We start from the raw sequence: 72,089 nt of genomic DNA on the forward strand, positions 1-72,089 counted from the left end.
GGGGGAGGTGTGTTCTGAAGAGAACATCAATGATGTGGCCCGGCAAACACTTCATAGAGATGACCCATGGGTTTAATTGGTCATACAGCATTGCCAGGCACAAAAATACAATTATACCAGCAGGGAAGAGACACTTCCAGGTTGGACTAAAGGGGACAGAATTGAAACAAAATAAAAGAAAGCTTTCTTTTACTTCTGAGATTCTACAAGACAGGGTGTTAGAGCTGTCTAGCTGCAAATTTGTCACATCCTTCAAGAAAAGAAAGAATGATTCTGGGGGGCCTGCTGCCCATGGAGCAAGACCGTCACCTCCTCAGTTTCAAAGGGTGAGGCCATCTCCTCTCAGGTTTTGGTGCCTCAAATGCAAGTCTGCCACCCAGACCCAAGGAACAGAGCCACTTTCTAGGACTATGGGGACATTGCTGCTGCCCCAACAGGCCGAAAGAACAGAGCATGAGTCAAAGATTATTCTCAAACTTTAAAATCTAAGAATTTGCTGTGCTAGGCTTTTAGACCTACTTGGAACCTTTGACTTCTTTCTTCTTCCCAATTCTCCATTTTGCAATGAAAATGCCTGTCCTATGCTTGTCCCACCACTGTATTTTGGAAACACATAAACTTATTGGTTTCACAAGTTCACAGCTGGGAAGGAATTCTGCCTTAGGTATAATATTACCTCAAGGATCACTGATACCTGATTTAGATATTCAAATGAGACCTTGGACTGAGGGTTGATGCTGAAATGAGTTAAGACTTGGGGATGTTTGGAATAAGATAAACTTATTTTACATGTGAAAAAATATAAATTTTGAATGTCCGGAGTGTGTGATGTCATGGAATGAATTTTGCCTGCCCCAAATTCATATGCTGAAGCCCTAACCCCAATGTGACTGTATTTAGAGGTAGGATGTTTAAGGATGTCATCAAGGTTACCTGAGATCATAAGGGTAGTATGTTGTTGGCTGCCTAGTTATCAATGGCGACTATTTACTGGTTGAGAATGGGAAGCAATAATATTCATCTGACCAGTTTTCTATTAAAGCCATTTTCATGGTGATGGTAGGACTCAGTTCTATTTTTTATTTCAGTCATATCTGATAAACAACAAATTTGAAGAAATAAAAAATATCTGAAATATATTTAAAAAATAAGGATAGAGCTCTAATCCAATAGGATTGGTATCTTTACCAAAAGGAATAACAGGGTTGTGAACACACAAGGCCCTTTGAAGATACAGAGAAGGTGGCCATCTGTAAGCCAAGAAGAGAGGCCTCAGGAGAAACCAGTCTTTTTGACATCTTAATCTTGGACTTGTACCCTCTAGAATTATGAGAAAATAAATTATGCTGCTTATATCACACTGTCTGTGGTATTCTGTCCTGGCAGAGCTCAGAAAACTAGTATGATTCCCAAAGGGACTCCTTGACTTTCATCTCACCATTCTGATAACTTACCCACAGTGTTTACAAATCCGTCTTCCTGAACGGTAAACTAGACAAATCTTCTTCAAGCTCCAAGCACTTCAACGTCCATCTTGTCCACTGGATAACACTGAGTATGTGGCATGACACACGAAACACTGTGGTCCCTGCTTGACTCTCCAGTGTCATTCCCTGCCAAACACTGGCAAATAGCCAATGTTCTAGAAAGACAAACCCCGCCACTTGCAATTCTCCTTCAGTTGTCATGCTGATTCATAGAGCATAAGGTTGCAGATCATGGACTGTCCCTTTCCCCAGACCACCTGGCAAACTGCTACTCGTCCTCAGTAATCCACACAAGGGCTCTCCCCTCAATGGGACATCTGACCTCCCTGGACTATGCTGATTATACAGTTCTTTGTACCACTGCTGTTTGACCTCATTATACCTCTAAAACAACACTTTAATTACTTGTTTGCAATGGCTCCCTTTTGAGACTATGCACTCTTTGAAGACTATACCTGTATATCCTCTGTCCTTGCCCCACAGACCATTCAATTACCAACTGAAAGATACAAAGAACTAATTTATTGGCTAATAATTAAGGCATATTAAGTAGCTTTTACTAGGTCCAGGCTATCACTAATCTAGATCTGTAATAAACTGAATTGGAAAAATATTCTAAAAACTGAAAGAATACTGATATTTAAGAAACCAAGGGAGTAAGAAACAAATTATTGATTATTATAATTCAATATTGGTCTCTCCAGACTCTTAATATCCATATTATAATACATCCATACTACAGTTTACTTTATTATGTTTAATATAGTTATTTATTATTTTATCAATCACTTCACACACTTCTAAAACAAGATAAAAGGAAGAGTGAGGAGGAAAACCAAGAAAAATAATACCTAAACTGATTTCCCAGCTTTGTGGCTTAAAAATAAATAGCTGCAGCTGTACAGGTATAATGCTAGATGCAATGAAGACAGAACGCTTATTTTATTGTTTTAAAATGCTATTTACATATTATAATAGAGGTGATTATCGCATATTTTTCTGCAAGACTTATTTTCAGAAAATAGATTATTCAGCTTTAATATACCTATTTTCTCATCGATTTATTAGTCTGAATATTTAGGACTTAAAGGTGACCTCTATCTAGGGAAAAACAAATAAGTATTTAAAAGGGAAGATGTTCTTGAGACCTCCACAAGGTAAGGAAACTTGTCTCCAAGTAAAAGAAATTTATGTGAAAATGCTCCCTTTAGCAGCAAGATACACTAGTAAGAGTATTTTAAGATCCCAATGTCACTAATCATCAGAAAGATGCAAATTAAAACCACAATGAGATATCACCTCACACCTGCCAGAATGACTACCCTCCATAAATCCACATAGTTAAATGCTGGTGAGGATGTGGAGTAAAGGGAACCCTAGAGCATCCAGTGGGAATGCAGCCTTGTGCAGCCACTGTAAAATACAGTATGGAGTTTCCTTTAAAAATTAAAAGTGAAACTGCCTTTGGACCCAATGATCCCACTTTTGGGAATATATCCTAAGCACCCCTTTGTTCATAGCAGCATTATTTACAATAGTAAACAAAGATCTGGAAACAGCCCCAGTGGCCATCAGTAGAAAAAGCTTTGGTAAATTTACATAAGGAAGTATTATATGACCACAAAAAAGGAAATCTTTTTTTTTACAACATCATGGATGACCCTGGAGAATATTATGTTAAGTGAAACAAGCTAGTCAGAGAAAAAATAAATATCACATCATCTAACTTACATGTGGAATCTAATGAAAAAAATAAACTGAATAATACAAAAACAAAATAGAAACAGAGGCATGGACATATAGAACAGACTGACAGCTGTTAGAGTAAAGGGGGAGAGGGAAGTGCATGAAAAAAGGTAAAGGGATTAGGCAAAGAACATATATGCAAGGTCCATGGATATGGACAACAGTGTGGCCACGTCCAGAGGGGAAGGCGGGTGAGGGCTGTGGGCTGGGTGTAGGTGAACAAATGCGGGGAAAAGGGACATCGGTCTTAGTGTCAACTATAAGAAAAATCTTAATTATGAGCAGATAGAAAGCATAGCATCATTACTGTCCATGAAACATATTCTAACATTGTAAATATAAAAGTCCAGTGGAAATAAATTTTCCAAATTCAGTAAAATAAATTATTGTTGGTAGAGCAGTGGAATTAACTCGGGACTATTTTTTTTCTGAAGGATAACTTCTTCTGCTTAAGTAAATAATTCACTACCTAACAAATAAATAAGAGATACTTAGGTTCATTACTAAATATTTTCTGTAAAGTATGAGTATCATAATATAGCAGGGTTATAGTAAAGAGTGGTACATATAAAAATGTTATTTTGATAGATTATTTATTGTGTGTGGAGACTATGAGAATGGGAGTACTTTAAAACATGCCACAGCTTCTTTCCAAGTGAACTAATGACTTTCTCTTCAGTGGAAGGCTTACACTACTTTTCTAATACACGTGTGGAGGTAGGGTGCAACCGAAACCTCCCTTTCAGATTAGGTGAGAGGGGTTTTGCAACTCCCAATTATCCCACAGACCAGAAACATTGTCTTATTCTTTAAAATGAAGCATTTTTACAGCTATTACTTATATTCTTGGGAGTCTTGATTTGATCTAAAAGTATTTGTCCAGAGACACAATAATCTGCAAATACAGAAGAAAACGAAAGAGTAAATTATGAGAGTAGAGAAACCAAATAATTGTTCCTGGTACAACCTAAGTTTAAAAAGAAATAGTATCCATTATGATTATTGGTGTTATTATTGGATAATTATGTCATATTCTAAGAAAATAATTTCTTCAGATTATCAATTACAGTCTGTATACTATGTTAAAATAATTTAAAATGTTTCTCTTCCTTTCGAAACATTTGAGGTTAAAATAAAGAATCACACAAAAATCTTGACACATTTTTTAAAGAAACTAGGAAAATAAAAAATTAATTTTTTATCTTCCAAATTTTAAGATAATGATCAAAATAGTAGTGTTTTTTCTTTACTAATATTTATTATTTATTTGATTGGTATTATTAATTATAGGTCAAATTATCAAGCACTAGAACTTTTTCTAATCTTATAGGTACATTTCATTGGACATTGGGACCCATTTTATAAATAATGTATACTAAAGACTTATGCTCTTTTTATAGACATGACATGAACTAGCAGCTTATTCTTATGCATTATTATAGAGGTTTATAGTTGCTTTATAGTTGCTCTTATGACATATTATGTATAAAATCTATGATTTGTTTGGTACTGAGTATTTGTTTAAGGATAAAACTATGCTTATAACATTCTGATGAGGACACATTATCCAGTTCTAAAGAAGCACTACTTCTCAGCATGTATTACTGAGTGAAAAGGGATCAGTGTGTTTATTAAGTGAGGTACAAATTACGCCAAAAAATCACATTCTACAGTACTTTCCCTGGTAACTAAGGTATTTCATATAAACACCTGGCAAGTAACAATGACTTTTTATGAGTCAATATTTAACAAGATTATTTGAAATTTTATTCTCTTAATATATCTTCCATGATTTCATAATGGGATAAGTTTTTTTCCTAGTCCCCTTACCTCACCACTATCATCTCTCCCCACCCTACCATTCACTTGCACACAAACACACTCATAACTATATCTTTCTAGATCTGACATAACATAGGGAATTTTGTGTTATAAAACTCAACAGTTGGAGGGAGACAGAGAACCATTAGCCCAATTAGGTAGAGGAGCTTTACTATCAAAAGAATAACTATGACAGTTTGCTCATTTTTAAAAACTTTCTCCATGGTTTAGGCTGTTGAGAGGTGTCATATTCCTGTACCCTTGACCTTGGAACTTCAAGATCCTCTTCTCTTCTTGGTCAGCAGTGCAACTAGCTAGAACCTAGAATAACTGGGGGTGGGGATGGGGAAGATTTAAAGGGCTAGGAGCTATGGAGTAGAAGAAAAATCCTAAGGAAGACCCCCAGGAGAGAACACAGGATATACCCCTGGGATATAGCAGAAAAGCTGTGTCTGTGCATTGAACTTGGAGAAAGATTGAGTGGAATTGTGAAGCCACCCCAGATCATGTCTATTTTATGAATCCACTCTAAATTGGTTTACATTACAGCAGCTGAACTTAAAAAAAATAAAATTGATTGCAAAACCTTCAAGATTTCTTATGAATTTTGTTTAGACAAAGATAAGTCATAAAAACAAATGAAGGATACCCAAAGTGAAATGAAGTAAAATATTCAGGGAACCAATGGTAACAGGAAGGAAACCAGGAGTCAAAGCAACAATTTAGAACAAAAGGGAAAAAATAAACATCTCACCAGAACAAAATGAAGAAACAAGAATTCAAAAGAGTGAAGAGAGACTGACAAACCTCTGGGACAACCTGAAACATTCCAATATCCAAATTATAGGGGTGGCAGAAGGAAGAACAGCAATAAGAAATTGAAACCTTATTTAAACAAATAATGAAAGAAAATTTCACCAATCTGGAGAAGGAAATAGACTTCCAGGATGTCCAGGAAGCCCAGAGAGTCCCAAAGAAGTTGGACCCAAAGAGGAACACGCCAAGGCACATCATCATTAAATTACCTGAGATTAAAGATAAACAGAGAATTCTAAAAGAATCCAGAGGAAAGGAGCGAGTTACCTATGAAGGAGTACCTATAAGGCTATCAGCTGATTTCTCAAAAGAAACCTGGTAGGCAAGAGTGGCTGGAAAGAAGTATTTGAAGTCATGAAAGGCAAGGACCTATATCCATGATTACTCTTTCATTTAGAATGGAAAGGCAGATAAAGTGCTTCCCACATAAGGTCAAGTTAAAAGATTTCATCATCACCAAGCCATTATTATATGAAATGTTAACAGGACTTATCTAAGAAACAGAAGATCAAAAATATGAACAGTAAAATGACAACAAACACAACTCTCAACAAATGAACCTAAAAGAAAAGAAAAACAATAAAAACAAAAACTAAGCAAACCATCAGAATAGGAACAGAATCAGAGAAATGGATATTACACAGAAGAATTTCAGTGGGGAGAGGGAAGGGAGGAATGGTGGGGGAGGTGCAGAGAAGAAGAAGCATAATTAGTAAGCATAAAATAGATGGGGAGAGGAAAAATGGTATAGAAAACAGAGGACTCAAAAAACTTGTATGTACAACCCACGGACATAAACTAAGCAGGGGAATGGGGTGACAGGGTGGAGGGAGAATAAAGGTGAAAAAAATTGGGAAAACTATTATAGTATAATCAATAAAAATACTTAAAATAAAAGATAAGCCATACTTTCATTCTCCCCTCCTCGTCTCTTGCAATTACCAATGGACATCTAGTTTTCTACATTGTGGCTGGCCAGAGGAAGACAAAAAATCATAGGTTGGACCAACCAAAAAGCTTGTATTTTCCTTTAAATAACAATGATCCACTTAAATGTATGAACTATCTAAAAATAAGACCTTCACATACCAAAGATAACATCTTTGCTATTCAGTATTTATTTAGCAACTTAAGTTTGGTCATACATTTAGTGTCTATCTAGTATTTTTTTAAGGTTTATTTATTTATTTTTAGAGGGAAGGGAAAGAAGGGAGAAAGAGAGGGAGAGAAACAATGATGTGTGAGGGAATTATCAGTGGGTTGCCTCTCATATGCTCCCAACTGGGGACCTGGCTCACAACCCAGGTGTGTGCCCTGACCGGGGACTGAACCCCCAGCAACCTTTTACTTTTCAGGATGATCCTCAATCCACTGAGCCACACCAGCTAAGGGTTTTGATATTCTTCTTAAAAATTTAAACTTCTTATATATTTAGTCATGTTTTAATGTGTACTAAATAATAGATTCCACATTCTTACCGGCATTTTCTGAAGCCCAACAATAAATTTTACAAGAACTATTTAAATATGCTTATGTCCAGGAAAATGTATAAGCAAATTCAAAAGTTATTAGCAGTGATTAGAGTTAGTAGATTTAGTTGAAAGTCTTTGAGCATGTTACGATATATTAGAGTTGCCATAAGCCAAGTTTGAGATAAGTATAGGTCAAACAATAAAGCAGCTTCTTGAAGAGAAACGACTCCTTAGCCAAAGTTCGAGCTACTTAATACTACCTTTTAAAGCCTCCTCTCTCCACCCAGCTGTTGCCTTAATTACATAATCAGGTCAACTGTGATGCTCATTTGTAACTTTGCTATCAGGTATGGCCAGATGTTTCATTTAACCTCCAATATACATAAAACACCTGATAAAGTTTTGCAATGCCCTTGTAAACAGCTGTTTGATCTGGAAACTTACTGCTGAAGCAGCTCTACCGATCTGGTCATTCTCTCCACATAATGTCAAAGTAATTGTCTTGATCCTTGGGAAAACTGCTGCTGCTGGTGTTATGAAGTCTTTCGTTACAGCATGTTAGATCCCTCTCAAATGGCTAATGCCTAGTCAACACATGTTAAGTCTACCTGACAAGAATTTATTAAGTACACTTAAAATGTACAAAGAAATTGTTGGTCTATTTCTTTGAGTGTGACAATGTAAGTTGAGAGCATTCCTAAGGCAATTTTATTATACACTTAACATTATAAAATAATGTTTGACCAGACCTTTCACTATGGGCATTGAGTTAACAACACTTGTATTCTTTTTCTGGTTTATTAAATACATCTAAGAATAATACTCTTTAAATATTCATATTTTATTAACATAGGCACATTTCCAATATTATTAATTATGTTATGTGATTAAAATAATTAATAGGATGGTAAAGAGCTGATGCTTAAATTGGTTAAAATTAAATTGAGATAATATTTTAGATGTGTATAAAGTATTCCACATTTCTAGAAGGACAAATATCTAATCTAAAATAGATAAGCTGTCATATACCAAAATCTTAGCAAATTAGTATTTATGGTCTATTCGAATGAAAGCTGACCAACCCCCTTGTTTTAGATTTCCTGTTTAATGACTTAAAGGTTGAAGTGTTATGCAAAATAAGCCGCACGCAAAAAGGAAGAATTATTATAGTATTAAATAGTTCAGATATTTTGCTCAATATTTGAAAAATCAAGATATTTTGTTTAAATATTTTTGGTTTAATGAATAATCCGTATTTTTATTATGTACATTTTCCAAATACACATTCCTAAAAATTTTATATTTGAGGTCTATAATTTTTTCAACCTAAATTGGTTAGCCTTTGCGCCTACATTTTTTACTTTTAGTATGCGAAACACTAAACAGAAAGCACTTGTTTAAAATGCTTTACAAAATACAACCTTAAATATACTTCACTTCCTATTTTGAAAACCGCTGAGCTATAATTCCTCATGGGAAATTTCATCCATGCACCTTTAAGAAAGCAGAATTTTCTAGGTGATGGCATAGCCAGGCCTTGACCTCCTGACAAACTTTCCTATCTATTTCTTGATTTATAAGAGTTTCTGTACTGGGGCTCAATATTTAGAAAAGTCTAGGTTGTTATATCCAGAGACACAACATTGCCTAAGTTATATTAAGCTATGGCAACGTGATTTAAGATGAATTTAAAGGCAATTGGGAACAGAAGCATTACCCACCAGCAATGAGTGAGAGTGATGACACTCTCTAAAATGCAGATTCTGCTTGGATGACACTGGAGATGAATTAGATAAAGAGTAACATTATGGAGCAGTGGAAGCCAGGAGAATTGCTTAGTTGTGCTAAGCAAGAAGTTTGAAGCCATTAAAGCTCCATATACATACACATACACATGCATATATGTGTGAGCATGTGCTATATTTTATCCAATGGGGAAAATCCATCTTTGGCTTAGATCCTATTTTGTAACTTTCTTTACCAAAATAAGTGGATTAAAAACATTCCTCCCATCACCCTCTCAGAGGCCTACCATCACCCATATGGGGTGAAAACAGATCTGGAGATTAAAGCTACACAAATATAAACAGAAGCCATTCCCCCAAAACAAGCACACAGAAGTAAGCATTTTAAAGAGTAGAAGTAAGCAAAGTCCCCACATCATTCTATTTACGTCATCCCGTGCTTGAGATGAGCTTTGGAGAAGCCATAATTAGAAAAGAGCAAGTGTGAAGGAAGGAACCAGACTAAAACCGGAGGGCTGGGAACAGTCAACCAAAACTCTTTTAACAGGATGTGAACAATTGAAGAAAAATGTGAACCAGACCAGCATGTTTCTCATAACTATCCTTGGCTAAGAAATATTTTTCACCAACTGCCAATGAGAGAATATTGGAAATATTTCAGAATCCTCAAGTATCATTATGGCTTATTGTGCATTATATTTAAATCAATTTTTTTAATTTTTAACATTATTTTATTTATTTATCTTTAGAGGGGAAGGGAAGGAGAGAGGAAGAGAAACATAATGTATGGTTGCTTCTCGTGCATCCCCTGCTGGGAACTGGCCTGCAACCCAGGCATGTGGGAATCGAACTGCGATCGTCTGGTTTGCAGGCCCGCACTCAATCCACTGAGCTACACCAGCCAGGGCCATATTTAAATCAATTTTGCCCAGTTATCTTTCCAGACTATGGATTTACTAAGTCAAACCTAATTATTTTTTTAATGTTTGGACACAAGAAATCCTCCAAGTTAGGTTGTAAATAAACCACCGAAGCCAACATTTTGGTACCCATTGTGATACAAAGAAGTACCATCCCTGCCAAACTGAATGGGACAACATGCTGCTCACTACCCCTACAGCTCTGTGATTGTCTTCAGAGTAATGACCTTGAGAGGTTGTGCGCAGCTTTGAAGAATTACGGCATTGTCCAAGCCATGGTGGAAAGATCTCTTATGGGTTTGCTTTCAGAGTTCCTGATGTATGTTTTTGACTTTTATGGAGACATTATTTTCTTTTGAGAGCATATTAAATTAGAGAAGGTGATAACTAACTGGCATTCTGAACCAATTCTAATGAAACCACTCTGGTAATACTAGAAAAGGTACTAATTTGAATAGGAAAACTCTATTATATTTGCTAAAAGTCAGTCATATTACCTTGCAGACACAATTGTGACCATGTCTGATTACAAAGAGTGTGGCCTAGTAAGAAAGATTAAAATGATTAAAATCATAATACTTGTTTTCATTTGATTAGTGGCTTTTTAGAATACTGTGGTACCTCAGTACTCATTGTTAATTTCTTCCAGAACTTGGGACAAGTGCCGAAACTGAGAATACAAATTTTTCCCCTAAGAAATAATGTCATTAGAAATAATTTATGAAAGTTCTGAAGAACTTTCATATTTTACTGAGCTAATATTAGGTAATGAGGTTGTTTTGTAATACAGAACCTTAAAACTAAACAGGCATGGATAAAAAAAAGCAATTAATTACACAAAAATTACATATAGTTTAATTTCACTTTACCTGTACTGAGAAGAGTTCCTGGCATAATGGGATGGTGGGGAGGTTAGAGGAGGAGGAAGGGAGAGGTTAACTGCTGGAGGAGGAGTCCTATTCCAGGACAATATAAAGCAATTTCTCGGGGGGGGGGGGGGGGGGNGTCTGTTTCCTGTCTCTTGGCTTCACTTAACACCGTGGAGACTCAGATTTCAGAACTTGCCCTAAAAATCTATCACAAGAAACTTGTTTGTCTATGTTTCAAAATGTTTCTAAAGTGTGACATTGTTCATTAAACAGATCCACATTTCGGCTTGCTAGAGCTTTGTCTGGGTGATACCCTTTCCCTAAGGTTTGAACTAAATCCATTTTCCACAAATTTCTTTTATCAGTGCACTAGACGCTCCTTCCCTTCCCTTCTCCTCTCCTGAAGGAGTTTCCTCAGCCACTCTCTGTTGCTGCTCCTTTGAAGTTCCTGCGGCTCCTCAATGCTGCTCCTCAGTGCAGGCTCCTTCCTGCTCTGTGCTCCTCCACTAACCCTTCAACATCTTTATCATTGACCTCCAGGCCCCTGAGCTTGCCCAGAGACAAATTATGCTCCACTAGTGGGCTACCAGGATCATCCTCAAAGCCTTCAAAGTCCCTTGGAGTTACAGTTTCTGGCCACGGTTTCTTCTGGGCAGAGTTCATGGTCTTGTAAGAGACTGCACACTAGGCCTCACCTATGATAGTAACATAGTGGAGGATATTAAAGTGGTCCTTCCAGAACTCTCTGAGTGTGAACTGTGTATCTGACGTTACTTCAAAACATCTTTGGAAAAGGACTTTCATGTTTTGAAGTTGGAAATGACCTGCTGGTCCAGGGGCTGGAGCAGAGGAGTTGTGTTGGGGGCAGGAACTTCACGGTTATGAAGCTGAACTCCTCCAGTAAGTCATCCTCTGGCCCTGGAGAGTGAGCAGGAGCACTGTCCATAATTAACAAAGCCCTCAGAGGCAGTTCCTTTTCCTGCCAATATTTTTTCACACTGGGGCCAAACGCTTTGTTCATGCACTCTGTAAAGAATTGCCTCATCACCCAAGCTTTAGTATAAGCCCTCCACATCACACTTAACTTGGTTGTTATCACATCTTCTCTCTTGAAAACTCATGGGTTTTCATTGTGATCCACCAGTAGAGGCTTAAGTTTTAAATCCCCGTAGCATTCCCACTCAACAGCAGAATTAGCCTGTCCTTCATTGGGCTCTGCCCTAGCAATGCCTTCTCCTCTTCAATGATGTAAGTTCTTTTTTAAAAATTTATTTAATTATTTTTCAAGTACAGTTTTCTGTCAATTACTCCCATCCCTTCCCACCCCCCCGTGCTCCCCCCTCCCATTTCCACCCTTCTCAGTTGTTGTCCATGTATCCTTTATATATGTTCTTCTAAATCTCTCCCCTATTTCCCCTGAAATTCCCTCCCCTCTCCCCTCTGGTCACTATCCCCCGTTCTCTATTTCATTGTCTTTGGTTATATTTTGCTTGCTTGTTTGTTTTGTTGTTTAGCTTCCTGTTAAAGGTGAGATCATATGGTATCTGTCCTTCAACACCTGGCTTATTTCACTCAGCATAATGCTTTCCAGTTCCACCCATGCTGTTGCAAAAGGTAGGAGATCCTTCTTTCTTTCTGCTGCATAGAATTCCACTGTGTGATGTAAGTTCTGTTAGATGTTTTCTTTCAGAACAAACTAGTCTCGTAGCAGTTAAACACTTGTTGGGGGACAAAACCCTCAGTCTCTACATTCTCCCCAAACTTGGTGACACAGGTTTCAGCAGGTTTAGGGAGAACATACAGGCTTTGTTGGCACTGGCTGCCTCTCTGAGCCTCACCATACTAGGAATGCCAGTTCTCTTTTAAAATTTATCAAACCATCCATAACTGTCTTTAAACAATTCAGTGCTCTCACCGCTTGTTCCAGGTTTGTCTTTTAACAGATCAGCATGCAGTTGCCTAGCTTTCTTGCAAATTTTTGCCTCAGATATGCTATCACATGCTATTTCTCATTAATCCAGGTGTAAAGCAAATTTCCAGCTTGTTCCAATGTCTACAAATGTTGCTTACTCACAGACTTACACCTTTACCCAACACTTGATGTTTTAATTATTTTCTTATTTCTCACTTTTGTCGAGATCATTGTTCTTGGTATCTTGAACATAAGAGTGATATCAGTCACATCTATACCACTTTCATACTTAGCTACAATCTCTTTTTTCTTCTCAATTTTGGTTATTATTAACTGTGTTTTAGACTTAGTGGTATCACTCTTAACCTTTTTGTGACCCACAATTAACACTTAAGATGCACAAAAGTACAAGAGAGTAATGACAAGGATGTGGGGATTCTGCATGTTCCCGAGCTACTGTGAGACTGACACATTGACCTCTGTTTCACCGAGAGAGAGGGTTGCTGAGTGGGGTGCAAGGAATGAGTGAACAAGCATTTTTTTTCTTGCAGGGGGCAGGCAGCATCATGACTCATACAAACTTTAACAATCGGTCCCAAGCAAGCGCCCAGTGCTAAGAAAATTTTTCTCATCAAAATGTGATGAGTACAGGGTTTGAAAAGTACTGAAGTATGACTGCATTAGTAATCAAAATATATCCAAAAATTAAACAAGGAGTGTTCCCAAAACAAAGCTTAATAACAGAGAGAAGTGATTTAAAATTCAGAATGAGGATTTCACAGTAATAGCACTAGCAGGTGCCTCATAGTCTCAGCCCTGTAATCTATCCAACTGCATATTTATAATAAATGCATTTGAATCCTCCTGGAGGACTTTGGCTCTAAAATATTTTTCAAAGCTGCCTAGGGAGTGAACATGCACCCTGGAGCCAGAGTGCCTGAGTTCAAATCTCATCTCTGCATCTACCTAAGCTATGTGATTTGGAGACATTTAACTTCTGTGCCTCAGTTCTCTCATTTTAAAATGAGGGAATAATGGCATCTCCTTGGTATAAGAATTAAATACATTAATAAATGCACAAGTGCTTAGAAGATCGCTTAGCACTAATAATAATTATAATGTGTTACTCTTGTTATTACACAATAAAAATCAGCTTCATTTCTTTGTACCAGTAGTTATTTGTTTCTTCTTGTTAAAATCCAAAATGTTCGTTGGAAGCAATTGTCGCGCTCAATAGTTTTGGGCTCCATATGTCATAAGTATTACATACATACATTTTACTTTGGCAGATTAAAATCTGTTAAGAATATCTTCTATTCTTGAATAGCAGTTACTAAGTAGACATCTTAGAAAGTTTGAGCCATGGTGGACACAGCATCACAGCTGTCCCATTAATTACTAGGATTGCTTAAAAACTATAACATTACTACATAGACACCCTGCAAAGTAGAAATTTTCTATGTACTTTATTGTTAATATATACATTTCCATTAATAAAATGTGCAGTAGGCAGGTTAATAGCTCCTTAAAGATGCCCACATCCTAATCCCCAGCACTTGGCAAAGGGACTTTCAAGGTGTGATTGAGTTGAAGATCCTGAGGTGGAAAGATTATCCTTGGTTGTCAGGATTGATCAGCTATAGTAATATGGGTCCTTACAAGAAGGAGGCAGGTATTTCAGCGTCAGAGGGGATGTGATGACAAAGCAGAGGTTAGAGTGATATGGCCGCAAGTCAAGCTAAGAAATGGCAGCAGCTTCTCAAAGCTGGAGTGGGCAAGAAATGGATTCTCTCCTAACACTTCCAGAAAGAACACACACCCACCAACAGACTTCAGCCCATTGATAATGAAGTTAAAACCACAAGTTTGAATTTCATTTGTACACTTGTTTCTGTAGGTTCTGTGGACATACACTACTCTCCAAATTCCCAGCAATCAAGAAGCCACTTGATCGTTTAAGATCTATTGTTTTTCTGCATGCATCCCCTTAGTACAGTGCTTTGCACAAAACAGACAGTGAATGAGCATTTGCTAAATGAATAAATGTGTCTCGTGTATGTGAAACCCTTGCCATAGGGCAGGGGTGTCAAACTTGTTTCCACTGGGGGCCACGTCAGCCTTGTGGTTGCCTTCAAAAAGCTGAATGTGATTTTAGGACTGTATAAATGTAACTACTCCTTAACAGTTAAGCAAGAGCTTGGAGCTGCCACTGGGTAGAAATAAGGTGCTGGGCCGGATAAAACAAGGTGGAGGCTGGAATCAGCCTGTGGGCCTTGTGTTTGCCACCTGTGCCATAAAGCAATAACCAAGAGGCTCCAATCAACCATATCTATTCTACCCAGTAGTCAATAAATGCATGAGTATATTTATCAATATATTTATAGAGCCTACTACAACATAGGAGACTAAAGTAATGAAATCGTTCAACATAAAGTTGCAAATTAGAAGATTGAAAATCATTTAGTTCCATTCGCTCCTTTCATAGGCACTATAACTGAGGCCTAGACACATGAAAGCGAATTCTTTCTGAATGGGCTGTGGATCTGAGAGGGCCGTGAACTCTAGATTGTGGCTGCTTTCACGCATCTTTGGTTAAAAAAGCCTTCACGTTCTTTATTATTTTGATGACTGACTAATATCAAAACCATTAAAAGATACAAGGACAACTTTGAAGATGTCTTCTGCTCCTCAGAAATTAACTGTAAAACTTGGACCCACTAAGCAGAATTCAGCATGGAAATCAGCGCTTCATAAAATGTATCTCCATCTCTCAAGAAGTAATACAATTGGAATAGGTGGCCCACACCTTCGCTGTATTTGATGACAATAGCATCAGTGATACAGCCCAGTATCATCTCAAACCAAAATTGGGAGCCTTCACAAAAAGCATTATTTAAACCTCTGTAAACAACGAGGAATCTGAGTAAGAATAGAAATCACATTTTGCTTTCCTTTCACAAAGCAGCTGAAGAATATTATGTTGCTATTTCAATAAGAATAACACTACTCTGATAACAGATTCTATTCAAAATTTAATAAAGCATTAGTCCCTTAATCAAAACATGACGATGAAGCTCGGACTGAAGCTGGAAAGCAGAGTAACATGAACAAAAGAGACAGGGAACTGTGTCTGAATATCAACTCTACAAACAAATAACATTTCATTACAATGCAGCAATTAAAGACAGGAACTTCAAAGCCATTCACAATTTACCTTCGTCAAGCTCATGAGCAAGGAAAAGTTTGAATCATGAAATCAAAGCAGGTATGAGGTAAATATCAATCAATCAAACGCCATAACACATGTGTGACTATGTATGTATTTTTTTTTTTTTGCTTAGGCTGAAGACATTGTCCACTTTACACAAAATTATGTCCAAGCAAGCAGATTATAAATATAAATGCATAGTTACCAAACCTTGAAATTACAAGTATAAGTAAAATAACCACTGACTTAAAATTGTATATGTATCTGGTAGAAAACAACTTTTTCCTCTAATTGTACATATGTAATGGTTATAAAAATTTTTTCTGGGATCAGACTTCCTAGCTCTAATTCCTGACACTACTACTTATGAATTTTGGGCAAGATATTCACACAAATTTCTCATAAATAAAATTGAAATAATCATAGTGCCTACCTCACAGAGTTTTAAGTGCTTAATGAAGTAATGCTTAAAACTATTGCTATTCATAAAATGGAATTAATTGAAAACTTTTAAACATTAAACCTACCCAAGAAAGCTTTATTTCATTGATAAATATATCACATAGTCCCCCAAACTGAAGTGGTTATTCTGATTTATTTCAATCCCTGAATAATGATCTGTAAAAGTCATTTACAACCTAAGTCCTGAAATCAGTGAGTGTATTTATACATGTTCAATCAGGTCTTAATGACACCATGATAGCCTTCAGTTCCATTTTACAAGTTCATTTTCTGGTTCAAGCTTACATTAATACTTTTTATTCATGGGGACAGTGAATTTTACTAAATTTAAAATACAAATATATAGTCATAATGTAGAGTTGTGTTTTGAAAGTTATACAATATCAAAGAGGTGATTTTTTAATGTTTTTTGGCTTTGATTTTTCTAAAATTGATTTTCTTTTATTTTGGGGGGCTGTCCCCCTTAGATGTTAGTGTGCTGGTTAGTAGTGGCTTTATGATTTCCCTGTCCTCTGGACTTTCCTTAGGACCTGGGCAAAGACCACAGTCTCTGTCATTTCAGCTTTTGGTATTAGAGCCAACAAAAAGCTGGGTTTGAGTTATCTTAGGCAAGAATCAGACATTAAAGAGACAGAGTGGAAAAATATAAACATGAGCATAGCAAACCCTGCCAGGTGTATAGGATAAATAGAGTTTGTGAGTCGAGTGGGCCTGAGAGGTCAGATTAAACAAGGATTCGGGCATTCTCACTTGATAAAAGGAAGGAGAGCCTGATATCTGAATATGACAGATGGAGAGGCTGCATTCACAGGGGAGACCTGGCTCTCAGAGCAGCAAGAATTAAAGGGTATTTGGGGGGGAAGATCTGTGGAGCCTTCCTTCTCCTTCCTGCCAGTTTCCCTAAGTGGGAAGCCTGTCTCTCACTTGCTTCACTCTCACAGGGAGACAGTCACGTTACATTTTCAACTCTGTGGTCATAGTTGTTCAATTATACGGTGATAGGCATTTTGATTGTTCTGTCTCCACGTCTCCTCACTAGGCTGTTCAAATTCCCATTAACCATTTGACCCAATACCATCCCTTCTCTGGATCTCACTGTTCTTTCCCAGGCAGAGTTATATAAAATTCCTTTTTTCAAAATTAACCCTGTCCATGTTTCACTTCTTCTGGGTTTGCTGTTTGTAAGATGACTCGTCCATTTAACTATTCAGTCCTTCATCCACCCATTTATTCAATAAAAAGTGCATAATCCTCTAGGCCAGCCACTTCCCTAAGTGCTGAAGAGGTACAGAGAACAGCATAACATCCCTACTCTGTCATGGTTACCTTCTAGTGACAAGACAATGCAACAGAGAAAGCTAAGGGCTGCTTACATTGAGTGGTTAGGAAAGGCCACGTTGCAGGGGTATATTCCTTATTCCTTTGCTAGGGCTATCATAACAAAAATACAGCATATTGGGTGACATAAAACAGAAGTACTTTTTTCTCATAATTCTGGAGGCAAAAAGTCTAAGGTCAAGGTGTTTGGCAGGGTTGGTTTCTTCTGAGGTTTATCTCCTTGGCTTGCAGATGGCTGTCTCCTCAGTGTCTTCCCTGTGTGTAAGTCTGTGTCCTGACCTTCTCTTCTTGTAAGCACAGCAATCCTATTTGATTAGGACTCACCACAGTGACCTCCTCTTAACTTAATAATCTTTTGAAAAAAACTATCTACAAGTATAGTCAATGTTGTATATTAAAATGTACCCTCAAAATTTAAATATCAAAATCCAAATCCACAATGTGAATATTTGTGAAGATAGGGTCTTTCAGAAGACAGTAAAGGTTAAATAACTCATAAGATTAGAACCCTAATCCAATAGGTTGGTGCGCTTATACAAAGAGAAAGGACACTAAGGATGTGCACACGCATCGGAAAGACCATGTGAGGACACAGCAAGAATAGGGTTGTCTTCAAGCCAAAGAGAGGTGTCAGGAGAAACCAAACTTACTTACATCTTCCTCATGGACTTCTAGCTTTCATAACTGTCAAAAAATAAATTTATGTTCTTTAAAACACCTAGTCCATGGAATTTTGTTATGGAACGCCTAACAAACTAATATAGTCAGTTCTAAGGTACTGGGGATTAAGATTTCAACATAAGAATTTGGGGGAAGCGAAATTCAGACCATAATATGTAGTTATATTTAAACTAATGAAGAAGTAAAACCAGTCTGACAAAGAATATCACACAGTGCATGAAGGGTCCGAAGGCAGGCATGAGAACCCCTCAAACGCAAGATGGTCCATCTAGAAATCCAGTGTTCCTACAGCAAAGGAAATAAAGAGAGAATGGTAGGTAAGAGGGTCAAGTTTGAAGGCAAAGCCAGATCATGTAGAACCATATGGAGCATGGCAATAAGTTTGAATCTCACTGAAACAGTGGGCCATCTTAGATGGCTTTCAATAGATGAGTGTAGAATTGTAGATAGGCTAAATAGAAAATGCCAAGAACACTTAGGAGGGAATGGAAAAAACTGCATGACATATAATGGATTGTGAGAAAGAACAGAGATAAAAAGAAGTAGATGGACTTAAGATATCTTTCAGAGGAAAAAAAAAACATCAGCAGGCATTTGCTGATGAAGTAGTTATTAGGGATGAAGGGATGGGCCAACTCACAGATCATATGCAGATTTTTGCCTTGAACATTTGGGTGGATGATAGAGAATTTTACTGTGATGAAGATGACTAAGAAAGAAAAAAATGGTTGGAAAGGGTGGGAGATAAATATTTCTGTTCAAGTTATTAAAGATAATCATGTAAACATTTCTTAGTGACTCAACTGACGGAATCGTTTTGGGTTTGTAGTTGATTTGCTTTGTTTTTAGCAAACAACTACTTCCAGAATTATGAGGCACATTATTGGTAACTATCTTTGAAAATGTTATTTCGGTCCAACTCTTATTTTAACTTTTCTCCTCTATTGCCTTTATTTCATGGTATCCACAATCTTGGGTGGTTTTCTGAAAGTGTAATTCACATATGTAACTTTGTTCCTATGAAAGAGTAAGTTTTAGATCAAATGGTTCAAAACTAATTTTCAGGAATAAAAACTAGGCTTGTTTAGAGTAATGAATCACATATATATAAGTTATAATTGTGTATATAAAAATTAAATATACAATAATCCTCATATAGAATGCAGTCAGCTTTAATAATATTTGATATGATACTAACAGAAACCCATTTTATAGTACTTTATCATAATTAGATTTACTCTGTAACTTTCTTTAAAGTACTCTTCTGAAGATAACAAAGAACTGAAAAAAGTAAGAAAGTAATGCATTTGGCTGACCAACTGTGAGAAGTAAGATGGACTATCTAAATTTTCTTTCTCTGTAGTAATAAATGCAAAATAAGTCTACTTTAAATTAAGAAAAAAATAATATCTGGTGTGAAACAGACATTGGAGGTACTATTCATCTTTTAAAAGTGCATTCCGCCCCTGGCTGGTATAGCTCAGTGGATTGAGCGCAAGCCTGTGAACAAAACAATTGAAGTTTGATTCCCAGTCAGGGCACATGCCTGGGTTGCAGGCCAGTTCCTGGCAGGAGACTCACAAGAGGCAACCATACATTGATATTTCTCTTCCTCTCTCCTTCTCTTCCCCTCTAAAGATAAATAAATAAAATCTTTTTTAAAAAGTGCATTCTGTTAAAGCACTGTATAAATCTGCTCCATTTTTAAATGGTGCTCATATTTATCTTCTTTCCTAGCATCTCTTTTCAATTTTCTCTTGAATTTTTGAATGTTTTAACTTGAAGAAAAGTAGTCATAGATACATTGAAGAAATGGTGAGCCTTTACACTGAAGGAGACAGGGAGACACTGAGACACAGATGGGCGATAAGGTCACATTCACATTTTAGATGAACTTTTCTGGGTGCTGTGGAGGAATGACATAAAAATGAAAATATGGCAGCAGGGTGATGAGTGAGAGAGCTGTGCCAACAAAGCAGGACAAGGAGAAGTAACCAAGGAGGACCTCAACTAAGGCAGGTGGTGGAGCAAAGAAGAAAAAAGCTTTGAAAGAAAACACTTGTCACACGGAGTTAGCAGTACCAGGTGACCCATTGCTGAATTTTTAGTTTGAGTGATGAGATATTAGATTATACCACCAGCTGAAGTAGGGGAAAAATAAGAAGACCATGTTGGGAATGGATATTTTCAATGGCTAATCTTACGTGCCATCATGAGTTATCAAAGAACCCAGATTAAATATTATTTCTGGTGTGCCTGTGAGGTTGTTATTGTGTAAGATTTGCATAAGAATTAGTAAACAGTGAAATAGATTGCCCTCCACAGTATGGATGGCAATATCTGATTCACGAAGAGACAGAATTAGAACCAAAGGTGGAAGGAGTAATTTAAGAAATTTGCCCCTTTTCTCCTGCCTCACTGGCAAACTGAGACATCTCACCTTGTCTTCTTCTGTCCCAGAATTAAGATTTACACCATGTGCTCCCCCTGGTTCCCAGGCTTTCAGATTCCCTTTTAACTGTACCACTAGTTTTCCTGGGCTTCAGCTTTCAGATACATTTTTGTGAGACTCCACAGTCTTTATAATCATGTGAGATAATATATATAGATATATATAGAGAGATATATAGTTATAGATAGGTATTTGCCTCTATATCTCTGGAGAAGTCTGACTAATAGATGGGAGTGAAAGTAATTAATGATTCTTTTGAACAAGATGAGCTTGAAGTGTTTGTGGATGTCCAAGAGGAGATGCTGTTAGAATCTTATGAAAGAGGTCAAAATTAGAGAAACAAACTTTGAATTCATTGGCCGTAATCAGTAGCTGAGTCCCTATTATTCTGAAATTGTCAGGAAAGATCAAGAAGGCTTAGAAGAACACAAGGCCAAATACAGAATGTGGGAAAACATCAACATTTAAGTGGTGAACAAGAAGCAGGAAAACAGCTGGAGCTACTATTTTGTCAATACATATGACATATAGCCCTGGCTGGTGTAGCTCAGTAGATTGAGTGCGGGCCTGCGAACCACATGATTGCAGTTCGATTCCCAGTCAGGGCACATCCCTGGCTGGGTTGCAGGCCACTTCCCAGAAGGGGACTCATGAGGGCAACCATACATTGATATTTCTCTCCTTCTCTCCTTCTCTTCCCCTCTAAAGATAAATAAATAACTCTTTAAAAAATAAAATAAATATGACATATATAATATAAAATTTCAATTAATGAACTTTCATAATAGAAGATTTATAAACCAAAGAGGGAAGAAACTTTACAATATATAACCTGAAGATTCTACAAGTATGATTTGGTGCAAATTGCTATTGTCTTCAAGGAAATTTTATTCCATCTTGATTCTAACATCAGCCCTAAAATCAGTACTATTCTAATACCACTGGAGTAGAAGAAAATGCATGCACACACACACTCTGCGGGAGCAGGTTCAGCAAGCATCTAAAACTCTGCAGCAGGAGTTTACTTCCATTAACATCATCATAGGCATTTTTTAAATGTGGTTTAGTACAGAATTCTTCAAGGTGCTTTGTGCACAGACCATTAGTAATCAAATCACCTAGAGTATACAGGAATCTGCAAGTTTCAAGAAAAGAAACAATGAAATAGTTTTGTTAACATATATTTAACAATTTGAAATGTAAGACTATGATGTCTGTAAAAATTTCCAAATGTATTGAATAATCATTCATCATTAAGGGTGGTGCATGCACTTTCAAGCACTGTGTTGGTATTTATTTTTAATCTTGGAAAACATGTCTTTTCTCATTATTTTCATGACATATTAGTTGATTTTTTATTTTTCTTTTTATTACTGGGTTTCTTTAAATTCTTGATTCCCAAAACTAAATTAATGGTTCAAAACTGATTCATTGAAGCATTAAAAAGTATTCATGTATAATAATGTAAATATAGTTACTCAGATTAATGTTTTTACATATAATAGTAAACAGAACTATAAGAAAAATATAAAATGTGAATATGCAAATATGATTATTTCATACATGCATCCAAAAATAAGAGTGCAATAAGAAAATTAAGATAATACATGAGACTTTCTTGCTTTACTTCTTGCATCTAGATGATTGCCTGTTATAAAACTGTGACAATTATGGCATGAAGCTATTATGCTATTTTCATGCTATTTTCAGAGGGAATATTGTTACTGTTCTAGTAAATTATTTTTTTTAAAAATGAGTATGAAACAAGGCTAATTTTTGGAAATTGTATAAATTTTTAATTGTATAAAATTAATTTTTGAAATTGTATACATTTTTAATTGTATAAAATTAATTTTTGGAAATTGTATAAAAACAAGTATAAGTCATTAATTTTGGTAAATTTGTAAGAACAGTAACAAAGATTGCAACAAGTGATATGTCAAGAAAATGTATAAGAGCCTATTGTCATGGGAGAAGCTAGGGGAGACACTGCTTGAAGTTTGTGAGCAGAGGCTTGGCTCACACAGTTGGAGCACAATAGGAAGGGTCACAACAGGAGAACAAGCCAAGCATTCAGTTTTAAGTGGAGTCAGTTGTTCCCACCTGGGGACTTTCTTAGGAACCCAGGTCCTGCAGATGAACACATGATGAAGAAACCAGGAAGATGGACTTCCATTTGCATTATCTTAAACAGAAGCAACTTATTGTAAAGACTGAATGACAACATATGGTGAATGACTTCAGGGAATAGGGAAATCCAAAACACTGTCACCTCCACACAAGTAGGAAATAAACTGGCAATAACAGTTAAAATCAAACTAATGAGAAATCTGTAAACTAATCAAAAGTTTACAGCAACCAGGTGAATGATTAAACAAGAACAAAAGAGCTTAATCTCTGTTTTAAAGAGAAATTCTGTCAAATCATTAGCTGTTTATCAAGTTAACAGGAAAGAAATGTAAGTGGCCATATAAAACAAACAATACAGACTTTAGCAAATAAGTTCATAAAAACTACTAAACAAACAAACAGCAATGATTTCAACAACCAGTAACATAAAAAATCTAGGAAGGAATAAAAATCTAATCCCTACATTTATCACATTATAATATTCAAATGTTTAATTTTAGCAAAATATTATAATGCATACAAAAATATGGCTCATACACAGGAAAAAATTAATAGAGACTATCCCTGAGGAATCCCAGATATTGGACTTAATAAACAAAGACTTAGAATGAAGTATTTTAAGTGTACTCAAGAAGCCAGAAGAGACCATGTACAAAGAACTAAAGAATATCATGTAAATGCTGTGTCAGCAAATAAAGAATATCAATAGATATAAATTATAAGAAATAATCAAATACAGATCCTAGATATAAAAAGTATCATAACTGAAATAAGAATTTCACTAGAGAGCTTCAACCTTGAATTTCAGCTGGCAAAAAAATAATCAGTGCACTTGAACTAGGTCAACTGAGGTTAGTCAGTCTGGGAAACACAAAGATAAAAGAATAAGAAAAATCAACAGAATTTAAGAGACAGGTAGGACCTCATAAAATGTACCATCATAAGAATAATGGAAATCTTAGTGGAAGAGAAAAGGGAAAATACATTTGAAGAATAATTGCTGAAAACTTCCCAAATATGATGAACTATATAACCCTGCACAACTAATAAGGTCAATGAATCCAAGTAGGAGAAACTTAAAAACATCCATACCAAGACAAATTATAATTAAACCATCAAAGCCAAACACAAAGAAAGAATCTGGAAAGAAGCAAGAAAAAAAACAGATTCATTATGTACAAGGAATCTTTGATTAGAAAAGCAGCTGATTTCCAATCAGAAACCATGAAGGATATGAGATTGTATGAAGATATATTCCCAGTCATGAAAAAAAAGCCCTGTTAATCAATAATTCTATATCCAGCAAAACTATCCTTCAAAAAATGAAGAGATATCCCCAAGTAAACAAACAAATGGAAAAGTTCACCACTAGTAAGTAGACTTTCCTCAGGAGAAATGCTAATATAAGTCTTTCAGGCTAACAAAGCATGAATCCTTTTGAAGAAATAAAGAAAATCATAAAGGTAACTATATAGGTGCATATAAAATCAGTAGTACTGTGTTTTTGGTTTGTAACTCATCCATCTTTCCTATATAATTTAAAATACAACTACCTAAATAATATTTACAAATCTACACTGACAGGCAAACAATGTTCAAAGAGGTAATTTATTATAATAACAATGAAAAGGGAGTTTAGAACTTCATAAGAGAAAAATTTGTAGATTCTTGAATCTAATTTCAATGAGGCATTAATTCAAAGCAGATCATGTTATGAGTTAAATTCTTAATTGCATTAAAATATTAATGGGCAACTACTAAGAAAATATCTTAAAATATATAATAAATAAATAAATCGGAAGGGAGTAAATATGGAGCACTAGAAAAAAATCACTTAATCACAAAGGAAGGCAGTACTACAGGAACTGAGGAACAAAATGATATGACATTGGAAAAACAAATAGCAAAATGATATAAGTTCCTTATTAGTAACAGCTTCAAATATAAATAGATTAAAATCTCCAGTTAAAAAAATAAAGATTGACAGATGGTTTTAAAAATTAATCTAACAATAGGTCATCTGCAAAAAACTCAGTTTATATCCAAAAACACAAATAAGTTGAAATAAAAAGAGAAAAAAATTACAATTTATGCAAACAGTGCCAAAAAGGCTGGAATGGTTAATATCAGATACAAGAGACTTTATGACAAATATTGTTATGAAAGATAGAAGGACATTATATAATAATAAACTGTCCATTGTATCAAGAGAATACAATAATTATAAATGTGTCTCACCTAAGAGAATCCAAAATAACATAAAACTGACGGGAAAAATTCAAAGTTCAACAAAATAACCTTATTGCTGATATAAAGGAAGTTTTATATCAGCAATGGTCTGGATGGAAAAGCAAACCAGCCACAACTTTCCCTGATACTAAATGATAATTTAGAGCAAGGTCTTAATGAAGTCTACAACAGGTGGGGAAGCTCAGAAGAAATGTTTGAAAATAGCAGTTTTTGGTTCACAATGTCCAAGGACAGAAGCCTTCTCCATAATGTAAAAATGAAAGGAGAAGCAGCAAGTGCTAATATAGAAGCTGCAGAAGGTTTTTCAGAATATTTACCTAAGACAATTAGTGAAGGTAGTTACACTAAAGAACAAATTTTCAAAGTACATAAAACAGCATTAGAGTTGAAGAAGATGCCTTCTAGGACTTTTGTAGCTGGCAAAGAAATACCAATGCTTGGCTTCAAAGCTTCAAAGGACAGGCTGATTCTGTCTTTAGGGGCTAATGCAGCTGGTGACTTTAAGTTAAAGTCTATGCTCCTTTACCATTCTGAAAATCCTAGAGATCTTAAGAATCATGCTAAATCTACTCTGCCCGTGCTCTATAAATGGAACAAGAAAGCCTGATAAAAATATGCCTGTTTACAACATGGTTTACTGAATATTTTAAGTCCACCTTCTATTGCTCAGAAGAAAAAAATTCCTTTTAAAACATTACTGTTCATTGATAATGCTCATGGTCACCCAAGAGCTCTGATGAAAATGAACAGTAAGATTAATCTCTTTTTCATATCTGCTATGATAACATTTGGTAGCCCATGTGTCAGGGAGTAATTCCAACTTTTGAGTCTTATTACTTAAAAATCCATTTTATGAGGCTATAGCTGCTATAGATAACACTTCCTCTGATGGGTCTGGGCAAAGTCAGTTGAAAACCTCTGGAGTGCTCATTTTGGCAGTACATATACTGAAATCGAAACGATGCACAGAAAATTAGCATGGCCCCTGCACAAGGATAATACCCAAATTCATGAAGCATTCCATATTAAAAAAAAAAAAAACACCTTTGGAAAGGATTCACCATTCTAGATGACATTAAGAACATTTGTGATTCATGGAAAGAGGTCAAAATTTCAATGTTAACAGGAGTTTGGAAGAAGTTGATTCCAACCCTCATAGATAACTGAGCATCTCAAGACTTCAGTGGAGGAAGTAACTGCAGATGTTGTGGAAATGGCAAGAGAACTAGAATTAAAAGTGGAGCCCAGCCCTGAATGGTATAGCTCAGTGGACTGAGCATGGGCTGTGGACCAACGGTCACCAGTTTCATTCCCAGTCAGGGCACATGCCTGGGTTGCAAGCCAGGTTCCCAGTGAAGGGTACACAGGAGGCAATTACACATTGATGTTCTCTCCCTCTTTCTCCTTCCCTTCCCCTCTCTCTAAAAATAAATAAATAAAATTTTTATGGAAAAGAAAAAAAGAAGTATACAAGAGTATTTTAAAAAGTAGAACCCGAAGATGTGACTGACTTGCTACAATGTAATGATAAAACTTCTATGGATGAGAAATCCTTCTAAAAAAATTTTAGAACACTATAAAAAACACTCCCACAGTAAAACACTCCTTTAGGAGTGTTTTGTTATGATGGAATCCATACCTGGTGATGAATCTGTGAAGATCCTTGTAACGACAGCAAGGGACTTAGAATATTACATACATTTAGGTGATATAGCAGCAGCAAGGTTTGGGAAGATTGACTTCAATTTTGAAATAAGTTCTACTGTGGGTAAAATGCCATGAAAGGGGATCACAAGTGACAGAGAAATGTGTCCTGAAAGGAAGTGTCAATCAGTGCAGCAAACTTTATTATCTTATTGTGCGAGATGGACACAGCCATCCAGCCTTCAGCAACTGCTACTAATCATCAGCAATCATCAACATTAAGGCAAGACCCTACTCCAGCAAAGAGATTACAGCTCACTGAAGGTTCAGGTAATGGTTAATTTTTTTAGAAATAAAATATTTTTTACTTTAGGTATGTTCATTTTTAGACATAGTGCTATTACACACTTAATAAACTATGGTATAAGCATAATTATTCTGTATACCAAGAAACAAAAAATGTGTGATTTGCTTTATTGCAATATTTGATTTATGGCAGTACTCTAAAACCCAGGTTAATATCTCTCCAAGGTATGCTTGTATTTTCTTATGCTAAACATTTGCTAAAGATATGTCTTCAACAAGATGAAACTAGAGTTCAGGTAAAAACTTTCACTTCTGAATAAGCTTACCTACTTTCATGGGTGTGTGTGTCTAGTGGTACCATAAATTAGTTACTAACTCCTCTATTCATATCTGCTCCAACCATCTCCATATCTTCTATGATCACTTTCTATTTAAGAAATCATCATAAAATAGATGGGAAGAGATTGAGGATGGTATAGGAAACAGAGAAGTCAAAGAACTTATATGTCCAACCCCTGGACACGCACTAACAGGGGAATGCTGGAGGCTTGGGGTGTAGGGCAAAGGGTGAGTAAAGGGGAAAAATTGAGAAAACTAATAGCATAATCAATAAAATATACTTTAAAAAAATTCCCAAACTGGAAACCATGCAATGCCCATCAGCACTGGAGTGGATAAAAATACAAAAGTCTGCAGCCATGAGAATGATCAGCCACACCCAACAACAAAAGAAATAGTCATTAAAACAACACAAATAACTTTCTTCACTATCTTTTGTGATGATCTTTTATCACAGACTACTACCTACTTCCAATTTCTTTCTTCATTCTTAGATGCTGTCTGAAACTAAATTATTTGCCATTCTCCATATTTTGATTTTTCAGATATGATTTTTTCTTTCTTTTACCTGTTTTCCTTTTTTACAATCAAATGCTTTAATCACTAAATTGATATTTTTCAAAGCTGCACATTGATTAAGATATATATCTTTTTTCAAGTAATAATAATCTTTTAGTTTTGCACAATGCTTTACAATTAACAAAACGTTATCATTATACCATTTATGACTTAAACCTGTGAAATATAGCAAAAAGACACTTGACTTGAATAACAGCTTAAGAGCCATAATACAGTTTATTTTGTTAGAAAAAAGGGGCAAATGTAGATCAACAACCATAACAAAAGAGAAAATACAACTGCCAGCCATGTGTTTTGGAAATGCTATCAAATAGTACCAATTAAGAGAGGGACAGGGCAATTATGAATAATTTTATTTAAAAACTTAACCTCAATAAAAAGTATTCAAACATAAAATGTTGAGAACGCTGCATTGAGAACTCAAGATAAAAACTTTGCTTGAAGACTAGAAAATCAAAACATCAAAGAGAACATATATAGCAAACAATAAAAGGAATGCTAAAACACCAAACATAGCAATTGAGATAACTAAGGATTTGTCCCAAAATGAAGGAATTGCAAATCAATAAAAAATTCCAAGAGATTCAACAAAGTGATACATTTCCACAAAGGTGTAACTTAAAAAAAAACCTTGCAAAATGATGCAAAAAGATCTAAAAGTCAGAAGCTAGATAAAAGCACTAGAAAAAGAAAGAAGCTCAAATACTCTGAACTAATAACTCAATTTATACCCTTCAAAACAACCCCTAAGAATTGGAACTGTTATTACTATGGACTGATCTCCTTAAATAGATATTTCTTCACTGTTGTGTTTTGATTATAATTAGCAACTGTGACTAGAAAGGGAAAGATGAAATAAAGAAGGGGGAGTATATGAGAGAGAGAAGGAAGGAAAGGAGGGAGGGAGGAAAGGAAGAAGGGAAAGAAAGAAAGCAAAGAGAAAGGGTAAAAAGAGAACACTTTAACAATAAGGAAATAAATGACACCAAACTAACTTTCCTTGAAAAAGAATGAGGAAAAAGTAAATCACAGAAGTAAGAATTTATGTGAGGGGAACACAGTGAGAACAGTAACAGGTTTTCATGATGTCAAAACTAGAAATCACTCTTGAAAAAAAAAGAATGTCTAACTCAGTTTGTAGTCTCACGGTGTCCTGTTGAGACTGCTTACTGGTGAGAGCACAATAAATGCCCTGAACAGTTGAGATAGCCCTTAGCTTTGTGGGGGCCAATCAGAGGTACTCCTTGGAACCCTTATTATCAAAGTAATTCTAGGCTATGTGTCTTTTCAGGGGCCATTATGGTATACCACTGGCATGTTGCAATGGTTTGGGATTTGTTTTCTAAGAGCTCATACACTTACATTCAATTCAGTTCAGGTAAACCTTGATGATGTGAAAAAGATCCAATAACATTCAACTAAGACTCTAAAGCAACTTCTACATGCAATCTATTATTTATCAAAGAATCAAGTACTTGACAAATCAAAAAATTCTCCTGTTAAGTAAAGCTAAATAAATAATATGCAGTGACCAGTGCTCCATTTGTCAAAAAAAAGTGAACTGAAAGAATTACTAAAAATTATGTTTGTTTGTTTGTACTTCAGTTTTCCAGCTTTCTTTGGTCATGAAAATAAAACCATGTTGTTATTTCAGTAAAAGTGTCCACAGTGAAGGCCTTAAGAAATTTGTGAACTTTATAAGAAGAAATTGTTCTATTTGGAAGTGGACTTTCATCAAAATTGTAACATTAAATGAAAGTTTGACTTTTTAAAAACCAGGATCAAAATTAACTTAGATTTATTATTATGAAGATATTAAAAGCTAAATTTTACCCAGGTGATATCTGAACTTTAATTTTACCCTTAGATTCAAAAGCTTATCTGAGTACCATTTATATTTCTCTGAGAATCATTCACATTTCTGTCTGAAAATCTTCTTTTCATATACATTCCCTAAATTTTGATTGTCCCACACAAAGCTTTCAGTTTACCTTTCAACAGTCTGTAGTTCTCTTAGTGATTACAGATATTGAGAACTCAATTTTGGTTTTGTTACTGTTCGCGTTTTTCATAAAAGCCTGAGTACAGGCTCTAATGTTATGCCTGACTGCAAACGTGGACTTAAAGTTCTCAACACTGGTGCACCTCAGAATCATTGGGGAACCTCATAACACATCACCCCCAGATTCTATGCCAAACTTTCTGTAATTATAATTCGTCTGCAGTAAAATTGGAGCATTGATAGCACTTGAACTTCTTCAAATGATATTATATTGCATCTAGGACTGAGAAACACTAGTTAGAAAAATTAGATCTATAAGTCCCCTTTTTTGAGGATGATAATTACCAAATAAAAGAAATATTTTAGTTTGGGAAAAAATAGAATTCAGGGCACTAAATTGTATAAGTCTCAAAAAGCACACAACTATAAAGAAGCAGACTACTGTAAGTAGATAACCACTCAAATATAAAATTTTCCATATGAGAAACAACTCTTGGGAGATTCAGATGTTTTGGTCTAGGGTTCATATATAGAGACCAGTCACATCCAGCTCTAAACCAAACTGTGAAATGGACAAAATAAGTCTTTAATGCTCTACTCTTCACTTTCTTCAATTAACATTTATATTTTTTCTCAATTTTTAATACCTGGTTTATCACACAGACTTCTCTATAGAACTAAGGTCAAAGAAAAATTTTTCAGTAAAAAACACAAAATATTTCTTATTTGGAATCAGTTTCTTTTGTTGTAGTTTAAGTACTTCTGGTGACATAATAACGATAAACAAGTAGGAATGTGATGAACAAGAACACGTTAGTACATAAAATAGTTGTGCTTACTTTTAAATGTGGACATGTCTCTCTTGTGGTACCACATCCATCAGTTTCCTTGCAGGCACTGTTTGGCTACAACAGAAAAAAATATTTTTAGTTTTTCCATAAGGCAATAAAGTGTGGTTTAATATTTAGCTGTGTCACTTTATGACTTTGGGAAAGACATTTAACCTTTCTAAGCCTCAAATATACAACAGGAAATAATAAAATATAAATATTAGATAAAATAAGGTATGTAGTATGAATAATATATGAAAACTTGCAATAAATATTAGCTGTAATGGGAAAATTATAAGTTTTAGTTCCATTATTTTCTTAGGAAATTATTCTTTTATCTCAAGATTCCATTTAAAGTTGTTTTATATGCATCTTTGTTTTTCAAAGCACTTCTACCCATATAATTTTATATTATACTTGGAGAAAATAGTCATTGGAAACACTAGCAATTTGCTTACAGTATAATCATTTTATTCTCTATAGTACTTAGTGATCAAAATAAGACATGTAGATGAAGTTTTAGAATGTTTACTAAAGAATCACCTGATCACAATCACTTAGAAAACTCTTTAAAGCATAAATCCCTTTCCTGCCCACAAATCAACCCAATACTAACCTCATGGGGACCTTAAGCTGCTGAAGTTCTCATGAAAATAGATGCTTTAGGAAGACACTTTATACAAGTGTACTGAAAATTGCTTACATTCATGACTGTCCAATATTAGCAGAATGTCTATGGTGCAGAACCTGGGGAGCATCTTTAAGCACAGAAAGGATGACTAAACTGGATGAACTAAGATTAAGTCCCCTTTCCACACAGAGGTTCAATTTCAAACAAAGTTTTAAGCATCACCTTTGGATTAGGAACTTCCATAAATATTACCCATAATTCATTTAAACAGTCTGCATGAGATGTATTTATCTAAGAAAAATAAATTCATAGAGAACACTTTTTTGTCCAACATGGTATCCCACCCTCAGCTTCTCACTCCCAATAAAGTGTTCATTTCTACCACTGTACACCACCCTCCTGGGCACAAAGGCACTTCCTTCTCTTGTTGCCATTTCTCATGAGTAATCTCATCCACTGAGTCTCAAAGGCACGTGTTGCTATCCAGCACTTCTGGAGACAGAATTACATCATTGCTGCCCCTTCTCTGGCCCCATTTTTAATCAGTCATAATAGCCTATTGATTTCACTTCCAAAATTGTTCTCTCATATTTCTTTCTCCTTGCCTTCTTAATTCCATAACTCCAGACCAGTTCTATTAACTAATGCATAAGCCTCTTCCCCAGCCAATCCATTATATCCATAACCACCAAATTCACCTTCATAATGAAAAATCTAGAGCATGCTACTTCCTTGATTAAATATACTAAATACTCTCCCACTCCTTACCCAAAACAAACACAAAAAAACCTAGTCTGGCAGTTTTAGCATTCAAGGATTTTGTGCTAGGGCTTTTATCTGTTTGTGGGGTGGGGTTGGTCGGGGGGTGGGGGGGTCCTTTCACATTAAGCCTTTCCACCAACTGTGATTTTCACCCAAAATGGAACAATGGTTTTTCCACAAACATAGCTCTCATTTCTTGGCTTCTTTTTAATTCCCCAGGTTCATGTCCACTTGTCTGATTACATCTCCCAGGCAGGTGGGAGTTGGGAAATGTGGTATCCCAGGTGCTTAGAAGCAGAAGCAGAAGCAGAAGGAGGACCAAGTGGGGGTGGCAAACTTTTGAAAAGAAAGATCACCAAAAGTTTAGAGGGAATATTATCAATTAGAATGGGTTAAATAGAAACAGAAAATCCTTACAGAGAGAAATGGGATAGCTACCTGGCTAGAAGACAATACAGTGGTGTAGAGGATAAAACCTGGGCAAATTCCCCAAGGCACACCCTAGGATTTTCACCTCAAACTGGGTGGGAAGAAAGAGGGTAACATTGATATTGTCATACCGCTAACCAGAAGCAGATCCAACCAGGATGTGGAATCTAACCAGGCTGTCTGAACATCCAGCCTCCCTTTAATTCACCAGTTCAGTTTAAGAATAGGTGACCTCAATATGTCATTTGATGAAGAGTCTGAGTAAAATGCTTCTGGAACATAATGGCTGTCCAGCTAAATAGTTATGTCTCACAAGGCAATTTCTAAGCCTTTCTTCTTTAAGATTAAATGAGATACTGCATTAAAAGTGTTCAGTTTTTTAGAGGGCTTCTAATTGATAAACAAATGTTAAAAATTACTATTATTTAATTCTACCCATCCTGTTCCTACACAACACAAAATATCCTTTTGTCGCTATGGTTTTGTATTTATTTTAAATGCTCTTAAGTTAATATTTATATGTCATGTATGTCATGTAATGCGCTGCATGATTTACCATTATCTTCATTCATTCCATTTGTCAAAGTCCTGCATATCGTGGACAGCCAATATCAAGTCCCATGTCTTTCTTGTGACTTTCTTAAATTTCACCAGCTGGCATTGACCTCTCTCCCTCTCTTTGTCCCTTTCCTTCTTTTTCTCCCTCTCCCCCTCTATGTTTTCCTCTCTCTCTCTCTCTCTCTTTCTCTTTCTCTCTCTCTATCTCTCTCTCTCTCTCTCTCTCAGAGCACTTATGCACTTATCAAGCTTTATTGTGGAGTGGCTTTCTCTTTCATTTTATTCTGGGATCATATAACCCTAAAGAATAATGCCAGTATACTATTATTCCCTACAGTACTTTATATAGTAGTTATGTAATAAAAGTTTGTTGAATTGCATATAAATTGTGCATAATTTTATATAAACAGAGCACTAACATGCTGAGCATCAATAATATCTTACTTTCACAAATAAATCATTATTTTCTAATGAGAAAGTACCATATTTTATAACATTTTTGTGTCTGAGAGTAGCTGGCATCATAAGAAGAAATAAATATTAACTGGGTGATACAATGATTGGATGGTTATTACATCCATGAGAACCTAATAGGCTCTTATCACTGGCCTGTAATTACATTCTTTTCCCCAAGTTATTTGGCTTCCCCACATAATAATTTTACACTTCCTCCTCTTATATCTTCAGCAACCAGTCCTCTCTACTTTTCTTATGCTCAGTGTCTGTCCTCACTCCCTCTTTCTCTCAGAAAATAGAAGCACTCCAAATGTTCATGAATACATTCTTACTTTTCCTATAATTGTGCCCTCAATTCTGCCTTCTTTTCTGTTACTGTAGATAAGCTATCTGTACCCCCAAACAATCTCCTTCACCAAGAATTAGATTGTATAGCTCTTGCCTATTCAAGAACATTGTTCCAGAAATTCTTTCTTTTTCTTGGGCTAAAATATCTTTCCCTTTCTACTGGATATAAATATGTTATATTTATTTCCCCTTCAGAAAAAAACTACTTAGCCCCATTTCTCTTACCACCTAATACCTATTTCTCCACCATCTTAAACAGCAAGTTTTAAAAATTTTATTTCTCTTTAACAAATTCCAATGGAGATTTTATCTTGAACCTTCTTCCAAAACTCTATAATGTGACATCAGAACTGATTACACTTGATTTCTCCTCCTTGAAACACTTTCATCCTCTCCCTTCGTGTGCTCCAACCTCACCTTCTAACTCACTGCCACTTCTCATCCACCTCCTTCTCAGATTACTCACTATCTCTGACTATTGGGGTAGGTCAAGTTATTTTTGATTTGTTGTTTTTTTCTATACCCCACATTGAATTGATTCATTCCATCAGTGGCATATTTAAAATATAACAATCGATTACCATCTTCATGCCACAGCTCACGCACAGTACCATCATTTCTCACCTGGATTATTCCCATAGCTATCAAATCGGGTTTTTTGTTTCTATCACATCCCCTAAAATTCACTATCAAATCAGCAGCAAACTAATCCTGAAGGATGCATTAAATTATGTCACTCTTCTGCTCAAAGTTCTCCAATGACTTACTATTTCAATGAAAGTAAAAGCCACAGACCTTACAATCGTCTACAAGGTCAGCGTGATCTCTGCCACCTTCCCCACCTCTGTCCTCTGACCCAATCACTTACCACCTACACCGCTCTGCTTCAGTGAGCCAGACCTCCTCCTGCCTCTCCCACTCGACAGGCCACCCTACCCCAGAGCTTCACCTGTCACTCACACAACGGCTTAGCCAGCCCCCTCGCATGTTTTAAATCTTTACTCAAACACTGCGTTGTAAGTGAGTCCATCTTTAGCTACTCTACCCTAGAGCATGCTTGCCATGAAGCTGCTGCTTATTTCTCCACACCATTTAACACCTGATAACATATCATACCATTGACCTATTTATTGTGTTTATTGACTCTCTTCCCATCTACAATATAAGTTTTAAGAAAGCAAAGTTGGGATTTAGGAAGATGGTGGCCAAGTAGATGGAAGCTGAGTCCACTTGCTCTCGCCCCCAACTCAGATTCTAGGCTGATCTTCCAACAGAAAAAAACCCTCAATAACCAATAAAATCCTAGCTAATATGAAGTTTTCAGCCAAAGAGTACAGAAGACTCTTCACAATGGTCAGTATGGAGATTTTGTAAGTTGAAGGGGAAATACCCCATATGTGGTGCCTGTGGCTGTGGAAAGATTGATCAGAAATCACAGCTTTATTGCTCCCGCCCCTCTCAGGGCAGGGGGACCCAGTCCTGAGAGAGGAGCCCACAGAGCTGGACCAGGAACGACTTGGGAGGTTGTGCAAAATTACACACAGTGAGAAGCTCATCATCCAGAGCTCCAGTGCCAAACACCAACCAGGAGAATGCCAGAAAGGGAGAGAAAGGGACTCCATCTGCACCTGGGTCAGGTGGAGGCAGGCTGCAGTCCTCCGGACCCTGAGAGATTTCTAGCTTTGTGGAGAGGTGGTATGGGCAGAAGGCCACACAGTGACTTGGTGCTGCAGTAGATGTGCCACAGAAAGTTTTTTTTTAAAGGGGAGCTGAAGCAGACTGGGCAGGGATCCCATATGAAGCTGCCTTGCCAACAGAGGGTCAAGATTGAAAGTGCAGTTTGCTCCCACTGAATACAGCTGGGCAGGGAGATCAGAAAATCACACAGCAAAGGGATTTCTTGTCCCAGCCCAACATGACCAGCAAGCAGGGGGCTATGCAAAATGGAGAGACAGGACTGTGTCTACTATGAGGACAGTGGACTGGGAATTAGATGGGCAAGAGTTGACTGCCTGAGATTATTTGCAGCCAGGTAGAACCCCTTCCCTGGCCGAAATTGAACCCCTGGAAAGTGGGATTCAGCTACCACATCCTGCAGGATTGGTAGGAAAGGTTCAAGAACCCCTAGCAGAGTGCATATCTGCAGGAGAAAGGCAGGAAGAACATCTCCAGGACCCATTTTAAACTTTTCTCAGGGAAACAACATACACTGGCCCTATTCCACTGAGGCTGGCAAAGCAGGGAGATCAGAAATTAGTACAGCCAAGGGTAATCAGGACCCTGCTCAGACTCAGCACTCACACAGAGCTGCCAACAGCACCAAGCAGGAAAGATCTGACCCTCTTACACAGACTGGCCTCTCCCTTGAAACCGACAGCTTGCTCATTAGAAAGTGTACATTACGGGAAATAAGCTGGGACAGACCAAGATGAATGGTGCAAGGGCAAGGGGAACACACACACAATTTTCCCAGAGGACTGAACAGTGCCTTCCAGGGGAGACCCAAAGGTCCTATCCTCACAATCGCAATAGAAACCCACTTTAGAGTTAGGTCAAGGTGTTATGTGATGCTGCTAGAAGTCAGACTATCTACTTTGGGACCTTGAACTGATAAAAAACCAGAGGCAGATCCAAAAGAAGACAGAAGGGAAACACCAAAGTCTGAGACAAATTCCACCTTCTTCCTCTTCAGAATTTTTGTTATTTTTTTCTCTCACATAGCCCTTTAACACTGTTTTCTTCAAGAGTATTCCAAAGGATTCACTATTTTTTGTCTTTTATTTTTGTCATTTTTATTTATAGTTTTATATTTTTATTTAAAATCTCACATAGCTTTCCTTGTCTTAACTCCATTTTGCCTTCTTCTAGCCATTTTTTATCTTCCTTGTGAATTTTATTTTCCCTCTCTTTATGCCCTGTTCCTATTCCTTACTCTTACTATTTCTCCTCCCTCCATCCTCCCAAAATCATTCTTTCTGCCTCTAGTCAACTCCCAGTCCCTTTCCCTTTCTTATAATATTCTTATTTTATTTCTACTTCTATTAATTGCAATTTGTTTGGTATGGATATTGTGGTTATTGCTGTTTTTCTTCAGTTGTATTCTTATTTGTTCACAACTTTTTTTTCAAATTTTGGGTTACTTCTCCATGTCTTACTCTATTTTGCTTTCCTCTGGCTCTTGCTTATTTGAGTTTGGAATTTTTTCCCCTTCTTAGCCTGGATTCTATTCCTTAATCTTATTATTTATCCTCCCTCTATCCTCTCAAAATTATTTTTCTTTCCTTTAGATGTCTCATATTCTCTTTTTTATAATATTATTATTCTCTTGCTACATTTATTAATCTTTGTTCACCTGTCTTAGTTATTGATCCTGCTGTGGTTTATCTTCAAAACTTTGTTTCTTTTGGTTCACTACTTTTTAATTAAAACCTTGTATCATACTCTTCCTTTTTCTTACTCCATTTTCTGATCACACTTTCTTTTTTTAAATATTTTTATTTATTTATTTATTTATGTAATTAGTTATTTTTTTATCTTTAGAGGGGAAGGGAAGGAGAGACGGAGAGAAATATCAATGTATGGTTGCCTCTCGTGAGTCCCCTGCTGGGAATTGGCCTGCAACCCAGGCATGTGCCCTGACAGGGAATCGAACCATGATCGTGTGGTTCACAGGCCTGTGCTCAATCCACTGAGCTACGTCAGCCAGGGCCTGATCACCCTTTCTTTTTTACTTACAATTTTATTTTCTCCCTTTCTTCACTTTGTTTCTACCCCCTACTCTTATTATTTTTCTTCCCTCCTCCCTCTCAAAATCAATTTTCTCTCCCTTAGTCATCTAACTCATTTTTCCTATCTTATAATATTCTTAACCTCTTTCCACCTTTATTCATCTCTGCTCATTTGCTGTTGATATTGCTGATGTGGCAGTGGGTATTTTTGCTGGTGTGGGTTTGGTTTTCTGGGTAATATTGTTTGTTAACCAGCACCTGTATAACAGCACACAAAATGCGGCAAGGGTTGGGAGATCCCTACCAAAGAATGAGCCACCAATAATCAAAACCCAAGAACAACAAGACAACCCACATAAACCAAATAGAGGGCAACACTAGAGCATCCAGAACAGGAATCAATGAGATTATGCCACTGAGTTCCACAGAATTTCTACCACAAAAGACCACCTCATGAAGACAGGCAGGCAAATCAGGGCAAACTGAGATGCAGAAATAAACTAAAAGATTACTCTAAAATGGGGAGACAAACAAATTACTGCTAGTCAAAAGTTAAGAAGGAATCACCAGAAAAAAAGATAATGAAATTGAGGCAAGCAATTTATCAGACATAGAATTCAAAATAATGGTTATAAAAATGCTCAAGAAACTCAGTGGCAATTACAAGGAACTTAGTGAAAACTAATGCAGCATGAAAAAAGGACATAGATGCTGTGAATAAAAATCAGAAAGGAATGAAGAATACAGTATATTCTATTATTCTCTACAGGATAGAGTTATAATTTATCTTGTTAATTAAAAATGTAGAGCAAACAGAACTGAGTTGGGGATAAATTATCTTGGTATTTAGATTCAGTTCTGCCAGTAAAAGTTCTATGATTACTGAACTTTGGTTTCCTGTTGTGAAATACAGGAGTAAAAAACTGAATTTCTCAGAGAATAAACTGAGACAAACAATTCTTTCATATTTTCATTCAACTGCAACAGACGTTGTTCAAGTCATTCGTGTGAAAGCATTTTGTAAACATGGCAAATCCAATGTAAATATTTTTACAATTTTGTATTGTACTTATTTCCATTATCATTTAGTACCCTCTCCTTTTATACCACCTTTTTCTCACAATCACCACACTGTTGTCCATGTCCATGTGTCCTTTTTCTTTTTTGCTCAATCCTTTTACCCTCTACTCTCCACTCCCCTCTTGCTGTCATTCTGCTCTCTGTCTATGTGTCTGTCTCTACTTTGTCTGTTAGTTCATTTTGTTCATTAGATTCCATATATGAGGGAAATTATATGGTATTTGCCTTTCTCAGACTGACTTACTTCACTTAGCATAATGTTCTCCAGTTCCATCCATGCTGCTGCAAAGGGTAAAATTTTCTTCTTTCCTATAGCTCAGTAGCATTCTACTGTTGGACACTTGGGCTGCTTCCATATCTTGGTAATTGTAAATAATGCTGTGATGAACATAGGGGTGCTTATGTTCTTTAAAATTAGTGTTTTCAATTCTTTTAGGTATATTCCCAGAAGTGGGACCACTGGTCAAAAGGCAGAACCATTTTTGTGGGATTTATTTCAGAAATGCAAAGTCAGTAAAACATTCAAAAATCAAAAAATGTGATTTACCACATAAACAAAATAAAAATAAAAACCACATGATCATATTGATAGATTAAGAAAAAGCATTTTATAAAATCCAGCACCCAATTATGATTAAAACTCTTAGCAAAGTGGGAATAGAGGGAACATAAACAAACAAAATAAAGGTCGTGTATAGCAAACCCACTGCCAGCATCCTACTCAATGTGCATAAACTACAAGGGTTCCCCTTAAGACAGGAAACAACACAGGGACATCCACTACCACCTCCTTTACTCAACATAGTACTGGACGTCCTAGCTACAGGAATGAGACAAGAAGAAGAAATGAAAGATATCAAAACTGGAAATGCAGAAGTAAAGTTGTCTTGCTTTGGCTGGTGTAGCTCAGTGGATTGAGCGTGGGCTGAGAACCAAAGGGTCACTGGTTCAATTCCCAGTAAGGGCACATGCCTGGGTCACAGGCCAAGTCCCCCAGTGGGGGCCACATGAGAGGCAACCACACATTGATGTTTCTCTCCCTCCCTTTCTCCCTTCCTTCCTCTCTCTCTAAAAATAAATAAAATATTTTTTTTAAAAGAGGAAAGTTGTCTTTATTTGCAGATGACATGAGATTGTACATAGAGAACCCCAAAGATTCCACCAAGAAACTATTAGAATTGATAAATAAATTTAGCAAAGTAGCAGGATACAAAATTAATATCCAGAAAACAGCTGCATTTTATATGAATGAACTACAGAAAGGGAAATTAAGAAAACAATCCCATTCACAATTGCCTCAAAAAATAAAATACCTAGAAATAAACCTAACCAAGGATGTAAAAGACTTATACTCAGAAAATTATAAGACACTGAAAAAACTGGAGAAGATACAAGTAAGTAGAAGCCCATATTATGTTCATGAATAGGAAGAACTAACATCATTGAAATGCCCATACCACCTAAAGCAATCTATAGATTCAACACAATTGCTATCAAAATTCCAATGATATATTTCACATAACTAGAAGAAATATTTAAAAAATATACATGGAACCACAAAAGGCCCCGCATAGCAACAATGATCCTGAGAAAGATGAACAGAGTTAGATGAATCACACTATCTAATATCAAGCTATACTATAAGGCCATAGTAATCAAAACAGCATGGCACTGACATAAAAACAGACAGATAGACCAATGGAACAGAATAGAGAGCCCAGAAATAAACTCATACCTTTATAGTCAATTAATATTTGACAGAGAAAGCAAGCATATACAAAGGGCTAAAGATAGTTTATTTGATAAATAGTATTGGATAAATTAGACAGATATGCGCAGAAAAATTAAATAAGACCACCTTCTTACACCACATGCAAGAATAAGTTTAAAATGGATCAAAGAGTTAAATGTTAGACCTGAAGCCATAAAAATCTTAGAGGAAAACAGCAAAATCTCAGATATTGCTTGTAGCAATATTTCATCAGCTATATCCCTGCAGGCAAGGGAAACAAAAGAAAAAAATAAACAAATGGGACTACATCAAACTAAAAACTTTTGCACAGCGGAGGAAAGCATCAACAAAATAAAAATACAATCCACAGAATGGGAGAATATATTTGCCATCACATCTGATAAGAGGTTAATATCCAATATTTATTAAGAACTTAGAAAACTCAACACCCTCCAAAACATAATTAAAAAATAGGCAAAGGACCTGAATAGACACTTCTCCAAAGAGGACATACAGATGGCCAGTAGACATATGAAAAGATGCTCAATGTCACTAATCACCAGAGAAATGCAAATTAAAACCACAATGAAATATCATCCTATACTGTCAGAATGGCCATCATTCATTAATCATCATAAACAAAAGGTGCTGCGGGAGACGTGGAGAAAGGGGCACCCCTGGTGCACTATTGGTGGGAATGCAGATTGGTGCAGCCACTGGGGGAAGCAGCGTGGAGATACCGGAAGACAGGTAAAAAATGTTATTTCTAATAGATAAAGTTTTCTGTTGAGTAATTCTGAATAGCAATACAAACATATATACAGCATGACTCTGTGACTGTACAAGTTGAATCTAAAGCTTTTATTAATGAAATCTTATTCATCTTTTGAAAATATTCTATAAAACTATGAGAACAAGTGATTGGGGGGGTTACTCACTAAAATAAAATTTTATTAAATTAGCAACTTTTTTACTTAGCTAAACTTCCAACTAAACTTAAAAGCCAACACACATTATTAATGTGACACAAAACAACGAAATAAACTGATGGTTCTCTTAAGCTGAAAAATCTGAATTTTGGGTGAATCTATTTTTTTAAAGGATCAGATGTATGCCCTTAATCATACAACTCTGGGAAGAATCCTATAGTACGTGAATCTGGCCCATTGTTTTCAGACCCCACACTGAATCAGAAAGACTGACGAGACCATCCTGAGTCCCTTTCCAACTTTTGTATTATTCGGTTCAAACAGGATGGATGTCAGAAATATGCAATAAGTTTGTGTAAAAATGAACTCAATTGAACCTATTTTGCTTTCCTACCTTCCGTTATTGTTATGATTTGAAATAACCTTAATGGATTTGAAACAGTCTCTTCTTAAGTGATTATATTAAAATTGACTTTTTATACCCTGCTGGTGTCGCTCAGTGGATTGAGTGTGGGCCTGCAAACTACACGACCGCGGTTCGATTCCCAGTCAGGGCACATGCCTGGGTTGCAGGCCAGTTCCCAGCGGGGACTCACGAGAGGCAACCATACATTGATATTTCTCTCCTTCTCTCCTTCCCTTCCCCTCTAAAAATAAATAAATAAAATATTTTAAAAAATAAATAAAATAAAATAAAATTGACTTTTTACAATGATATTTCTATGCTAGTGATGTGTCTGCTTATGATGCTGTTTAATGTATTATTTACATAGAGAAATAAAAAAATGTTAAGGCTCTTAACTAAAATATTGTTAAGTTCTGGAATTTAATTTTTTAAAAATGAGGGAAAGATTTTTTAAAAGCCCTCTGTGAAATTCACACCTGATTCAAGTAAATAAAATTTTCACCAATTTTTAAGTTTATATCATATAGGTAAACTAGATCCATTGCTTTTTTTTACATGTAACATTATATGAGGCCATTTAGTAATCTTTAAAAATTTATAAATGTTGCTACTCAAGTTAGTAAACAAAATGAAAAAGAATACAGTAAAACTGACTAACCTTGAATACCTTTTTGAAAAGTTGCCAATTAGTAGCTAACAAAATTTTCATTAAAGAAGCCACCTATAAACCAGATGAAGAGAAGTTTAAAGTGCTTTATTGTGTAGTTAGAAAAAAGGTAAGACTTCGTAAGAGAAGGAGTAATTTTTGTGTCCCTGTCCATACTTAAGGTATTAAGGAGGTTCAATATTAAGGAGGTTCAAATCAATAGTTTGTCACATTCCTTAGACATTGGGTATTGATAGTTTCTAGTACAGCGCCACATGACCCTATAGGTACTCAGAAAAAAGTAATTGAATTGAGCTGAATTTTATGGCTTCTTGAAAAAATGAGCATTTGATTGTAGACAATAAAGTGCTATTTTCTAAACAGGACAGATTTCCTGTCCTTTCCTCCATTTTGGTGACTGTTGTGAGAAAAATAAATCAATATGTAAAGATACTACAGTAGTTTGGCCAAATACAAGCATCCTTCTGACCAGCCAGCAGGAGTGGCAGGGCCCCCAGCTCCTGTAACAAAGTAAATGGAATAAATCCAGAAGGCAGCTTTACTGACACTCTTGCAAGGAAAATAAAGTTAGGGGCTGATTTTTCAGGAAGTTCATTAACTCTAATAACTAAACCAAGAGCATAATTCAAATATCACCTGACTGAAGGACAAGTGTGTATGTGTGCGAGTAACTAAAGTAATCCAAAGATAATAGACTCCGGTAAACCCCTGAGATATTCTTGTAGATCCCCTTGTAGGCAGGGCCTCAGCATCGCAGAAGCTCTATCATGGATGGAGATGTAGAGGTGGAGACACAGGTATTACAAAAAGAGGACAAGTACAATCTCCTATGAAACCATGTCATCTTTTATAAATTCTTCTATGTCCCACAAAGAGGCAATTTTTTTGTGTTTTTGTTTCATTAGGAAGAACTTGAGCGTGGAAGGCTTAAAACCAGTTCTACCTGTTGCAGAACAAAGAATATCATAACTTTGGTATCGTGAGATCCAAGTTAATTAAAACAATTGTGCCTTCCCTTTTACTTTGACCTTTCTTCTGCCATCCCTGAAGTCTGACAACATTCCCAGATACCCAGGAGAAAATGCTAATTCCTTTAGCACAGGCCATGTATATACACCAAGGACTTATTTCAGGTTAAACAAAAGACTACAGGGAAAATCTTTAAAAAGGAGCTAATTCCACCCATTGTGTCATCCATACATACAAACCCTGGCCTCTCCTTTACTACAGGAGCAAGAAAGTGAGTCTATTCCCTGCTTTTCCTTGTGAATGAGACAAAGAGACATTGCTCAGTAAGAAAACCAAATGATTTCTAGGGTCGCAGAGGAAGGCAGGAGTAAAAGGCCTCTGCTCCCTTGGAGTAAGTGCCACCAGGTCACAGGAAGCTTCTCATTCTGAGGCATTCCAAATGATGTGGTCTCTGCCAGAAAATCACAGCTGCTACAACACAACTGCATCCTTCGGTGTCTGCTGAGCACCCGTACACAACTAATTTCCATTCACTTTGTAACCTGCATGGTTCTAGACAGTGAACATAGAAGTGGTTTCAATATATTAGATGGCGCTTCGTCAGACAGTCACATATTAATGAACTATATGCACATGTGTGTATGCATGTACATGTTATATATCTATATGCACACATATAAATATATCAGATGTTATTCTAGAAATGGTTTAAGGCACCTAAAGAAGCTGTGAACTTTTATTTTTACTTTCATAAGTCAAGTTCACCTGCAGACAAAGCTTAGAAACATTTCCAAGAAAAAGTTCCTATGAATCACAGACATGGGAAATATGACTATTCTTTTATCTGCTGTCTCTCTCAAGTAAGAAAAACAGCAAGTGTTTCTGCTATCAAATCTCTATCTTAATAAATAAGGGAGTTGTGTTTTTCTTTGTTTGTTTGTTTGCTTTTTAAAAGCTTAAGTCCCTAGACCAAGACCAAATCCTTTCCAGGAATTGACTCCTGGTTTTCTCTGCCAAATAATCCTAAATTCGAATTCTTCCTTCCAAAGACCACAAACACCCTCTGCCTTAGCCCAGACTCTTTCTCTCACTTCCATGTGCCCTGCAGCAAAATGTCCTCCCTGCTGTGTATCATGCTGGCCTGCTGGCTCCTATCACCATCACTGCGGAACACGGTGTGGAAGCTCCTGGGCCACTCTGATGGGCTTGGGTGTCTCCAGTGGGGCTCCAGGGGGTTGTTAAGATCCAGGGTTCTGGGAGCTGGATGATGTCACATTGGCACCTGAAGTAACCACAGTGGGAGCATTTCCACCATGGAAATCAACATATGCTACAAATCAGAGTTTTATGTGTCTTTCTTTTTAGACAGCCAATTTACCATAACATTCTTAATTGACAATTTTTTCATCCCAACTGTGACTGTATCAGATTATACTGCCTGTTCGTGGATCCGATTACATGGGTCCAAAGACCCATTTTACTATGTAACATTGACTAAGTTACCTAACTGTCCCCAACGGTTTTATCGAAATGAGGTACTAGTGGCGTCTAATCTCATAGGGGTCTTGTGGAGATTAAACGAGATACTATATATAAATATATGAATGAACATAGTACCCAATAAATGCTAATTGCTATTATTGTTGATGTTATTAGTATCGTTTTAATATGAATGTTTAATAAAATTAGTTTCTGCATTGATCCCCCTTCTCACTTGCAGGCAAATTCCCACACTTGTCATTCCACACATGTAAAAATAGTACTTTTATGCAATTTAACAATAAATCAACCTGGCAGCATGAAATCATTTCATGAACACCAGTAAAATTATCAATTTTAAGAAGCAAGAGAGCAAGAGGCTATTTCATATGTGGTTCTCACCTCTCTCTTCCAGACCAGTGAAAGGCCCTGAATGCTAGAATAAAATCTCACAGAGCTCAGTTCAGTCTAGAAGAAAGTGTTTAACATGGGGTCATTCATTTGTTCATTTACATGTTTAGCATTTATTACACTTTAGTACAGCCTCACAATCTTGGGGAAATAAAAGAATAACAACTAAAATTAATTAAATACAAGGTGTTAGGCATAATTTTAAGTATTTTACAGTGTACAATTAGGTACAATTATTTTAATAGCCCTATCCTTTTCTTTTGAGAGAAAATAAAATAAATGCAGAGAAATTTCCTTCTAAATACACCAGGGAAGAAGAAATACATTCTACACAACATGTAATATACTCTAGAGTGTCATTTCAAGTACTCCTACTAAAATCCTGAAGCTATGTATAAAAGAATAGGTCACAATTACATGCCAATTTACTCAACATCTCTTCAACAAAACTGATGTGCTGGTGGGGCAAGTTATGTTCTGGTCTTCCAGTCATGTGTTTGGTGAGGAGGACCAGACAAATTCAATCCCTGCCTTCACAGGACTTACAGGTTAAGTGTTCGAATAGCCACACAAATAAACAACAAAATATTGAAATGAAGCTTCAGAGCCTTGTTACTCTAAGCCTGGTTCCAGGATAGTTCAAGTCAATAAGTGTTCCTATGTACCGGTCACAAAAATTAACGCAATATATTAATTTTATAAAGGAGGCCATATAATATAATAGGATTACAAGCACTGAAATCAGCAAAGCGTACAATAATTGGGTGAAGGTGCTTTTTAGCAAGAAGAATAAAAACAGTGACATTTGAGATTTTTAGAAGTTGTTGGAGAAGCTGTCTAGGAAGACGTATTATTGACACCACACCGTATTTGACCACAAATGGGCCATTTACTTCTGGGTTACTGGTAACAAATACAGTGCTCTAAGAACCTAGACATCCTTTTAGACAAGGTCTTGGAGATACTCAGCATGTTCACCCAAATCTATCCCCCACTGGACCCTATGGATCAAGCAAACACCTGTGTTAAACCAAACCTTCCTAACCAGGCAAAGGTAGGATATAACCAAATTCCTCTAGGAGCACATGAGTCATCTTTCAAGGTTTCTAAGTTTTAAGTGGGCATCATAAAGATACAATGGAACAGGGATAGTCCATCACTTTTATTTAACTACGTGGCAAGAACATTCAAATTTTGGATCTAATTTCACTACATTCCAGTGACAATTGGCTGAAGATAAATAGATCCTGAAGTTCTTTGACTTTGAGGATTTTTATCCTATTACCAAAAAACAGAAAATGCTAGATAGATAAAGAAGCAAATGAATGAATGCACAGCTTATGTACTCCTGAGATGAGTCAAAGTTCTAATAGCCTTTTCTGAGGTCCATTCCAAGGGTCAACTCCAAAATGGGAATGGACCTTGTTCTCTCCTTCCACCTTTCCTTAGCCTCATCTATTCTCTCTTGTTATGTCCTTCCCCTGACTGACTATAGGATGCAATGTACTTAGGTTTTAAGGATCATCTCCAGTTTGACTTAAATACACTAGAGACTCCTGAAACTAGATGAATTACCAAATGGTTAGTGGCCTGATTTTGAAAATTTGGTTCATCTTCAGCACTCCCAGATTCATATTTTCCCCTTTCACTTTCCATTAAAGAAAGAAGGGAATTTGGGATTCTGTGACTTAGAGATACATGTATTTAGTTTTTATGTGTGTCCCTCATTATAATGTTATCACCGTTAGAGTGGGAATCATGTCTATATTCATAGCTATGCTATCTGTAATACCTAGCACATTGCATAGCATATAGTAAATATTTACTATATTATATATAGTAAATTGCTACTAGATAATATATCAATTTCTATCCTACCTGCTCATAATCTCAACAAAATACCCTTAAATATTTCTAATTCCTTAAAAGGAAGGGAAAAAAGAAAAAATACATAAATATTAAGTGGAAACTCAAAAGCTTTAGCCAGTATACAGCTCTTCAAAATGGCCACTGGAATTCCCTTTACTATCCTAGAATACTGTAGTGTGGGACTAAGGATAGAAGACTCCAGAACAGTGCTAGCCATAAATTTTTGCAGTTCTTTGAAATGTTCCCTATCTGCACTGTCCAACAGCATAGATGCTAAGGACATGTAGCTATTGATCACTTGACAGAGCTCAATTAAATAATCAAATTTATATAATTTCCTTTCATTTAAAATGAGAACTAAATCGCTACATGTGATTAGAGACAACTGTATTAGGCAGAAAGGCTCGACCTTAAAAATTGGCACTGGACCACACACTGACATGGAGGGAGGCTGTGGGTGCCAAAGACACCCCGAAGTCAGCCCAAACAAGTAGCGCTACTGCTAAGGGAAAATCGTGCTAACAATTTCACCAACATATTCTTATTCTCTTGTGACTGGAGGATAGAATATTATCTTCTGAAAAATAACTCTTATTGAATTTAAATCTTTAATTAATGTAAACAATAACCTTCAAGCTAAATCATTTAAACCTCTTTAAGATTTCTCAAAGGCCAGTACAGTCCCACCTTCTTGTCATGTCAGTGACGGGGTTCAGAACACACTTCCCCGAAATATGGTGCCTTGGCATATTGGATATTTTCAGCTGAAGGAATTGAGAAATAACACATGCTAGAAGGATTCTCTGGCCTTCCCCACCTTTTCTGAAGCAGGTCAAAGACCCTTCAGTGAGAAGTACCTACCCTGCATTTGAAGGAAAGAACCATCCTTGTCTAAGACAAAGAGGGATCCAAACACATAGACCTTGGTATGTTTCCCTCAGTTTACTACCATTAGCTTATACCCTTGTGTCTTACCACATTTTTCCATGACTTTCTCCTCTTTATTAAACCTAGTACAAAAATGCTGAGTCTGAATTGTTTCTTTGGGGATTTATTTCATGACAAAGGCTCCCATGTCATGTAAAACTTATACCAAATAAATTTGAATGCCTTTCTATTGTTAATCTGCCTTTGTCAGCTTACCTTTGACAACAAGCCAGGGACCTTATGAGGGGTCTAGAAAATATTTTCCCTCCCCTCACCAGCAGCATGGGACACATGTGAATAGAAGCGTGGTGCTGTCTATGACAATGGCATAGTAGTGATAGCCAGAGTTGTAGATGTCCACAGTGTTACTCTAACCAGAATCCAGCCAATTCCATTGCACCAATGAGCAGGAAATGTCGAGAGGAAGTGAAAAAATACAGTGACAAATGGGAGCGTGAGACATAAAAGTGTATAAAACAGAGGTGTGGGTGACCATAGCAGACACAACAGCATGGATGTGTGTGCAATGTTGTCAAATCAGAAGTAAAATTTTTAAACTTCTTATCAACTTGGATAAGGTTATAAACACTAAGCCCTACTGTTATTATCCTACTCTTCTTACCATCATTACACAGGGTTGGAGGTGGGGCTACACAAATTGCCTGGATAGAAGATCCCAGGGAGGTAACACAGCCTTAGGGCTTCCAGCAAGCCCCACAGGGTGGGGAAGGGAGAGGTAACTCTGCAGCCCATTGTCACTGGTTAAGGGGTGTGGATGTTTTTGTACGTGAAGGAGTCACCTTAATTTCAAACTGCATTTGCTCCTTAACTGTTTCCTGTTTTTTTAGCAGGAGGTTTAGAGCCTGTTCAAAGGTAACAATACTGCAAACACAAAGAGGTATTTCCAAGTCTGTCCTAAAAGTGGCAGAGCCAGAGCCCTCCTGCGGAGCTGGGCTCCCCTGGCCTACCATTACTCCTGGGCCGGCTGCTGGGAGCCACTTGCACTCTCTGCCTCCAGCTGTGTTGGCATAACAGTAAGTCAAACGTGCTGCAACAAGCTCCAACCCCGAATCTATTGTAAAAGCCACCATTTCTATTTCATTTGGCTAGTAAACAATCTCACACTATTAGGATGGTTAATTATAAATAACAGTCTAGCCTTTTTAATTGAAATCTACATTTATTTAGAGCCTTTTCATGAATCTAGAATTAACAAACAAAAACCATTAGGAATGAATAGAAATGGACCACACTATTGAAATAAAAAAACCCTCAATGCTAAGCATTGAAGTGCCTCTAAAAAGTAATAATACTTTCCACTTTAGCAAAAATTGTCCTCTCCTGTTCTCAAACAGCATTGTTAATTTTAAAGCTCCCATCATTTCTGAACTGAAGCAAGTTCAATGTTATTTTGACATTAAAGTCTATCTGCAGAAATAGGTACACCTGATGGTGCATAGGGGTGTTTTAAAACAAATGAGGAAATTCATCAAATTCCAGTCTTTCATTAAAAGTATTTGTGTATTGCCTATATATGTACAAATAACTGAGCTAAATGCTGTAAGGCAATGATTTTTAGAAATTTCGATTGTAAAAAACAGTAAGAAATATATTTTATGACACAGTATACATTTACAAATATATTTATGTGACTTAATATTTTATGAAATAATATTTAACCTTAATATATGTGATATATCCTGATATTTTCTATCTATTCTAAATAATCATGCATAGTAATGATCTAGTTAAGAAAAATAATTAAACTACTGAATGAACTTTAAAACCCACTAATGGATTGAAATCTGCAGTTTGAAACAAGAATGCAAAAGATATCAAGATAAATAATATTCTACTTCCTGACATTAAGGTCAAACAGCAAAGATAAAATAAAATAAATGAATAAATAAATAAGAATAAAGGAAGAGATAAAGAAGCAGCCTGAGAATTTAATTGAAGGAGAGATTATAATAAAAGAATATTACAGGCATCATGAAAATTACAAAAAGAGATGACAAGAGGGAGGTTTAATGGAGAAGCTGATATTAGTGATGGAACTTGAAAGCTGGTAGAATTTTGAGAGGCAAATGCCCAGAGGACAAAACCTTCCAGATGAAGTCTGAAGCATGGGCAAGGCACAGACAAACAGGGAAAGGAGAGGTGGGTTTAGGAAACAGTAAGTTATCTATTTGGCTGGAGAATGTGTAATCTGAAGTAACAGAAGAGAGCGTTGGGATTGGAAAAAGGACCTTGGATGTCAGAGTGAACATTATTTTAAAATTCAGTAGGCAGTGAGGAAAAATTTAAAATTGTCCATCTATCCATTCAGACAGACAGACAGCAGGAATTTATTAAGCAGCAACAGGTATGTTCTTCTACAAGGTACAGGAGAAAATGGTTACGAAACAACTCCTATCCCTTTACTTCTTATACTCTTACAAGAAGAAAAATAAATCACACATAAAACTATTAAACAATTAGCAGTAACATAAAACAAAGCCATTTTAGAAAATTAATCTGGCAACCTCTTGAAGAACTCCAAGCTATAAGGGACTGCCAATTTATGAAATGGAAAATACTAATTGTCCAACAGTTCAAAGGTGAAATGCAACAATTTCTGCAGGTTTGCATGTTTTAGCTCTGCCCGTCAGCCTCCTTTCCCTGAGAAATTTGTGTAAGGTTAGCAGCAAAACATAGTCAAGGCCATTCAGCATCCCTTGGCTGTGAAGCACTTACAGAACCCGTCTCCCTTCCTCTTCCACTTATTTATGCAGACAGTATGTGTGATACAGTTACAAAGGCCTCTTTTGCCTGACAGGTTTCATTTTCATATCATTATTAGCATCATTTTTGCCAGTCTAGAGTTCCGTCTCAGCTGAAGGTAACACACTCTCCCTCTTGTCTGTATTTATCTTATTTCACCTTTTCTGTCATGATGGATTTTATTACACAGAAGGAAGGGTATGAAATTGTTATTAATCAGATTCTTTTAGGCTCCCTTCACCATTACATACAGCCAGCATGTGCCTTGTATTTCCAAAAGCTATAGATGTTACAGTTACCCATGTGCTTCTAGCACTAAGGGAAGCTAACCTTAGTTTTTAGCTGCATGGTGCATGCGTGTGATTAATATCTGATTTTGTCTTTTTATTTCAAATCGAATATATGACTTTTCTCTTTTAATTTAAAACAAATACTTTCACCCCTTTTTTCTTAAGGTAGTTGCATTCAGTTATAAAAGGAGCCACTTAATATCAGAACACCCTCACATAGTTGCCTAATAAAGCCCTTTAAGTAATCTGGACGTTGTTAATGGCTTTTTTTTTTAACCCAGTCATACACTTAGAATCGAAATTAGCATCTAAATGAGGATGTTTTAAAACGCATGCCTAGGGGTTGCTGGCTTCCCCTTTTTTATAGTTTGCCATGTTAAATTATGTAAAATAGAAATGGTATTTTAGTATTTAATGAGCTAATGCAGAACCTATTGAGACTGATTCTCATCTCCACCTTTTCCCTTATACAGCCCTCAAAATGCTTTTGAAAGTATGAGAAATAGCCATGAATTTTAAACCAGGTGTCAGAATGCAGAGGACAGGTACCTTCTCAACAACTGCCCTATATCCAAAGCAAAGTATTATTAGGGAACATGCTAGGTGTTGAAAATCTTGCTTTAAAATCAAACATTTTTATTTCATGTGGTTGTGCACATTGATATTAATTATTAGCAATAGTTTTTTTGAGACTCGTACCATGCATTACATAATACAGTGCCAATTCAATTAGCAGAAAGTATTTCATTAGTTAAATTAAGAAATAATGACAAAAGCAGAAGAAAATAAAATATCCATTCAAAAACATTCAGAGAACATCAAAAATATGTTTAAAGATATTATGAAGAAAGGTATAACAAAGTCAGGAGTTGTAATTAGAGGCCAGTGTATTTCAGCTGGACATCACAAACATTTCCAGAAAATTGTATCTATTGTCTGGTTGGATCTCAATTGTTTAAGTCATTTAGAAATAGATAACACCAGATAAAATGTGGAGGCAGGCCAAGATGGGGGTGTAGGTGGAAATACTGTGCTTCCTCCCACAACCAAAGTTAAGGACAACAAAGATTTAGAAACAAAACCACAACAAGAACAGACAGAAAACTGAACTATATGGAAGTCCAACAACCATTCAACCAGACCAGTAAGAGGCGGGGAGTAGGTGGCCAGTGGAGAGGGGTTGCAGCAGAAATGGTGGTGGCTGCCAGACCCAGGAGTGCAGGCTGGGTGGGGCTAGCAGACCTCCGGCATGGGGAGGAAACAAGCAAACCCAGTGAGGCTTACAAGGTGGTTGGCTGACTGAAGACACACATTTGCGCACAGATAAACTAGGCAAAAATTGGCAGTGAGACAGATGGAACAACCCAGGGCCCCAGTGCTGGGTAACAAAGCCTAAAAGCACCAGTTGAAAAGGTGCTGGCAGAGACTCCCAGCCTCACAGGAGAATTCACTGGAGAGACCTACAGGGTCCTAGAATGTACACAAGCTCACCCGCCTGGGAATCAGCACCAGAAGGTTCCAATTTGCTTGTGGGAAGCAACAGAGGAGACTGAAATCAGAGAGAGAGTGGAGCAAGTGCCATTGTTCCCTCTCTGACCCCACCCCCACATACAGAGTCATAGTCCAGTAACTGGGTTCTCCTGCCCTGGTGAATACCTAAGGCTCCACCCCTCGTACACAACAGGCATGACCAGACAAAAAAATGTGGCTCAAATAGAAGAATAAATCACAGCCCCTGAACCAATACTTTTAAGCAACCAAGAGATAGCCAACCTATCAGATGCACAGTTCAAAACAGTGATAATCAGGATGTTCACAGAATTGGTTGACTTTTGTAGCAAATTAGATGAAAAAATGAAGGTTACACTAACTGAAATTAAGAAAAATGCACAGGGAATCAAAAGTGGTGGAAAGAAAACTAGAACTCAAATCAATGGAGTGGACCAGCAGGAAGAAAGAAACAACCGAACAGAAAAAAATAGCCCTGGCTGGTATAGCTCAGTGGATCGAGTGCGGGCCTGTGAACTAGAGTATCACAGTTCGATTCCCAGTCAGGGTACATGCCTGGGTTGCAAGCCAGTTCCCAGCAGGGGACACACGAGAGGCAACCACACATTGATGTTTCTCTCCCTCTCTCCTTCCCTCCCCCTCTAAAGATAAATAAATAAAATCTTTATAAAAAAAACAGAAAAGAATAAAGAAACAAGAATTCAAAAACATGAGGGGAGGCTTAGGAACCTCCAGGACATCTTTAACCATTCCAACATTCAAATTATAGGATAGCAGAAGGGGGAGAGGAAGAGCAACAAGTGGAAAACTTATCTGAACAAATAATAAAGAAGAACTTCTGCAATCTAGCAAAGGAAATAGACTTCCAGGAAGTCCAGGAAGCTCAGAGAGTTTCAAAGAAGTTGGACCCAAGGAGGAACACACCAAGGCATATCATAATTACATTAGCCAAGATTAAAATGAAGGAGAGAATCCTAGAAGCCGCAAGAGATAAGAGCACAGTCACCTACAAAGGAGTGCCCATCAGACTGTCAGCTGATTTCTCAAAAGAGACCTTACAGGCAAGAAGGGGCTGGAAAGAAGTATTCCAAGTCATGAAATGCAAGGACCTACATCCAAGATTGCTTTATCCAGCAAAACTTTCATTTAGAATGGAAGGACAGATAAAGTGCTTCTCAGATAAGGACAACTTCAAGGAGTTCATCATCACCAAGCCCTTATTATATGAAATGTTAAAGGGACTTATCTAAGAAATAGAAGATAAAAAATATGAACAGTGAAAGGACAGCAAACTCACAGATATTAACAACCACACCTAAAACAAAAGCAAACTAAGTGGACAGTTAAAACAGGAGCGGAGCCACAGAAATGGAGATCACATGGAGGGTTAGCAACATGGGAGTGGGAGGAGAAGAGCTGGGAAGAAGGTACAGAGAATAAGTAGCATAGATGGTGGGGAGAAAATAGACAGGGGGAGGGCAAGAAGAGTAGGGGAAATATAGAACCTAAAGAACTTATGACACATGGACAGGAACTACAGGGGGGAATGTGGGTGGGAGGGGGTGTGCAGGGTGGAAAAGAATAAAGGAGGGGGAATGGGACAATTGTAATGGCATAATTGATAAATATATTATTTAAAAAAAGTAAAAAAGAAATAGATAACACCAAATGATAAGGGCTGAGGTATAGTAGACAAAAGGAGGAAATGATTGGATGAGCTCATAAATTGGTTCTTTCCATAATTCCAAAGATCCTGTTTTGTAGCATTGAAAATTTAGGTAGAAGAATTTCTATGTGGGATTTACTAAATACCATGATGATGATGATTACTTCTGCCTCTAATAATAAAGCAATCAATCTGAAGTGGGAAGATCCAAGGGGAAAACACATATACCCAAACCACAAGAGATCTGCAAGTGATAAAGGCTTAAACTATCAACAGCATTCTTGCCTTTCAAAGCATTGGGATCTGAGGTGACTCTTGTCTCCTATTTCTCTTTTATTTCCTGAGTTGTTTTTGTCTCCTCCCACCAGCCACTCCCTCAGCTCCAACACAATCTCTTCACTTATGTTCAAACCAATTTCTTCTTCACTTTGCAAGGCCACATTCACTTTCATTTCATGATTTTGGTTTTTGCTACTTCCATCTTCTTAGGAAAATCACACTTTATCTCCTCTTTTGAATATTTTTTTGTTTAAAATATATTTCTTTTTATGGCATTTCAATATGTGATTATGTTATGCTTATTTTTTTAAATGGTCAAAAATGCACAGCTGTGTCTAAGTAGAAACTAAGATTTTCCATTCTGCCTATATCACTAACCATGACTTAAAACTAGCTGTTAACAACATTTTGGTACATATTAGAGGCTCCTACAAATATTCCCATGTATACTTGAGTATGTACACTATTTGTTATTTTATAGAGTCAGATTTATTGCCCCCTTTGCATTTATGATTTTTACTTTTCATGTCATGCCCACAAAAATTTTCCGTGACATAATGTTTTAATTTGCAAGAGAATCGCCTTGTTCCCATTGATCCCATAGCACTACCTTCTGCAGGACCAGCAGGCTGTACTGTGATTGACTGTTTCCATCACTAGACTGTGGATTTCAACAGGGCAGTGACTATTGGTTTTTATGTTCCTGTCAGCAGAGAAGCCAAAATATAGCATGACATATAAATAATAACTGGTAAATGAATATAAATAAATATAAAAGAATTAGTGAATGAATTAATAAGATTTAAAGTTTAGCATCAGCATGATTACCATAAAATTAACTCATAACTGTGTTATGGAACTAAACACATTCATGTGAGAAATCAAAAAGTTTCAATTTCTAAAATTAACCACTATTTAATAATCATGTCCTACAGTACAGGTTTTTAAAAATTTTCAGTAAATTTTTCTATATTTTCCATTGCAATATCTTTTTGTTCATTTATTTTATATTGTAATTATTTTTCTATTTTTAAGTTGTATAGTCTTATACTCAGCTTTTTTTTTGTTTTAGCAGTCATAGTATTTTATTAGTCAACATGCTTTGCTAGCAAGTTGAACTAGCTTTAAAACAATGGTGAATGCTATGTCTAACTAAATTTAGTCCTACCCAAAGTAGTTAAAAGAGAACACAGTTACCTTAGGAGCAGCAGAAACCAATTATGGGAAGCCAGTAGGACTCAGTTTGCTCCACTTCCTCAGCTGTCAATTCATTCTCAGACTTGTTTGTCCCCAGCACTGAAAACATAGCCATGTACAGCTTTGGGATTCAATATTAGCATCTAGAGTTTTAGCATATTATTAGCATAAAGATCATTGCCTTCCAGATCTGTGTTAAAGTATAACAATTACTTGTTATTAGTCAGATAGACAACTCTTGAAATAATCACTGTAGCTGTAGTGATGATATTCAGTGATTGGGAGATTATGGACATTTCATTACTTAGGAATAGATTCTCCCCTGGCTGGTGTAGCTCAGTAGATTGAGTGTGGGCTGTGAACTAAAGGGTCACAGTTTGATTCCCAGTCAGGCAGGGTACATGCCTGGGTTGCAGGCCAGGTCTCCAGTGGAGGCCGTGTGAGAGGCAACCACACATTGATGTTTCTCTCCCTCTCTTTCTCCTTCCCTTTCCCTCTCTCTAAAAATTAAAAAGGGAAGAAAATATTTTAACAACTAGATTCTATTATCCAAGAAAGGTAAATGAAAATAACAAATGTCTCAGCAAGTATACTGGCTATAACCCATGGACCTGAGGTCAGACAGACCTGGATCTTGCAATGCCTTGTGACTTAACCTTTCTGAGCCTCAGTTTTTTCATCTGTAAATTCAGATAATAAAAGGATATTCTGTAAAGAAGTGTTAAAAAGGTCACTGACCTAGGTAACGTGTTTTGCAGATTACTTTTCAATAAATCTTAGTTACCATCATCATCCTCAGCTTCATCTGTATCATCACTGCTGAATACTCTGAATTTTTAAAAACAGGAGAACATTTCTTAAAGGAAAAATAATTGACAAAATAAAAAGAAGAGAATGGTGGATTATATTGGCAAAAATAATGTAAAGTACAAAATGTAAATGCTCAAATACTTCAGGTGCTGCAGAGCCTAGCCACAGCAGCCATGAGTCATTAGTCCACAGCATCCTGCTAACAGCTTTAGAGATATTACTTTATTTAATCTCACAATCCTAAAAGGCTCTTCTTTTACAAATAAAAAAATGAAGCTCATAAAGATGAATAACTTATTAGAAGTGCTTATATTATCAAGTCAAACCAAGTAGTTGTACGACCATGGGATGTAATATTCAGGAAAACTGGGCTCTGATCCCAAGCCTGCCTCCAGTAACTGCAAGGATATAAATTAAACATGGAACTTTTCTGAGATTTCCAGTCTGTATTTGTCATATCAAAATAACACCAGGCTCTAATGGGGAAGAAAAGTGCAATACCCCAAGTGCTTGTTACACCCACAATCCCCTTCTGAACAAGAGCTGGAAACAAATCCTTCTTCCTGTTATCTCTGTGTTAGGAATTCATGCCTGACATGAAATCAGCACAAAAAGGATGATCCGATATTCATGGACACAGAGAACTCACGGGTATTAGGACAGACCGAATTCAAAAGAAACACCGAAAGAAGGCAATGAGCAAACCCTTAAAACTGGGTAGAAATCATGAATCAGCAGGAACATGAAGTTCAAAGTATTGTAGAAAAGAGTAAATCCAGAGGCAGAGAGACATTAGGAATGTGTAAAGAGATGTCTACCAACCCGCCACCAAGATTACCAAGAAGAAGAAAAAAACTGCTTTAAACATACTGTCCAAAGTACATTAAATAAATTATGTAAAATTTGAAATCTAAGATCTCTAACTTTTGCCTACAAAATTGTTGAAATGTTTTTTTTTCATTTCCCTATTGATTCCTACCACACCCATAAGCTTAAGTAATCTTATCACGTTTCTGTGAATTGAAACTAAAAAGTCTGACAAGCAGCTTTATGAGTATCAAATGAGGATAAAAATTAAATATGAAACTATTTTAAAATATAAAAACTATACAAAACAGGGTATTTTATTGTAGAGAGATATAACTGCATGTGTCTTAAAGGGGCCAAATTTCAGTAAGGATAATTACTTAGAATGACTAGAAAAAATAATTATGTTGTTTATATTTATAAAAAGATGAGTATAAAATATATTGGAGAGAAATATTTAAGGCTCTGATTTCCCTCAGAGTTCAAATGAAGACAACTGTCAGGATATGCACTCCCTCTCAAAAAAAATTAGCCAGAACATTTTTCATTTAAAATATCTGAATTTCTCCATACTGTTCCCCGAGAAATGATTGTGATTGAGAAATGATTCCAAGCTCCTTCACTTGGACTACAGGACTGAAAAACATCATTAAAAGACGCTGGAGGGGACTAGCCTATACTTCTACCCTGGGGATGGAAGAGTTGAATAGAAGTTCTTTCATCTTTATTTTAGACTCTTCTGTAATATATTTCCTCTTTGGGAAGGAATTTATCTCCATTCAACAACATGCTGGGAAAATGGCAATACCAAACTAAATCGTAACGCAATAATCTATGTAATTAAATTATTTCATGGATCAATAGGAATGTGCAAATTGTGAAAAACTGTGAAATGTAATAATGTAGTTGACATTATAATTTCCAACGGCTTATTTATTCTTCAAGAGCTTTATACATTGATGCTCACTTGATTTCCCTGAACAAAGAAATGTTTCAGGTCTGCTTTGGTTCTTCATTACTTAGACAAATATATGTAGAGAGCTCATTCTGTGTAAGGCATTGTGTGTTAAGTGCTGTAGGGAACAAGATGAAAAAATAGTGTCTCTCTCTTTAAGGAGTCTACATTTTAGCACAGACAGGCCACATGCTTCAGTGAAGAGCAGACACTGGGAACACACACACATGGGGTTCAGATTCCATTTCTGCCCCTCGCCAGCTGGGTCACTGGCTCTTTATGTGTTAAATCAGAATAAAAAGTGCCTTTCTGAGGTGACTGTCACAAGAATGGGGAGATAAGGCACACAAAGTACCTAGCAAAATATTGGTATTCAATCAGTGTGACTTTCCTTACTCTTTAAAGAAGCAAAGAACTATAACCAGGGTGATAGAAGCTGAATATATAAACCAATTACAAGAGAATTTGTATACTATTTCAATATAGTGGCTGTGAACTGGGAGAATGAAATATCAGAAATATCTGGGAGGCTTTTTAACAGCCCCCTCACCACCCCCATCCAAACTACCCCTCAACTACCCCCACTTTCTACAACACAGATACATCTTAAGATGTTTCAGAATCAGGTGGAGAGTAGGTCAAGAAAATAGGGCAATGCTGAGTTCTACCACTTACTGATTTTGGCCAATTCATTCAACCTCTCTAAGTTTTAGTTTAGGGACAACGTCATGATCAAAAAGGCTTTCTATCCCCAGTAACTAACCCTCTGTGAGGTGCTCAGCATGTTTCCCAGTTGACTAAGCAAACTGAGAAATTAGCAGAGTCATAACTATCTCAGAGTATTACTGTGAGAATTAAAGAGATTTCTATAAGACACCTCAGTGTGGCATGCACTGGATATGTAAGAGCAATAATCACGGGTGGTGGGGCATCAAAGAAAAAGATCTCAGAGGAAACAATATTGAACAGAGTAGGATTCTGACAGTTCAGAGAGTAGAACAGGCTAATTGGAGAGCTCGGTGGAAGGGTCGCATTGTGTTCAGGAACAGTGGAAAAGCTTGTTCGGCTGCTGAGCTGTACGGGCAGCAAGTGGCAGATGCTGCTGCGAAGTAGATTGTGGTCAGTTTGTGACAGTCCCCAAAGATGCCGTGGAGGAGATTTTATTGTGTCCATCATGCAAGGAGAAGAAAGCGAAGGTTGGTAGACAAGAGTGACATGATCAGAACTTCATCTTCAGAGGATTAACTTGGCACTTCTGTTTAGGATCAGAAGAAACCCTCTAAGAGCTCTGAATTACAGCCCAGGACATTGGTAGCAAGAGCCTTTAAATAATTGCTGAGGCTTTAAGGAAGGGTCACACCAAGAGACATCTCAGAAGGAGAACCAACAATACTTGATAAAATGGTGCAGTGAGGAAAGGAGAGACTGCTCTAGAATTAATTCAAAGTTTGTTCATTATGATGATCAAAAGCAGAACTGCCAACAGGAGAAGCTGTTGGAAAAGGAGAATATTTGTTTAACAAAAAATCATTAGGCATTATAATACAGTTCTGAACTTGCTGCATTTCAGGTATCAGGGAGGTATCCAGGAAAAATTCAGAGACTGGAGCGAAAATACTTTTTAAAAATCATTCCAACAGAAATAAAGAGACCTCTTCCAGAAGGCTTAAGGGTAGAGCATCAGAGAACATTCATCTTTCAGGGACCAGGGAGAAAGATAAGCTTGTCTATTTTGCTAAAATAAAATAAAATTGTTATAGTACCATAATCAGTTAAGACTTTGCCTTGGACTTGATTTAAATATCTATTTAGTACATTATATTTCTATTACGGGAGATTAAAAACTACTGATTACTCCTATTCTCAATAAAACTTTTTATTAATTGTCTAAAACTTATTTTTCAGTATGCTTATTTAATTTATATAGGAATGAGTCCCTGCATGATCCTAGACAGGTTTCCAGTTTACATAACTCCAGGAATCGTGCATTTATTTCCTTTAGTTTGTAGGGGTTTTTTGCTTGTTTGTTTGTTTGTTTGTTTTTTGTCACCCACATGGGTTATTCGAAGAGGAATGATTCATAACAATGAAAACTCAGTTTGCAATGGAATTATAGACCTTGGAGATGGACAGGCACCTGCATAATCTGTCATAAATTCAGGTTTCTTGTATCCATTAGAATTTTTTCTTCAATATTCAATTTAGCATTTAGTTCATAAAGATTGCCTCATACAGAATCAAACAAAAAAGATGTGCATTAATTCCAACATTTCAGTAAATTTTGATAACAGGTACTTTGTAGTATATTTGAAAGCACAACCACGTCTGGTGGTGACTCAGTCCAACTTCTCCAGGTACTTTACTTCCATGATAAGCTGAAAAAGAGTACATAAGGAATTTTGAGGATGAAGGTTGAGATAATGAGACTGGTGTGTGATTTGAATTAATTAATTAAGCAAATATCAGTTAAGCCCCAGAGTGGCAATGCTGAGCAATATTTCTGCCTTCGCAGAGCTTTCAGAGGAGAAGAAAGGCTGACATACCAAAATCGAGCACAGGGAAGAAGATGTGCGCTTATAATGGGGGGGGGGGGGACAAAGGTGTCACGAGCCTGCGCAGGAACAGCTACTTAGCTCAGAGGTATTCGTAAATGTTCCCTGTGGCGAAGTGAGCTTTCAACTCTGGCTAAAAGAATAAATAGGTGTTGTTTAGAGGAAAGAGGGGAAAGGAAGTGTAGCAAAGCACTTTGCCCCCCTCTGACATGTTCATCATCTATGAATTAGAGAATGCAGACCTAATGGTCTGTAAAACCTTTTCTAGGTATAAAACCCAATGCCCCGTTTTAATAGGCTCTTCTCTGTACCCAAATGCTCTTTTCTCCCAGACCCTTCTTTGCCTGGACTGCCTGGTTAATTCTATATGTCCTTAGAGATGTCAACTCAAGGCATCTTTAAGATTTTCTTGAGTCTTAAGAATTCCTTTACTATCACAGGCAGAGCTGGCTTTTCCTCCCTAGTGTCACTTCAGTCACTTTTCTTTTGTCCATTTCCCCCAATAGATGGTGAGCTCTCTGGGGGCAATGACTGAGTCCTACTTACATGATACCCCAGCATCTGTCAATATCTAGCATAAATAGGGGTTCAGTAAATCTTGGATGAGCAAATACATGATTTAAAAACTTTCAAAAAAGCTTTTCCAGAAAAATGGGTACTTTAAAATCTTTTCTGGACTTCCGCCAAGATGGAGGCATAGGTGGAAACACTGTGCCTTCTCCCACAACCAAATTTGAATACAACAAAGGTTTGGAGAACTAGGACACACCCAAAGACCAGAAAACGGAATTATACGGAAGTCCGACAACTACGAACCGTTCAACGGGACAGTGAGAGAGGCGCAGCCAGCAGCCGAGCTGGGTCGGGCAGGAAAGACTTCCCGACCTAGGCACGCAGGCAGCCCGGAACCGGTCGGAGTGTGGGGCAGACTGACCACGGTCGCACATTCGCGCACAGTGAGACGGACCACGCAGGCCCCAGGGGGCGAACCCAGTGGTGGAGGGCTGACGGCGGTGGCACACTCGCGTGCAGTGGAACGAAACTCGTGGGCCTGGTGAGGGTGGTGGCTGCGGTGCCAATGGGGGCCATGGCAGGCGGCAGAGGGAAGCCATTGTCCCTCTTTGACCCCGCCCCCACATACAACGTCACAACCCAGCGACTGAGTTGCCCTGCTCTAGTGAACACCTTAGGACTCTGATCCTGCTACAGAACAGGCATGAACAGCCCAAAAGATGGCGCAAGAAGAACTCAAAGTCCCAGAGCCAATAACTCTAAGCGACCGAGAAATTGCCAGCTTCTCAGAAGCACAATTCAAGACACTATTTATCAGGATGCTCACAGAACTGGTAGATTATAGTCACAAATTAGAGGAACATATGAAGGCTAAACTAATTGAAATGAAGGGAGATGTCCAGGAAACCAATAGTGATGGAAAGGAAACTGGGACTCAAATCAATGGAATGGACCAGAAGGAAGAACGAAACATCCCACCAGAAAGGAATGAAGAAATGAGAATTCAAAAAAATGAGGAGAGGCTTAGGAACCTCCAGGACATCTTTAAACGTTCCAACATCCGAATTATAGGGGTACCAGAAGGGGGAAAGAAACAGCCATGAGTGGAAAACGTATTTGAACAAATAATAAAGGAGAACTTCCCCAGTCTGGCAAAGGAAATAGACTTCCAGGAAATCCAGGAAGCTCAGAGAGTCCCAAAGAAGTTGGACCCGAGAAGGAACACACCAAGGCACATCATAATTACATTAGCCAAGACTAAAATGAAGAAGAGAATCCTAGAAGCATCGAGGGATAAGGGGACAGTCACCTACAAAGGAGTACCCATCAGACTGTCAGAGGATTTCTCAAAAGAGACCTTACAGGCAAGAAGGGGCTGGAAACAAGTATTCCAAGTCATGAAATCCAAAGACCTACAGCCAAGATTGCTTTATCCAGCAAAACTTTCATTTAGAATGGAAGGACAGATGAAGTGCTTCTCAGATAAGGTCAACTTCAAGGAGTTCATCATCACCAAGCCCTTATTATATGAAATCCTAAAGGGACTTATATAAGAAAAAGAAGATAAAAATATGAACAGTGAAAGGACAGCAAACGCAAAGTTATTAACAACCACACCTAAAACAAAAGCAAACCAAGAGGACAGCTAGATCAGGAGTGGAACCATAGAAATGAAGAACACATGGAGAGTTAGCAACAGGGGAGTGGGAGGAGGAGAAGGGGGGAGAAGGCACAGAAAATAGCATAGATGGTAGGCAGAAAATAGGGGGGAGGGCGAGAATAGTGGGGGAAATTTAGAATCTAAAGAAGAGACACATGGTTATAAACTAAGGGGGGGAGAATGATGGGGGAGGGAGTGTGCGGGTAGAGGGGAATGAAGGGGGGGAATAGAACAACTGTAATGGTATAATCAATAAAATATATTAAAAACAAATAAATAAAATCTTTTCTAAGTCCTAATCACATGAAGAACTCAGTGGAAAGCAATAATAATGTTCTTTTGACAATTGATAATTCTGTCAAAACAGCTTTTCAGTATTAGGGCAAAATTTAGAGTTTGACAAGAAGCCACTCATACTTTGGTAATCCAAATCTTTATCAGACCCCACAGTGGTCACTTTTAAAGGATTACTATGCTTAAAGAATAATTATCTGTTTGGGATAAATTACTTTTCCTTATCTTTATACTGCACCTTTATTTTTGCCACAGAACCACCTTATTATTCATAATGGTTTTAAAATCAAACATGCTGCTATAGGAACAATCGATCATTAATTAAATTGACAAACAAAACTGATTAGAGCTTATATAGCTAAAAACAAACATTTAATTGTGACCTTAAATTATACATTTTGATAATGAAAATAATATTCCAATGTTTTATGTGATTAATGGAGGATTAAAACTTTGATTATCTAATTCACTTTGTGACAATTAAAAATGTTATCTCTCCTAAAATGAAGGTTGAGAGTTTTATGAACTGAATTAACAGATAATTTTTATTAAGCATTGATTTAATATGCTGATTTTCCATTTTTCACCCCCATGATATGCCTAGTATGATTTCTGAAATTCCTTTATCAACAATGTGCAGGACTTAACATTTACAGGCATCCTTCAAATACTTTGTCAAACGAGCTTTCCCATTAAGGCCAATGAAAAATGCAGTTGTAAAGAAAATCACAACCTTCTAGTTTTAGTTCATTTAGAGACCCTTGAGTGTTCAATGACGTGAAAAGTGACATATCTGTGAATTAAGAAACTTTAATTATACCAAGAGTGCACTTCATTATATAATACATAATTCAAGAGACGATTCCCTATGTTGAAAATTCAATTCAAATTCAGTGTTCAAATGTATCTCCTGCTTTCAGGTATATCCAAATTATTATAAAATGAAGACGAAAAACTTCAAGACTCTGTACTGAACAGAGTCAAAGCACAAGAAAGAGGTCCACTGTGATGGATTGTGCAAAAGTGATTTAAGATTCATCAGACACAAATATAGGGGTGTCTTTAACTTTAGCGCCTCAGTGGACCACGGCATCATGCTTTAGAGGAATGCTAATTTCTCCACCATGCTTTTTTATCATTAATCTATCTTCTGTATTTTTTCCATCATGATAAGTATCTCAGGAAGTCTTTCCCCCTTTCACCATCTTACACGCAAAGAAAGGATGGTTTTAAGTTAAACTGGTGGCTCAGTAGGGAATTATTAGTGTTAAGGACTTCTGCAATCGGTAGTGAATACTCACCACTCAAGTCCAATCACAGAAATAACCATACAACTCTTCCCAGACTAAAAGAAAAGGTGCCCAGATCAAAAAGCAAAGGTGACAAATGACTGACCATTCAGAAAGAACAAGAGACTTAGTTCTCTCTTCTTCAGCTTCTTCACTACAGGTTTGTGCAAATCACTTAGCTCTGAGGAAAGCTGCTCAGTGCACATGATTCATACTCCATTCTTTCACTTTTTCATTCATTCATTCATTCATTCATTCACTAACTGCTTCTGTGAGTGTTGTCGATATAAACCCCTGAGAAACAATAAAGTTTATTGTAACCAGTAGTCACTACTGAGATTTCCAGCTCCTGCCTCAAGAGGTTCTGAGAGGCCACCTTCTTCCTGACACATTTCTGAGGCAGCCAGGAGCCCTCTTTTTTTTCTTTTTAATAAAAGGCATCTAATTTTCTCAGCTCAGGTGAAGTCAGAAAGTCCCCTTCTAAGGGGACACCTTAGTAAACTTTAAGAGACCCATCTCAATTACACACAGCACAGGTGTGGCCCTGGAAAAGGAGAGAGGAAAAGCAGCCCCCTTGCAGTGTAACTTGGATCAAGTCTTTCCCCACCTTTGAACCACTGGGCAGCTCCCAGCTCTCTCAGAGGAGAGCCAAGTTTAGAAGAGATCCAAGTTCCTAAGTCAACAAATCAGGCACTCCGGGCTGTGGAAGCCGCTACCTCTCTCATTCGTCCTCCCAACAGCTCCCAGATCCTTTCTGTTTCTCTCCCGCCCCCCTAACACACCAGCTACGCTCCTGCCCAGACTTGTACACCTGCTTCCTTCTGCCTGAATTTCGCTTTCTCCTCAGGTGGCCACATTTCTTTCAAATCTTTTTGAAAGTTACCTTTGTAAAGAGTCCTGTTCTGGTTCTCTTCTGGTTGCCCTTTGTAATATTTAACCCCTTCCCTGGAATCTTTGTATACTTTCCCTTCCACTTTTCTCCTTCTTACCACTTTTTACTACCTAGAAAGCTGCACATTTGATTTATCTTGTCTATTTCTTTCCTAGGAAAATGTAAGTTCCTTGAAGGCAGGAATTTTTATCTGTTTTGTTCACTCCCATACCCCTATCACATAGAATGGTTGGCTCAGCTGGCTCAGCACATAAAGAGTGCTTAGTAAATATTTATTAAAAATGTTTTAGACTAGTATATCTTAGCCAGGTCACCCTTCCTAAGTAAAGCATGAACCAAGTCTTCTAAGAAGCCTAGGAAATCTTTGCAACAAGACATCAATGCCAACTTTTTCAATAAGAACCACAAAGCTGGGTGCACCAAGGCCCTCATTATTAAACAACTTGATTTGGGGATTGGGGATTTGCAAGTAGATGCCGATTCTGCCTTCAGGTCTTCAATTTCATTAAGCTCCTCCCACCACAGGGCTTGTGTGTGGCCGTTCCATAGCCCTGAAAGGTGCTTCCTACCCCATGACCATTTACCTACTCACCCCTTGCTTTTCAGCTCAGATGTCTTCAGGAAAACTCTCTCTGACCCCTCTCATAGCACAGTGCCTCTTTCCTTAGCAATGAACGGTCATTCCCTGCTTCCCTGCCTCACTGAACGGTCAGTTGATTGAAGACAGGAAGCATATGTCACTCAATTTAAGAACTTCATAATAGGTGCTTAATGTGTGTCTGGTGAATTATCAGAAACCTGTTTCCAAGCTTATCTTCTTCGCTAAATTTGCTGTGCAAACTTAAGAGACTCTTCTAACCATTGTGAGCTTTCAAGAGCAAATGGCACCATTGAAATTTTAAATATGGCCTGGTGTTAAGTAGAGAGGGAAGAAAGTAAGCATTTCTAGAAGAGAATGTGTCACGATACATTCAGAAAACAGCCATAAATAGGTAAGAGGGAATACAGGGATAGCATGGGTAGTTGGAAGAAAATGACATCAGAGCTGTGGATGGAAGGCAAATCATTTTCTAGTGTGCTAAGCCAAATGTCTTAATTTTTTCCAAATTGTCTAAAAAACAAATGAAGGCCTCAAGCAGAGAGTAAAATGAGCCTGTTTGGCATGTTAGATTACTTCTGTGGCAATATTTTTAAAAATGGATCAGAGGCTTTGGCTGGTATAGCTCAGTGTATTGGGCACCAGCCTGTAAACCAAAGGGTTGCCAGTTCGATTCCCAGTCAGGGCACACGCCTGGGTTGTAGGCCAGGAGCCTGGTATGGGGCGCGTGAGAAGCAAGTATACATTGGTGTTTCTGTCGCTCTCTCCGTTCCCCTCTCTAAAAGTGAATAAATAAAATCTTTAAAGAAAATAGATCGCAGCACAATATTGGAAAAACTGAGGCAGAAATTAATTATTATAGCCAGAACCAAGGCTGTGGCAATGTGAATGTAAAATAGAGGCGGGGGGGGGGTGGATATCAAGAAGCTGGAATCTAAAAAGTACCATCTAACCATGACTGATTAGATGTGGAAAAGAGAAAACTATACAAAATGATGCCTAGATTTCTGGCTTAGGTGACAGGGTAGTTTTTGTGAGATATTCACAAAAAGAAGAATGCTTATAGAAAAAGTGGGTTTCTGGAGCAAAATAATGAATTTTAACTTTTGGATACTAAGCTTTTGGCTATTTATTTATAAATAAATAAATCCTAGCTCAATAGAGAGATTTGGGCTAGATACATAGTCCGTCTTAGGGAAGATTGGAAAGGGTCACCAGAGAGAATAAAAAGAGCAGAGGGCCAGGAGACACAGCCTTTGGGGATAATTTGCAATGCACAGTTAAGGGGAAGGGTAGGACCCCAAAGTATACATAACTGAAGAGAAAAAAAATTTACAAAATAAAGCATGGTTAAAAGTGCTGAATTTGGCCAAAAGACCAAAATTAAAACCAAAAGGGCTCCTTGACTATTTTTCCACGCCACTCTGGCCTCCAAGAAAATTTGAGCGTGTGGCTTCTTTCTACTGAATGGCACATGGTGAAGGTTATTGTTTTCTGTGGACTGAGATGTTGTTAGAGGTAGGGACCCATGAAGCAAATCATACTCTGTACTTTCCTCTTTACCTTCCTTCCCCAAGGGCTAAACATTTTCATACAAATAAAATCTTATCAAAACGAACAGCATCTTGACAGGGGACAGAATGTCAGAAAGAAAGTGTATCTGAGGGAATAGATGAGGCTACAAGAGATATTCTTTGATTTATAAGATAATTATAAACAGTAGATATATAATTATAAGCAAATTTATATATACATATACATATATATACATATATGCACATATACATATATGTATATAAAGTTATATATATGTATATATATGTATGTATATATATATATACCTATGTGAACTTCACCATCTTTTAGCATTTCCTGACACCTTCTCTATTGTTTGCTTCCCATCTAATTGCATCCCCCCAAAAGGAATGATAACCTTGATATATCAAACATAACTGCCTGTTCAGCTTTCTTCTTTTCTTCCTTTCTTCAAGCCCTTTCAGATATTAAAATGCAGTGAAAAGTCTGAATGTCCATTAAGAATGTAATTAGTCTCAAGAGTTCACTTTAATAAAATACATGAAGGAAAAAATACTAATTCTACTAATTTGCACTGAGATCTGTTTATTGTTCTCCTTCAAATGCTCCTGCCAGTGCAGATGTCATCCCAGCTGCCTTATCACTTCACACTGACAGCTGTACAGGAGTGGAATTTTTCACATCTGTTGACAATGTATTTATATAATATTAACACATTAAAGTTAATTGGGAGAAAAATGAAATGGATAAAATATACTGGATTATCCTTAAACTTCAGTTCAAAAAAATTTCAGCAGGTATAGGAAAATAAGAGTTTAATTATGTGCCTCCACCCAGGAAATATTAAATAACTTGGCCAAGGTCACATGGACAATGAGTGGTGGAATTAGAATTAAAACCACAACTGTCAGTTTTTGCGAAAACTCATTGTGCTCACATCTCTGAGGTGAAAAGATTCAGGTAAAGAAATCCACATGTAAAACACACTTGAAAAGTACGAGAATGGCCTCATCTTCCAGTTCTCAGTGCAGTTGTGTGTGTGCAATAACTGAAAACAGCAGGAGAGCTGAGGGGTCCAAGCAGGGATGGGAAATATGTATGAAAAATATCCACAGAGTATGTGGGTTCACATCCTTTCTGAAAGGAGATTAGGTGAGAGATTGAGGGTGCATAGGGAAAGGGAAATGGCAAACTTAAACACTTAGAGAACTTGGAAAGAATTGGATGTCTAAATACCCTGGATAATATTTTCAGTAGTGGTTCATAATGGGATCCAGGGTGTGGATGATGTGTGTGTGTGTGTACATTCAAGGATATTTTAATGCAGGCTCAAATTAGTACTTTATCTTTCTGTTCTGGTTAGAAACAAAGGTACCTTTTTAGTAGCAAGATGAACTGTAATGTCAGTAAGAAAACACCAACTGGAACTCATCCCACAGATTTCTCATTCAGTCTCAATAAAAGCTGAAATGAAATAAGAAAACTAGAGCCAGAAAGAAAATGAACTTGGATGACACTATTTCCAGTTGATTAGGCAATTACCATTTGTCTGATAAAGATGTAAAAGAGATAGAAGAAAACTGGACTGAACTATTAAAATCCAAGTTTCCGGCTTGTTTCTATACCCAATGAAAATCTGCCCACCTCAAACTTTTACTTGAGTTAATCGAATTTCTTACATAAACTATGCTTTCTTATTAGTGCACCTGGATTGGACACTAACTAGCTCTGACACCTTTGGCAGGTTCCTTCACCCTCCTGGGCTTCAGTCTCCTCATCGCTAAAACAGGGTTAATGATAGTACATGCTGAATTGTTAGATAGTGGGTCTAAGCTACATTGAAATTATTCAATAAATGTTAACTTCATTATCACCACTATTATGCCCATTATTATTTACAGCTTTAACTCCTGTTGCATCTTACCATCAGAAATTTCTGTCAAGTACAGGGAAGTTCAGGACAAATCAGAAATATTCGTCTCTCAACTTACCAAGTTTAAATCGGTACTATTCATATACATTTCCCAAACTAGAAACACTGGCATACTCTTCAACTACTTCTTCATCCCCTTCTACCTGCAAGAAGTCACCAAGTCTTACTGAATCTATTTTCAAATGACTCCTGAATCTTACTACACTATTTTATCGCTACTTTGGATATCACATAATAAATATTTTCAGTCTTTAAATAAATAAATAAATAACCAAAAAACTCACCCTTAAACTTCTAGCTGTCAGAGCCAGTGTCTGCTTCTCTTTACAATAAATGTCCTCGAATGTCATCTATAATTGTCAATTCTACTATCAACCTTCAAATTTCTTTTGGACAAGTGAATCCCATGCACTTGTCTCCCACTCTACCAAAATGTTCTTATTGAGGTCACCTCTCTGATGCTAAATCCAATGGCCAATTTTCAGGCCTAATCCTTCTTATCCCATCCGCAACTTTGTCCATGATGAGTACTCCCTGCTTCTCCAAACACTGTCTGCACTTGGCTTCTGTGACACCATACGCTAGGCCCACTCCTTCTCAAACTCCTGTGCTCATTGCTACTAATCCCTCCAACTTTTAAAGAATTGATGGCTCCGAATCCATGTCCTTGGACTATTTGGCTTCTCTCACTTGGTAAGACCATCTAGACTCATGTTTTAAAATTCTATCTATATGCAAATGACTTCTAAATTTCCATTTCCAGCCCAAACCTCCCTCATCTCTCCCTCACCTGCAGACTTCTATGTCCAGCCATTTATTTCTCCACTTAGGCATCTAATAGGCTTCTCAAATTTATGACATCTAAAGCAGAAGTCCTGATTTTGTTGGAGATCTAGTCTTCCACAGGTGTCCATCAAGTAAATTCTATTGTTCACATGGAAATTCTAACTTCTCAGGCAAGAAAAACACAAACACAAACTTGGAGCTACCCCAAATTTCCTCCTTTCACACCTAAATCAAACAGTACACTTTGTCTACTCACATTGCACTATACCCAGAATCTGACTATCTGGTTCAAGTCACCACCATCTTTCGCTGGGGTTACACTGACCTCCTAATTTCCCCTCTTCTACAATCTAGTCTATATTGTGCATCCAGGGATGTTTTAAGACATGTTACTCCCCTGGTAAAATATCTCCAGTGGCTTTCCTTCTTGCTCTGACTTAAAGCCAAAGTCCTTATACTGGCCTACAAGGCCGAAAATAATCTACCATCTTCTACATCACTCTTTTTTCTAGCTACAGTATTCGACTTGTTCCTCCTCAAAATTGCGGAGCATGTTCCCATGTCATCATGGGTTTTGCTTTTTTATATTTCTTTAATATGGCACATTCTCTCCAGATACCTTGACAAATTATTTCAGGTCTCCACTAAAAGTCACCTTATCTATAAGTTATCCTTGTTTCCTTTTATAAAGTAACAAACTGCTACCCTACTCCAACCCCAACATTTCTACCCCCTCATCCTGCTTTATTATTTTCCTGACATCTATCACAGTCTGATGATATATTTACTTATTTATGTTTATTTCTTTATGCTATTCTCCCTCAACTAGAATGTATCTTCTGAGAGGATAAGGAATGTGTTTTGTTCACTGTTGAATTCCCTGTATCTAGAAGAGTTGCCAGGATAAGTATTTGGTTATTTGTTTTGTTTTTTTTTTGTTTTTTTTTTAAGATTTTATTTATTTATCTTTAGAGGGGAAGGGAAGGAGAGAGGGAGAGAAACATCAATGTATGGTTGCCTTTCGTGCGTCCCCTGCTGGGAGTTGGCCTGCAGGGAACTGGCCTGCAACCCAGGCATGTGCCCTGACTGAGAATCGAACTGCAATCGTCTAAGTCGCAGGCCCGCCCTCAATCCACTGAGCTACACCAGCCAGGGCTAGGATAAGTATTTGTTGAATGAAGAAAGAATTTTGAAATGATGGCATCGATATTTCTACTGCTCTTTTTCAAGCCTTCACTCCCCTCCCTCTTAGGCCAGTGCCCAAACCCCATCAGAAGTTTACTTTTGTGCTGTTAGAATTACCTCCCTAAGGGTATATTTCAGTGTATCCTGATTAAGATACTTGAAAATGAGTCACAGGTCTTCAGGGA

The 72,089-nt window shown here is 37.0% G+C and overlaps 1 non-coding gene across 1 annotated transcript; it reads left to right on the forward strand.

Annotated features, from left to right (window-relative positions):
* The first annotated feature begins 26,232 nt into the window (after positions 1-26,232).
* On the forward strand, positions 26,233-26,339 carry LOC118995635 (U6 spliceosomal RNA). Its single transcript, XR_005068330.1, has one exon. It is a non-coding gene; the product is annotated as a U6 spliceosomal RNA (small nuclear RNA).
* The last annotated feature ends 45,750 nt before the right edge of the window (positions 26,340-72,089 follow it).

The sequence above is a fragment of the Sturnira hondurensis genome, unplaced genomic scaffold (genome assembly GCF_014824575.4).
Source record: "Sturnira hondurensis isolate 20B ecotype Veracruz unplaced genomic scaffold, ASM1482457v3 Scaffold0010128, whole genome shotgun sequence".
NCBI lineage: Eukaryota > Metazoa > Chordata > Mammalia > Chiroptera > Phyllostomidae > Sturnira > Sturnira hondurensis.